Raw genomic sequence first — 72,089 nt, forward strand, 5'->3', positions numbered from 1 at the left:
AAAGTGGGTGTGCAGAACACTAGATCAATAACTGCAGGGAAATCTCACTTTAGTAACTCCAGCGTCATGGTGCCTTTAGGTTCAGCTTCCACACTTTTGCCCCAGAACTTGAGCTTTGGGTAGATAGAGCCATGAAACTCAAATTCTTTCTTCAGCGACTCGGCGTGGAAGGCACTGATGGGAGGGTGGTGGCTCACCTGCTCCGAGATCAATCTGTAGCCTTCGTCCTCCCTTAAAAAAGATGATTTGAAATAACTGGATGACCTGAAGTATCATCATAAAGGCATAATGAAGCTTCAACCCATCCTCTCCAATACCTCGTGAGTTCATAGGTCTCCCCCAGTAAAGGATTGAAAGGCTTTCCAGTCCTCTCCCATTGAGATGCTACAGCCGAAACAGCAAATGCAGCAACAACCTGTCACAGAGATGTAACGTGAATCAGAGCCGGGCTGCAGCCACTGACAGCAAGTGAAAAGTCATTTTTAGAAAACAATCCCTCATTCCTGCTTTTCTAGTGTTTATTTTGGGTTTATTTTTGGTTCATACACTTAAAAAAAAGAAAGAAAAAGAGCTTTAAACAGTTCATTATTTTCCTTAGCAATGTTCAGAGGAAATGTATTTCTGGGAGAAATTTAAATACACTGACAGTATTTTTAAAACATCACAACATCACGTGTGTGTGCTGCCTGTACCTGCATGCGGTCTATGGAGTCTGATAAACTGCAGGCTTTGTGGATGAGGTGAGTGTGCTCCATGTACTCTGAGATTCTCTGGAGAAAGCTGAGCGGCTCGTTAAACACGACCGGCATTGCTATTTTGGACAGCTCCTGTGGCAGCACAACAAAAACAATCAATCACTCTCAATCAGAAAAATAACTCAAAGGCTGACAGAAATTACCTCACTTCAAACAACTTATGCAACACATTACTTAACTTACAACAAACATTCACCGGTTTTAAAAAGCAGGAGTAACAATAGCACAACATTCACATTTACAGTTCAGATGTTCATGTAATTATTTTGGTTATTTTGAAATGACTTCCAGAAGCAAATGTAAAGACGAGTTCAGTCAAGACTGATTTTGTAACAGAGAGATTAAGTAAGCAAAAGCACTCAGTTATTCAAAGTTGACCTGTTATGCTTTCACCTTGCTGTCAGCAAATATGGAAATTTCCCTAATATGGTCATTGCAGCTCGAGTGTGACCACAGAAGCTCTGCCCACATGGTTACAAGGAGCAGCCAATCAGAAGACAGTTGGATTAGAGGGATGGGATAAGACAAATATGGATTATTTCTAACCTAACTGTGCAAAGCAGCTCTACTAGACTGCAAGAATAAAAATGTGAAAGTGGAAATAAGCAGAACAGGAAAATATAATCACTCCAATCTTAAATCTGATCAACCCTATCTCTAATAATCAGCTATGTACCGCAGGCCCTCAAGCTGGCAGAGGTTAAACCTTTACTTAAAAAGCCATCTCTAGACCCAGCTGCCTTAACTAATAATAGGCCAATTTCTAACCTTCCTTTCATATCAAAAATTCTTGAAAGGGTAGTTGTCAAACAGCTAACAGATTATTTGCAGAGGACTGGCTATGTACAATTTTTAGACTGTAGCTTTCTTTTCTCACAGTTTCATTTGGAGATTGTGAAAACCAGAGATGACATAATAGGGACACAGCTAGAAACTAGTAGAAACCTATAGGCTAAATCAGATATCTTACCCCTGCCCCTAATGACAGCTGAACCAGGATTTATATGAGCACATTGTGTTGCTGCACCGATGCATGCACACAGCTTAAGTTCACAATAGTGATGGGACATATTTCCACTTGATAGTGCAGTAAAGCCGTTGGTCGAGTACTTTTTCTTTTCTTTCTGTAGTCATTAGTAATTATAACTACAGGTACTGACACTCTGGACAGACCATTAATGAAGCTATAATATGACGCAACTTTGTGTATAAGTATTTCATGTCACAGTGACCACAGAAATGAAAATCATAGATTCAAAATCAGCACCCAGCAATATTACTGGAGACAGACATGAGTTTGGTAGGACTCACCATACCGATGCATTTCTTCAGAATATTCCAAACACTGAAGTTATTTCTGGAGATCATTTCAGCTGGCAGCTTTTTCCTGGATCGATTAAGAAAAATGATATTAAGCAACAAAAACTGTTTTAATAGATATCAAGGCCATTATCAATTCTGCTTAGAGCTCATATTTCTCATTAGCTCTCTTTTGCTTAGATCTTTGATAAAAAGTTGTGCTAGCATGCTGACATTACCTCTTATTCCAAAATATATGCAGGGCGGACAGCTCAGTTCAATTTTATTTATATAGCGCCAAATCACAACAACAGTCGCCTCAAGGCGCTTTACTTAACTTTGGCTCTTGGCGAAGGCGGTCGCACTTTTCTCCTCTCCCTTCCCTTATCTTCCCTGCTTAGCGTCTTGTGTCCTTGGCTAGTCTCATCTATTTTCACACTCTTTCCCTGGAACACTTTCTCACAGTCTGTTCTCTAAAACCTAAAAGAGGAATTATGGATTTGATCAACTGGTCCCTGAACACAACTGACATCCTCTTCTCAACGAGAAGCCTGGGCTCGGGTGAGCCTGAGTGTCCTGGAGTGTCCCTGCCGGATACACGATGGACGGGTGGCATAAGTGGAGGACAAGGCAAGACTGTCGATCGAAGACATCGAAGACATCTACCTGTTCGGAACCATGATAACAGGGTTCTTGCTGATCGGAGCTGGCTTGGCCCTAGCTTATCGAAGATTAAAGAAAGCGGAATTGGCTGTTCAAAACCCCACAAGGCTGCCTGCTGTGATTGAAACCATTGGACGAGTCATGAGTTCTCAAAATGGGCTCATTGAACGCAGCATGGATAAGATCTTGGAGAAGTTTGAGGCTGCCGTGAACACTCAGAATAAGACCGCTGAGCGAAAATTGGATAACATATTGGAGAAGGTCATGGCAGTCTTGAGTTCTCAGAATCTGCTCTTTGAGCGCAAGACTGATAACATTATGGAGCGCAAGATGGATAACATCGTGGAGAAGCTCACGGCTCTTCAACGAGAGATTGAGAGACCAGTGTCGGACTGCTAGAACAGCTTTGAAATTCACATGAGTTGTTCGCACTAAAGTAAAAACCACCATCATTTCATGCGGCTACCACTTCGGCGCCAGCTGTGGTCTCAAGGCTGGAGCTGAACAAAAACACCCAGATAATTGACTGTGCATAGATTGTTTCTTCCTATCCTACGTAAGGCCACCTGGGTTGGCTGGAAGACTTTACTTAGCCTGGCAGGGCGAAGGACACTGTCTCAGCTGAAGTCTGGACACACAGACTTGTGGACACACAGACATGTGGTACACGATGCTGGAAAATGTTTTAGTACGACTTTGCCAAGCTACGAACCCGCACAGCTTGATGGGCATTACGGCTATCGTAGGGAGGAGCCTCGTGGAGTGATACGCACTGTGCTTCAACATAATATTACCGTATTGTGTGTGTATAACCTCTTTCTAAGTTTTGTGGATATTATACATGGTTACGCTGAGGATATGTTGGCCAATTTCCACTGGAAATGCCTTTTGGTTAAGCTGTCAGCAAGGAATTTGCATTTGCACTGTTAAATTTTTATATAACTTTAATGCAAAAAACAGCTGCTTGTTTAAGTGAAAATACGTTGATTTTTTTTTGGCACTAATAAAGTTGTGGAGTTGTAAAGTATTTTGTCTAGTGTCAATTATATCGTCAGTTATATTGTTATCGCAAATTTTCAAATGTATATCGTGATAAATATTTTTGGTCATATCGCCCTGCTCTACATGCAGGTATACACTCATCCCCCCCTCCCCTTCCAAACGCCTTCAATGCTTATTCCCTCCCGATGCAGACGGTGGATCAAAGGGGACCAGTGCATATGCTGCAGGCCCAGATGCGCTGTCTACACGGGCTGTCTCTCACCTTTTACCCATCCCTGTTGCTTGTCATATGTTTCTATGGTGTATTGACAGTCATGTGCTTTTTGTGCCGGGGTGTTTTTTTTCTGCTCTCAAACTGTTCTCCCATTAGGAGCTCAGTCTGAGTTTTTTTCTCCTCCTCTCACCTCGTGTTATGTATTTTCGTTGTTTTTTTTTTCCTATCAGCCTACCTCTCTGACATGTCTGATTCTGATTTATATTGTACATTATATCCTATAATAATAGATACAGAGAAAAACCCAACAATCATATGACCCCCCTATGAGCAAGCACTTTGGCGACAGTGGGAAGGAAAAACTCCCTTTTAACAGGAAGAAAGCTCCAGCAGAACCAGGCTCAGGGAGGGGCGGGGCCATCTGCTGCGACCGGTTGGGGTGAGAGAAGGAAGACAGGATAAAGACATGTGGAAGAGAGATTGTCAGAAAGACAATCATACCAACAGATAATTTCTAATCACTAATTACCAAAACCTAACGTTCATGTCTTTGGGAGGAAGCTTTAATATAAGATGGGAGCATGCCAACTCCACATGGCCATCCACCTCTGGAACATCTACTGCAGAGGTGTCCAGAGACCTTCTGGCAGAGGACAGCGATGGCAGAGTTGGTAAAGCAGACAAAACCAATTGCAGCCAATGGGGTTGATGTGATCTTCTCTAAACTATTTTAATCTAATCTGTCACACTCAAATAAAGCACCTCTGGCAACATTATTCACACTCGGTCAGCTGATACAGAGGATGCCCAATCTTCTGCATGATGCAAAATGCCACAAATTTCAGTTAATTTAAAATATGCTTAATTTTTTGAAGAATGTAATTCACAGTTTTAAATTACTCTTAAATACAGACATAATTTCTTTTATCGTCTGAGGTTATAACTGTCCTCCAAATTCTTTTCTCCAGTTTGAATATCTATTAGTAAAATTAGTTGTCAGTACAACGCTTTTTATGTTAATATAACATTAGTGGACAGTGGTACTAACATGCATTACATGGAATATGTAATACACAACTGGCAGGTCATATATGAGTATTGGTTTAATTTAGAGATGCAACACAATTCTTTCAAATAATATCCCCTCGTTTTCTGATTTAATGAGTGTTTTAATACAAAGTAGCTCCCAAATCGTGCACCCAAACATTAATATTGTAAATACACAAAAAAAAAAAATAGTGAATGACATTTAAATTTACTATATTAGTACATATCAACAGCCCTAACTAATAGTGAGGGGAAGAGAATTTGGGAAGAAGTGAAACTGATCACTTTTACCACCTAAAGAAAAAGAAAACAGGCAAATTAAACCACCGATGTCGTGGCTTCAGCTGGACTCAGGATGTCAACAGCCTTCAGCTTGAGTGTGTCATTAATAGAGAACAACTAATGCTAACATGGTGGCAAGCACTTTAAAGAGGCAAGAGGAAACCAAGCATCCATTCAGCAAGAGACTTTGCCTACTGTGAAAGAGCACAGTATCTGAACAGGCAGCAATAACATTTATTTGACTGTGTAAAAAGTGTCTGATAAGGAGGTGGATGCACGTTATAGTTCACCTCGTTATAGTCTGTGAATACACGCAAACCTTGGAATCTTGGTTTTCTCTTTTTTCCTTTTGAAAATTACTAAATGTGTATATATTCAAGGATTCCAAGGTGTTCAATGTCATTCTAACACATGTATTCACATGAGGTGAAACAAAATTGTGCACCTAGGTTCCGTGTAAAAGCCAAGAGAACACAAAAGAGCAATACAGGAAAAAGGGAAAAGAAAAAGTATATACAGTGTCAGTACAAATAAGACCATTTTCTAAAAATAATCAAATTGTGTGCAGTGGAAAGACAAGTGGCTTCACATGTCTGTTTCCTCTGGCTGGGAGCAGCAGAGACTACAGAGCACCACCAGAGTTCAACCGTCTTGCAGCCTGAAGAAGAAGCTGTTCCTCAGTCTGGTGGTTCTGCAATTGATGCTCCGCAACATCCAGCCTCAGGGGAGTGGGACAAACAGTCTGTTTCCTGGGTAAGTAGGGTCTTTCAAGACAGAGAGGCCCTTTTGCTGCTAGTGTAGATGTTTGTGGTGACGGTGGTCTGGGGGATGCTGCCAACAATGCTCTGTGGAGCTTTCACCACCCTCTGCAGAGCCTTCCTCTCTACCACAAAGCATGACATCCCACAGTGATGCAGGAGCACGAGACACTCTTCACCACACATCTCTAAGTTCAGAACTCATGATAGATCATCTGTCTCCATCTTACTCTATCTCTAGCACCCTCCTCTCACACACCAACCCTTTCACTCTTGCTGCTATCCTTCTGTCATAAATCACCCCAACACTTGTCTCCTCTCCTAACTACCTACAAACTCCTTTTCACCTCTCTTATGCACTGTCTATTGCTTTAAATGGTTGACCCCAGGTACTTGTGCACCTTCACTCCGTTTGCTCCTTGCAGCCTCACTAAATTTCACTACTCTTTTCTCTAAAGCATACCTCCACCTCTCCAGGTTCTTTTCCACCTGCTCCCACCCTCACTACAGATCACAATATCATCTGCAAACATCATAGCATCAGGGAGACTCCTTTATCAATCTCTCCATCACTCCTGCTTTAACCTTTCAGAGGATCGAGGCGATCACTCAGAACAGCTCTGCGTCAATGAAGTGATTATGTTTTTCCGTAATTATTCCCCGCGTGTGCACGGCCCCTCACCTGCGCTCCCACACGCCATTCTCCTGTGTGGCATCTTTAAAGCTGACCTCGCAGGAATCATCTGACTCCAACCCTGGGGATGATGAGCAAGAGCGGGAGTAGGAGGAGGAAACAAAGTAAGTATACAGGAAATAACTATATATAATTAACTAATTTGGGCCTTCGTCGACATGTCTCACCTGTCTCAGCGTCGAAAAACTCCTCCTCGCTGTTCATACTGAGCAGACAAAGTAGCTGCAGGTTACTCAGAAGTCATGTTTCCACCGTTGGCCTGTCCCTGGAGTCCAGCCTCCCTCCGAGCATCACAGACAGCAGCACCCACCACCTACAACGACACCGGCAGCGTCAACACCAAGCGCATGAGTAATGTAATCAAAACAAAAACAGCTTCCTCTCTGGCTGTCAGTCGCCGTGCTCCTCTAAAAAAGCCATTAGTTAGCTTTAAGACTAGCTAACGAGCCCTTAGCATCGCTGCTGCAGATGGTGTAAATGTCCGCTGGGCAAAAAACGATGTAACAACATCAACACAGTCAACAACAAACCACAGCCGACACTGGCACGGACATTTAAACACAGCTCAGTCACATATACCTGTGAGTTCAGGTAAAATTAATGCTCCGGTAAAATAAACAACCGAGCACTGTGGTGCCTCTGGAAGTAGGCGGAAGTGGGCAGCAAGGACACCACGATTGGCAGGTTCGTCAGCCAATCAGAGCGCAGGATGCAGAGGTCCAGAAAATAAAGGGCAAAGAGCAAACGTGGGGTCCAAAGGCTATTTTTGCACATAACCAATAATGTGACATTAAAAAAGGCAACACTGGGCTCAGGCTGGATGGACCAGACTCTTTAAATATTAATATTAATATGTGTTAAGTTTATTATTTTATTTTATTTATACCAGTAACACAGGCGCACATAGAATCAGAATCAGAATCAGAATCAGAATGGGGTTTATTGCCAGATGTTGAGGTTTACAACATTAGGAAATTGCTGCGGTGCTTCAGTGCAAACAATAAGAATTAAAGTGCTATGTAGAAAGAAAGATATGTGCATGAGATATACATGAGATATATACATGAGAATAAGAATTATGAGTGCTACGTAGAAAGATATATACATGAGTGCAGGTGGTGATCAGTGCCAAACATGAAATGATGCAGTGACACAGCGTAGGGTCATGTGTTAGTGGCGGGGACAGTCATGTGGTTATTGTTCATGTGTCCAACAGCAGAGGGGAAGAAACTGTTCTTATGGCGAGAGGTTCTGGTGCGAATGGACCGGAGCCTCCTGCCTGAGGGGAGCAGGTCAAACAGACTGTGTCCAGGGTGAGAAGGGTCAGCTGAGATCCGGGCTGCACGCCGCAGTGTCCTGGAGGTGTACAGGTCCTGCAGAGATGGGAGTTTGCAGCCAATCACCTTCTCAGCAGAGCGCACAACACGCTGCAGTCTCTGTTTGTCCCTGATAGTGGCTCCAGCGTACCACACGGTGATGGAGGAGGTGAGGATGGACTCGATGATTGCAGTGTAGAACTGCATCATCGTCCGTGTTGGCAGGTTGAATTTCTTCAGCTGCCTCAGGAAGTACATCCTCTGCTGGGCTTTCTTGATGACGGAGGTGATGGTGGGCTCCCACTTCAGGTCCTGGGTGATGGTGGTACCCAGGAAGCGGAATGAGTCCACAGAGGTGATGGGGGTGTCAGTCAGGATGATGGGGGGGAGTGGGGCTGTGAGCTTCCTGAAGTCCACAATAATCTCCACTGTCTTCTGGGCATTCAGCACCAGGTTGTTGTGGCTGCACCAGGTCACCAGACGTTCAACCTCCCTCCTGAAGCTAAAGGGTTTGTAATCGCGAGTTTAAAATGACCAAGACTTACTAAATATTTAAATAAATCTGCAGTTGTTTATATGCATGCAAATTATTAGGCTGCATTATTAAACTGTACCTTAATTTGTACATTTTGTACGATCTTTAGCTTTTAATACAGGTGCAAATTCACCCCTGACATGGAGATAAATAATGGATTGATGAGTTTGTGGTAACATTCTGAGGCAATCTTAGTTCATGTACATTTTGTGTGGTTGGAATGATGGATGGGTGGTTTATTATAGTGTAACATTGAAGTGCAGGTAAAAAAAATATATCGAAAGATGAAATATCAACGGGTTGTTTAAAAATTCTAGAGGTTTCTTTTGTTTTTATTTGTTTTTAACATTGTGGAATTTTCTTTTAGGTTTTCTTTTAATTTTCTTTTAAGCTTCCTTGCCTGAAATTTTTTTAACAGGAAAAAGGAAAATCAGTGTTATTTTGTGCTACAAACTAAGTGCTAGTTTTCATTTTTCAATTGATGAAATATTACATTTTATCCAATAATTAGACTATAAATCTATATTAATTCAACCAAATCATTAAGGAATATGGTTTCATTGTGTCAGCCCTGTGATATAAAGCCTACATTTCCACATGCCATTGAATTTCTTATAAAGCACCCACTAAGATATTTAATTGATTCATGTTGAGATGATAAAATGCAGTGAGGCAGTATGGAAGCCCATCAATAAATGGCAAAGAGTTCATTCTCTTTAATAAGCCTTTAAGTGCACATAAATGTTAAGTCATTATTACAATAAATTGTTGTAAATGCATTGTGGTGCTGCAGATGCACTGTAGCGTTTGTGCAGAAGGTAAGATCAGTTTGTCTGTGTAGCTTCTCAGCCATCCAGTTCATTGTAGTCTAAGGAGCTTGGACTGAATTCTTGAGGAAATTTCACCTCTCATCCAAGAGGGTTCTCCATGTTAAGTCATTATTATAAAAATTGTTGTAAATGGATTGCAGTGCACCAAGAAGCCTCTTGAATGCTTGGATAAGAAGTGAAACATCTAAAAGTAATTTAAAGAAGTCCAGTTGCTTTCTTCACAAGCTCCTTAGAAGTTAAGATCAGCTCTTTCTGAACACTGAAGATTAAAAAAGAAAAATGTTATTTTTCACAACCTGACAACCCAGATGTTCTTATAATGGTTCATAAAGCACTAGTAAATGATTCATAACCCATTAACACTATCACTGAAAAATGTGGCAGAAAAAGAGCCGCTTATGTAGTCAGCTGAAAAGCAGGTGGTTTTGACACTTGACTCAATGGAAGCATTATCAACATTATCTTAAGAGCCATTTCTTTTTTTGTGCCTGTTCTGTGACGGGTGTCTTCATGGACATCACCCTGTGCATCTCCACTCATCCACTCCTGTATCCAGAGAGCAAAGGTGTGACAGAGGTGTGGAAGGACGATGGGGGAGGAACCCGACTGTTTGGTTATTATAACAGCTGGTTAATAGTATAATAGCCGCCCGATGAAGATTTAGGTTGTTGTTAGCTGGAAGAGGAAACATCTCATGTCCGTTACAAACCACAAAGACCTGCCTGTGGTCCTTTCAAACACAGCTCCATTATCCACAAGGTGGCAGCTTTACACAAACATTCCTCTTGCTTTATTCATTCTGCTAATTTTTTATTTTATTTTTGCAGACACTGGTCAATATTTCAAAAATAAATTTCAGTTTAAAACTAAATACGTATTAAATTAGAGCAACACTACACAGAGGTGAATTGTGCAAACACCCTTTCAAAGGGGAGACCTGTAATGTTTGAACTTATTTTCTGTAATATATACAATGGAAGATGAAATGCTAAGCAAGGTTTAAAATAATGAGGTACAAGCAATCCTTGTGAGCCACAAAACTCAGGCTTCATCTGAGCTAAATGCTCTTGCTCCTTGCTCTGTTTTCTTTTTCTTTTTTTCTTTTTTTTTATTACAGCAGCACCACCTACTGTTCTAACCCTGTGTATGGCATGCAAGGTACAGCCAATCAGAAGAAAGCTGGCTGAAAAGCAGATGAGCTGAACTGAATTGATGCGAATAGAGCATCAGTGAGGAGCTGCAAAAAGACCTGGTATATATAAAAAGATTATTATGAGCTAAAACATGCAAATGTAGTCTGTTAGAGGCGGATAAAAAATGTAACTAGGAATTAAGATAATTTATTCATAGTAGTAGTCGGTTAGTTGGGTTAATTGCTTGTCAGATTTCCAGAAGGAGAAAGTGGAAAAAACTGCTTAAGAATCAAAGAGAGACCGGAAAACCGTCAAAATAAAAGCCTCCAAACTGCCTCTCTACATCAGGCGTATGGGATGATAACAGTATGATAGCAATATGAAAACACGAGGTAACAAACACTTAAAATTGTATCTTTTGTATGGAAATTTACAAAATAAAGTTAATCATTTATAATCCTAGGCCTACACAACATTTTTAATATCGGATTTGTTTTCAAATTCATGCTGGTTTGTAGCCACAGTTGAATGTTCTGGGAGAGTGTGTGTAGAATAAACATAATATGTACTCTGACCAAGATAAATGGAGAAAAAAAGAAAAAGCAGAGAAAACGACCGGAAGTCCCTTCTAAGCTGCGGGAACGTGACACTGTGACTTCTGTGAGTGCGCTTTGGCAAAGTTTCAGTGCTGAGGATGCAGAGCAGCTAGTCGGGTGTTCAGAGTCTGTGAGCTGTGAATTTTGATATTTTAACACTAGTTTAAAACTGTAATGATCATCTTAGATTTTCTGTTTAAAAGCTAAAGAGAAAATGACGAACAAAGACGGCGATAAAAGCCTGAAGACTGCACTCCGCAGCCAGAAACAAGCCAGGGCGCACCAGGAGAAGAAAGATCCATCCTCCAATGATGGCTCCTATGCAAAGGAGGCACAATTCACGGGTCAGTGCGACCCTGTGAAGGAGGTAAAAACTGCGGGACCGCAGGAAAAGAGAGCAGGGAAAGTGTCATCAGGTGTCAGCTCCGAGTGCCAGAGGAGCCCCGACGCACAGAGGAAACTCTCCGACGCCAGCAACGCTTCAGAGGATTTGAGCAAAGACTCCGGCTGCCTGTCGGGGAAACTGTCCTCCTCGGACAGCAGCTCGGAAATCTCTGACTGCCCGTCGGACGGTAACAAGCACGACTCTGACTTAAGCTGGATAGACGGCAAAGCTTACGTGACCCCGGATAGCGAGGGCGCAGGCGACGGCAAACCGTGCGCAAAAGCGGCGAGAGATATCTGCGTTCTCCAGGCGGAGGCTGCCGCAGGGGGCTTTAGTTTGTTCAACTCCTCGGGGGCGTTTATGAATCTTATGATGGGGGAAACAACCGAAGACCTGGTCAGGGAATTGGAAGATCTGAGATCAGAGAACGAGTATTTGAAAGTAAGTTTGATCTAATTTGATTAATTAAATTAGCTTAATGCAATTAGCGAATTCAATTTGGTTTTCACGAAATGCAGCATCTACCTTTCTGTATAAACTCCGTGCATGTAGGTTTTGCTTGTTTATGAGAGCCAGTGAGTTTCTGTGGGAGGACCCTCAGCTCAACACCAGAGCCGATTTTCTGCAAATGTTTAGATCGGGCCAGTCTTCTTTAGTGAGCGCAGAGCAAGTGGCTCTAATACAAGAGTCAAAAGTCACTACTGACCTAAATAAATTATGGAACAAACCCACACTTACTCAGATTTTTACAGTAGCTGAGTAACTGCTGACTGAGCTGGTGATTAGATGAGTAACTCCTGACTGCAAGGGCATTTTATTGGTCCAACTGAGGAAATTACTCTGTAACTTGATGCAGCAGATCACCAGTTTGCAGGAATATATCTGGAAACTGGGGTTTGATTATAAATTGGTGGTTGCAGAGTTTTGTTAGTGGAGTACTGCTGAGCAAGTCCATCTACAAGCCCAATGGCAATGTCCGTTTTCCACTTTCACCTTCACAAGGGATGATCCACTTATTCAGAGCTGTACCTTGATAAAGAAAGGTCATAATCGAAGCTGCTGATGTCCAGATATTCAGACTTTCTGAGTGTGAGTCAAGCTTTCTGAGAAAACGTTTCATGACTTAGAATATGCTGGAAACAACATGTACAAAAAATAGCCCCAAATCCCTCTTTCTGCCCTAGATGCTCACTTCTGTGACATAACTTCACCTTGTAAGTGCAGATTCAAACTGTGGTCATTAAAGTAATCAGACACTTTGAAGGGTACGTACAAAGCACAAAATGGCCATTTAGGCATCAAACTGGAAAATATAACAATTAGAGCTTAAGTCATAAATCAGTTAGTTAGGCTAATATTAGCCAATATGTTTTTTTAATGAATATGTGTACAAAAATATTTTTTAAGTAATTTATACATGGCATTAACCCGTAGTTTGTCCAGTAGATAGAATCTTATTGTTTATAACACTCGAAGCATTGCTTGCAGCACATGTAGCAGAGTAGCATCCCAGCTGAGTAAAGAGTGAATCCATGTTTCACTTAGTTGTTTTCAGTCTCTAATGCCACCATAACACCTGGATTTAAGTTAACGGGAAAAATGGGAAAATATAACTTTCTGATATTCACAGTGTTGTGCAAAAGTCTGGAGCCTCATTTATTTATATTTTGCCTCTAAGTAGCCAGACATTCATGTAACGTTTTTCTTTGGACATTGGCTGCTTTTCTCTCTCAATTGTAGTCCAGTTCTTGTACCTGAGCATTTTCAGAGGATTTTTTTAAAATTAATTAATTAATTTTTGTATGTTAACCCACAGAACACAAATCTATGAATCGATCTAGCAAGAAAAACATGCCTAACTCAAGAGATGAAACTGTATTGTGTCTACAGACCACATAGCAAAGAACCTGTTTTAAACTGTATATTTAGGCACTTTGTTACTAGCACCCTGTCACTCAAGCACATCATTTGTTCCAAATTATTTAGCTGATTCTATGAAAAATCTGTGCTAAAGATGAAACAGTTTGGCAGACATAAAATAGTATTTTTCCACTAACGAGGTGATTTCCAAACAACTAAAACTTGGCTTATCTCAGCATGGTGTACTGTAGGAGGGATGGGATGAGGGAAGGGTTAAGGAAGGAAGGAATACTCAAGGGAGAAAGATGAAGCAAGAGAAGAGGGCGGAAGGAAAAAGTAAGAAAGGAAGGAAGAAAAGAGTGGAAAGGAGGGAAGGAAGGAACAAGTGATGGAAGAGGGAAGGATGGAATAGATAAGAAAGGAAAAATCAACAAAGGAAGAAAGGAGGGAAGGAATGATGGAATGAAGAAGGGCAGGAAGGAAGAAAAAAGGGCACCACAAAAAGGACAAGGAAAGAAAAAAGGGTAAGGAAAGAAAGCAGAATCAAAAGACAAGGAACAAAGGGAGTTAGGAAGGATGTAGGGAAGAGAAGAATTTGGAGGAAGGGGCCAAGGAAGAAGGAAAGGACTGGATGAAATAAGAAGGGAAAAGGGGAAGAAAGAAAGGAGAAAATGCCTTGACTCATGGTTTAATTATTTCTGTGTCGTCTGTCCCAGGATGAGGTGGAGGAGCTGCGCTGTGAGATGCTGGAAATGCGCGACATGTTCCAGGAGGAGGAGATTTACCAGCTGCAGGAGCTGCGGCTGCAGCTGGAGCAGGCCAACAAGACGTGTCGCATCCTGCAGTACCGCCTCCGCAAGGCCGAGCGCCGCAGCATCCGAGTGGCTCAGACCGGACAGGTGGACGGGGAGCTGGTCCGGAGCCTGGAGCACGACATCAAGGTCAGAAAGTCGGGTGGTCTTTTTGCACAAACTCTCACTACCAACAGACTGTAATTAAGCTCCTTCTCTGAAAACTGACTCACCTAAAACATCAAAGTGAACTTTTACTGCAGAACCACAAACCTACTTTCATCACGGCGCGCTAAACGCTGATCGTGTTGTTCATACAGGCTTTAACCCTGAGTCATGGCTGTAAAGTACTCCCTGCTGTTCAACTGCACCACAAGAATGTCATTAGACTGAAAAGTTTTCATCATGCATCCTGTTTATATTTCTGTAGCATAATTACTGCGTGTGGTCGGCTGTTCTGCGTGAGGACTGAACGATAAAAGCAGAGTGATCGTAAGCAGAATCACCGTCGTTGAACTGAGGCAACCAGATTCTGTTACTGTCAACCAGGCCAATGTGTGTGTGTGCGCACTATTGGATTCCTTACAGCCTCACCCTCCTTCGCCCCCTCCATCGACTCATGGCTCAGTTCCCGTCACAAGAATTTTCTTGTAAAAGTTTCTCGGCTTTAACCAAATCAACTGCTCTAAAGACTCACTCACTCAGAAAATAACACTCACGAGAAAACAAATAAACAGACAATCAAAAAAAAAAAAAAAACTTCATTCGCAGCACTTTTACTGTCTTAACCTACTTTGTGCTTCACCTGCAGGTCGCAAAGAGCGTGTCACTCCGCCTGTACAACGAGCTAGAGGCGGTGCAGAAGAAGAACTCCCACTTGGAGTGGGAAAACGAGGTGCTGCGTGAAAAGACTCAGGAACTGGAAGTGGCCAAGCAGGTCTTACAGACTGAGCTGGATAAAACCAGAGAGGTGAGCATTTTACATCAAAGACCCTTTGGTAAAAAAAAATATTAAATTTAATAAAGAATGTTTGAAGGAGACCTCAAAAGACAAAGGTACTGGAGTTTTTTTTAGAGACTGTCACCTTGGAAAAGTCCTGACCTGGACAATGTCTGTGTAAGTGTTCGAAACAGCTAGCACCACTTTTTACTCACCTTTTGAGATCTTCTTTTAACAGTCATATGATGCCAAATATTTGGAAAGCATTCATAAGTGTTCCTGGTCCCCTAAACCTTCAGGGCACAGAGGTTTTAGACCAGTCACTCTTACATGGTCATGAAATGACATCTGGTGAAGAGCCATGTAGCATTACAGCGTCTTACAGACCCCCCTGCACTTTGTCTACCAACTCTCTACGGGGTTAGAAGACATACTTATTACATACTCTTCTAGGAAAACCAAAGACTGAAGCTGAATTTTTATTTATTTATTGACTTTTCGTCTGTGTTTGACAGCAGAAAAACTGCTGGAAGCAGAATTTTCCCTTCTGTCTTGTTTGGGTTTTTTGGATTGTTGATTTTCTTGGCAGCAGAACACTGCAAGTCAGAGTAGGAACTTTACTTTCAGAGAAAATGAGCAGACCACGAGCTTCCCTCAGGGTTGGAGGGGGGGGACGGGACTCCTTTACACAATTTGTTGGTTTAAAAATATTTCCAAGAGATAAAAGCTCTGGGAGAAAGGCTGTAACAACAACCAATAAACTGCTGGGAACTGAAATGCTGAGTCTGCCTTATTGTACATGACGAGAGCCTTCCACTTACCTCCTCTTTTAAACTATTGATATCTGCAGGGTGATATTGCCCTCCTCTGTTCACAGGAAATAGCTCTAAAGGGTTTTATTCCTGAATGCATTACATTTCTAAATATTGGCAACACATTGGATGCCCTTTTTGACTGACAAAAACATCCTAAGGTGCAGTGAAAGTGTCTGTGTGCATGAAAATGTCACGTGATTTCTGCTACAATCCAGTTTCCCTACGTGGACAAATAAATGTATCAATCTAGAGGGAGGAGCTCAGCCATTCAGGCCTCAGAGTAGATCTGCACCAAAAGGAGCCAGTTGAGGTGGTTTGGACCTCCAACCAGGGCTCACTGGTGAGGTGGTACTGAAAGAAGGCCTCAGGGTAGACGAAGGATCAGGCTGCAGACATTACATCTCTCGGCTGGGTTGGGAACACCTTGGTGTCCCCCAGGAAGCCGTAGAGGAGGTGGATGGGAGAAGGAGATCATCTTAGACTGCTGCAACTGCAACCGGATGTTTAAGGTTCACGGTGCAGAGTTTGATGATAGAAGGCACGCTGATTAAGTTTAACATGATGATTATCTTATTCTGGGCCTCTCAGTTCTTACTCTGTCTCTATCTGCTCCTCCCCTTATAAAACAACTTTCTTCTGATTGGCTAACCTTCTGTTTTTGAGGGGCAGCCAATCAGAAGAAAGTTGTTTTGTGGGGCTGGGAGAATGAGACCATATTAAGGATATCCATTCTGAGTGACATCATACAGAGCTAAAAATAAAAAGAGACCTCTTGAAACCAAATGCTTGGTTTCATACTGTTACACTGTAACAGCATGTATGACAGAAAAAAGAAAGGAAAACTAGATCCTCTTTAAAAGCTTTGAATTTTCACACTGGATCCTTAATTCATGGATGGTGTGGAGGGAATTTTAAGCCTTAGGTGGCGTACATAGTAACAAACAGCTCTTGTTTATGGTCTCATTACTGACCTTGGGACAGACTTGACTGTTAACTAAATTATTATGACCTGGAGCTGAAAATGAGATTGAAACGAGTGCACAGATCTGTCAATCAGACATGACAAATCGAATCGAATTGATTAAATTAAAAAAGAAACTTCTTAAAAATCTCTCAAGAGCTGCTGATAATTGCAAAAGGGGGTTCTTCATACACCTCAATGCGTGTCTTTAAGGGATGTGTGTATTTAGGTCAACCTTGAGAGAAACATAAACTTTCATCGCTCGGGTCAGGCATCCTCCTTTCCATTACCCTGCACAGCTGCACCCATCCAGACAGCTGTCCCCCTCATCCCTCTGTCACCCTGATGTCAGGTGACACACGATCCCGGTGCAGATCACTTATATGAGCGGAGGGCTCGGCCGGCAGCTGCCTGGTGCCGGGGATGGGCGAAGCAGCCTGGTATGCTGAACTCCAGGCACAGCTGACATCGTCGGCTGACAGGGCAGAAAAAAAAGTAGAGAGATTACAAAAATAGACTCACTTTCTTTTTCTTACTGCTCTTATTAAGCTTGGATAAATCTGGATGAGTGTGTATTAGGGCATCAAGAAAGGAGGGTGTTGGTTGGTGCACAGGCATACTGACCTACAGCCATCACTCAGCACGCTTTGATCAAACTTCAGCCTCCACACCCCATCCACCTTTTCTTCTGCCTCCTTTGAGCACCAGTGTGCACTCCAGTGACACGTGTGCGGTTTAATCCAGGATTCGGTGCTTTGGCACGAGCTCAGTCTGCTCCACTCATCTGAGACAGCTGCTAGTCCCTTTGATCCCAACAGGGAAATCCACTTAGATTACCTAATCTAACCAGCAAAAAAACACAGCATGGATATATTGTGAAGGAGGGTGAGTATGCCAGAAATTCACTCTGCTGCCCGATGTTTTTGAGGCTGTTTGAGTTAAACGTAAATGTGTAGCTGCACAAGCTGAGCATAGACTTGTAGTAAGAGGACAAAAGCTGAAACAAAGACAATAATTTTACAGTTAAAGAAATATTACCATTTAATTCCATCTTTACTTATTAGGAACGACAAATTTCCGGTCACAGTAACCCAAATCTATTGAGCCTCCATGCCCACCGGCCTTGAATTCAAAAAGTGTAACTCCCTCTCTGTGTTTGCTGCTTCTAGCCTGACTATTATTAACACAGTGAAATCCTGTCGAGTGTTTAAGAGGAAGACAATGCTGCCTGACAGAAGCTTACATTCCTGACATACTCAGACCTACAAACTGACTCAAGTAGAGACGGGAAGAACTCGGAGGAGAGAAAATGTCACATTTAGCGCCTTTTAGGCATCTCTGAGAAGTAGTGCAAGAGCATGATGAATACTTACTTAAAGGATTAGCTAAACATTTTGGGAAATATGCTTATTTGCTTTCTTGTCGAGAAGACCAGCACGACTTTAATGCCTACAGAGGTTTGTAAATCCTTCTACAAGCATTTTTAAAGCTTATTAATTAGCATTTTATAACTAATTTGTTTAATTTACACAGAAAATAACAGAAGAATGAACTTGTTGTGGTTAGCAAGTCTCCAGGAAGCCGTGGTGTCCAGCTCATAAACTGATGTTACACAAACATCATGTAAATTTAGAATCTATAAACATGCTATACCCTCTCACTGAACAAATTTTAGTGTGTTATTAATTTTCTTATGTAATCATCAGAAACAAATGTTGAACTATTCCTTTACCTGCCTTTATATTTTTAAATTAAACTTCAGATTTGTCTTTTCCTTGTTTTCAGTGATGTAAAGAGCAAGAAACTAAGTACAGCCTTACTGGTTCTATAGGAATTAAGAGGGACAGTAGGAGCCAAGTGCTATTAATCAAATGTAAGTGATTGATTGATGATCAGCACGCTATAAAAGCAGAGGTTTTGATAGTTTGCTGTTCTGGACCTTACAGGTATGTTAACAAAATGCCAAAGTATTGTAGGCAAATTTCTGCCAATTTGCCATGCAGTTGGAGGGAATTTGTTGGGACAACCAAGGTCAGACTGAGCAGCGCTCATGAAACTACAAAAAACCTAGAAGCTACAGACTCTACGGGCCTCAGTTGGTATGTCAAGTTCAAGTTTGTAACAGTAAAATCAAAAAAAGGCTGAACAAGTACCGAGAGTTGCTGGGAAAAATCACCTTCTTTGTAAAAATGACACAGCAGCATGGCTTAAACTTCTGGAACAATGTGCTTTGGATAAATGAGACCAGTTTGGAGATGTTTGGTCATAATTCACAGCCAAACACAGCAGATCAGCACAAACACCTCATACCAGCTGTCAGCACAGTGGTGAGGAGCGATGACGTGAACTTGTTCTGCAGTCACTAGATCTGTGCACCGTCGACCACGAACTCCTCAAACATGAGGCCACCTGTCCGACAGCTAAAACACAGAAGCACATCTACAACACACTGACTGAAGAAGAAAAGAATCAAGGTTACGATGGCCGAGTCAGAGTCCAGACCTCAACATGACTGAAATGCTGTTGAACGTTAACGGAGCAAAAGTGAATCCCGGCAAACCTCAAAGAACTGAAGCGACTTTGTAAAGAAGAGGGGGCCAAAAATCATGTGAGAGACATGCGTTACACTGTTACACTGTTACTTCAAGTTACTGAATGAAGTTATTGCAACCCCCACTGACCTGCTGTTCAAGTCAGTCAATGAGAGGAAAGTTGGCCTGCGTTCTTTCTCATGTCCAGCAGGAGGTGACTCCCCTGGTTTTAATAAAAATAATAATAATTTTGTGTAGAAATATCTAAAAAAAATTAAAAAAGATTATTTGGATAACTTTCTTGATGAGTTTATGGTCTTAGTCTGTAGTTCTGTAGCCAAGTTCTTATTTAATACAGTTAGATGAATCATAAATCAGGCAAAGCTACTGTTGGAGTCAAAGGACAAAAATATGGAGCTGGAAATGTTCATCATCAATGTAATGTAGAAAAAGTTTTTTCCTTTAATATGTTTATTAAATTTCACACAGTTGTGGTTAAAACCAAAAGAAAGAAAGAAACATAAACACAAAGACGTCTCGATGCATTCTTAATCATCAAGGTAAGGACATTTAGTTTTGCAGACTGAAGAAGTCACTTGGATGAGGGACGAAACATTTCTCCCACTAAACAGCTACGTCCAAATGAACAGAATCGACTTTTTGGGATAAATACAAAGAAGTTCGCTCCAGAAAATCTTAACCTAGTAAACTATCACTGTTTGTCTTGTGTGTGTGATCAAACTCTTATTTTTATTCCTTAGAGCTCTTTGAAGAAGAAAAGCATCAGATCGACGGCCAGCAGGGCAGAGAAGAGGCTCTCTCAGCAGATTGAGGTTTGTATATTTGTTTCTAAACATGGCTGCATCCGTGAGTTATTTCATGTCATCATGACTGTCGTCACTGCTGTTTGATTTGCCAAAAGGATGACAGCGCCGATCTCAAGTGCCAACTCCACTTTGCCAAAGAGGAATTAGCTCTCATGTGCAAGAAGCTCACCAAATTGGTATCAGAGAGTGAGGTGATGCGCGAGGAGCTGGCCAAATACCGCTCAGCCTACGGTGACGTGGACGCCGCCCAATCACCTGAAGGCAAGCAAAGCTACGCCCACGCCAGGGAGGCGGAGGTCAAAGTTCATCTTAAACTGGTGGAAGAGGAGGCCACACTTCTGAGCCGGCGCATCGTTGAACTGGAGGTGGAGAACCGTGGTCTGCGAGCAGAAATGAGCGACCTCAGGGAGAAAATTGGGGGTGGAGGAGGAGGAGGAGGAGGAGGGGAAGAGCCGGATGAAGAGAATCGGGATGTTTCGGAGGGAAATATGACAGCGAGTGTTGCGATGAAGGACACAGATGGAAAGGAGAAAAGCATAAAAATGGGACCCGTGATGTACGAGCTGGGTCAGGATGAAGGGTCAGAGAAAAGAAAAGGCGATGAGGAGACTGAAAGGATGATCACTCGAGAGGGTCCTGTGGGAGGCGAGTGGGATCCCTCAGACAGTCAAGAGAGTGATGACAACAAAAAACTCCAAGAGATGACTTTGAAGGACTACGAAGCTCTGCTTGCTCTCAGAGACCATGCCTGCATTTTGAGTTCAGCCATACAGCTCCTGATTACATCACCCAAAAATGGCCACAGCTCGTCTCCCTCGCGCACGTTCGCCTCGCCAATAGACTGTAACGGAAAGGCACAGAAGATTTCTCTGAATGAGGCTTTGGAACTTTTAGAGGCGATGCTGTTGGCTTTCATCGGGCGGGTGGAGATGCTTCTAACAGCCAAAGATACACAGTTAAACTCAGTTAAGAAGGTCTGGGACTCCTACAGTTTCCCTTTCCTCTGTGGAAATCCTGACGTGGAGTCAGAGAGTAAGCAGGAGTGTGGAGAGCCGAAGAAGACAGAAAAACAAACGAGGAAAGCACCTTCTGTTCAATGGGGCCTCGGTGAGAAGTGCAGGGATCCAAGAACGCAGCTTTCATTGCAGATTCTTTGGATCCTCCATCAGTGGTGTCAAGTCAAAGGACCTGACATGGAAGGAAAACAGGTACAGTGAAAGATGGCATAAATAAACTCTGCTCATGCTCATTATGACACTTAAAAAAAACACGCAAAGCTGTCGAATATTCAAATATATTTGGGCTTTTTTATTCAGGATAGAGAGAAAGCAATGTCAGTGCTGAAAGGATTGTTGCAAGACCTCGCTGCAGAGCTTCAGGATGAGCGGATTGAATGTGACAGTAAGGCCAAGGCCACGCCGGGCAAGCCAGCTGAGGTAAGGATGGTGTTTACGCCTCAGGCATGTGTGCCCTGCTGTGTGTGAGGCTGTGTGTGAGGTTGCGTGATACAGCGGGAAGTCCTGCCGATGATCTGTCTCCCTGGCCTTGTGTCCGCCTGACAGTCGGTTCAGCGGGCATCATGAAAACACTCATGCCAGAGTATTTAGGCTAATCTTTTGAAGGGGGCTGCAGCCAAACAGGACAGGCATTTTCAAACATGCAGCACGAAAACGCTCAAACGATTCTCTGCAGTCCTTCAAGTTCTCCTGAATGATCATTTCCATCTCCTTTGTTATTCAATAAAGAAAAGCAGTTTCGATGCACAGCATGATTTAGGATCAGATTTATTATTTCAACAGTTTTTTTCCTTCTTAACCCACTGACTGGACTGTAATCCCTATTTTACTCTTAACTCTTTTACTTAACGTTTAGTTTGAAGTGATAAAAAAAAATAAAGACTCTACAGGCTCTCCAGCAGCTTTATTAGGCTTTATTGAAGACTTATTGGAGCCTATATGTCTCTGGGGTTATCTCTGTTATGAGTTTACAATGCTTTGTCCAGATAACGAACAGCAAATTCAAATGTTTCTGAAGGTTTGGTTAGTTAATAACACAGACGTGCCAAAATACCAAACAACTATAGATGCGTGATATTAATTATTAAACCCTAACGTAATTGTTAGTGTTAAATTATCAAGAGCAAATAAGGGGAAGCGACGGAAACATTATTGATTTTGCAGACAACGGGCTTTAAAGCGACAGTTCACCCAAAAGAGACAGCTTAGATTTTTTTTGTGTCAGCTGCCCAGTTTTGGAGCACTGACGCTCACATCGCGGCAAAACAAAGCATCAACACTTCTTTGCAGAAATCATGGCCTGGTTTCTCATAAATATCCAGGACCCTTGTTGTGAGCAGTGGTCTTTAGATGTTATATAATTTTATATTATTTCCCCCTAAAATAAGGTTTAAAAAGCTTTTTTTTTCTTGCAAGTTTCACTCTTACACCACATTCAATTAGATGACAATATAGCTTTAATAATGAGAGTGGCCACATGATCAACACCAACCACAAAAGTAAAGTTAAGTTCACCTTACATCCGGTTAGCCATGCAAGCATCAATAGAACAGTAGAATCTGACTGACAGCACAAGGTTAAAACTGTGTAAACCACAACTGTGCAAGCATCGGTGAAACAACATGATTGGTTCTTTTGTCTCAAAGTGGTGATTGGCTATTTTGTAGAAGGATCAGGACCACTGCAACTTTCACCATTTCACATTTCTGTCTCTTTTAATCATCGTGTCAGATGCTCTGTTTGTTCTGTACAGTGACGCAGTGGCGGATGAACACACTAAAGACAAATAGTCCCTACATAAAATTGCTTACAACAAGTTTGTGCATTTTTTCTTGGTTTTAGTTTCTGAAGTATCTGACGTAATGTTTGGTGACATTTTCTTTCTCTCTTGGCTCAGCGTCGTGTTGGGGGTGTTTTTCAATGTGGTCGACACCGTGAAGCTGACAGGTCTGTGTTGTTCCACAAACTGTCATATGTTTTTCATAAGTTCACTGAAGTTGTAACTCATACATCGCCTGGTGTCTTTGTGTTTTTTTTACAAAAAAATCTGAACCTGCAGCTCGACAGGAAAAAGACTCAGACGGCAGTTTCCTCCGTGCAGCTCTCAGAGGAAGAACTGGTGCTATCTGAGCCAAGAGGCTGCCCAGCTTGACCGAGAGGACCCAGTTAAGACGTGGGACCATCTAATCATGCCGCTTAGCTTCCCTGATCTTGACTTTGAGCAGATGTCCTTGAACAGAAGCCATACTGCTCCAGAGAAGTCTACCGTCCGCATCTACTACAGCCCCCCGTCAGCCCGCAGAGTCCAGCTGGCTCAGCTGAAGCAAAGCCCAGACAGAGGATCCGTGGACACGCCCTCTCCCTGGTGCACGCCGCCAACCTCCTTCTCACAGCTCTGTCTGGGCTCATCTGCCAATCTGAGCGATGACATGAAGGAAATGACAGCCGGCTGGAGGCAGAAGCGTCAAGACAGCCCACAGGAAAAGAGAGAAAGATTAGCAGGCCGGGGATGGGTGGATGTGTCCTGCTCCGGTACTCAGACCCATATGAAACCACAGATGGTGAGTGTTGGTCAGCAGACAGATGCGACTCAAGGGTTGAGCACCACGAGAAGCAGTCCTTCTCGGGCCCTGAACTCCCCTCTGGTCTCTGCCCGCTCTCACCACATCTCTGCCTCACTGGAGGGCATAACAGGCCGAGGGGAGAGGTCCAGACACTCCACCTCCTCACCTAAACTGTACCGAAGACAGTCTCTCCCCTCTCCCTCCAATCTGAGCTCCCCCTCCTCTGCATCTACCTCTAGAGATCGATCTCTGTGGAACCTGGCACATCAAAATCAGTCCGGCCTCGCGTGGACTCGACAAACCAGCTCCCGAGCAGGTGCTGGGCAGAGCCACGGCTCCCTGAGCAACGCCAAGCTGCCCGCCAAGTCCACCGGAGCCAACCGGTACGGCTTGGTGACAGAGTTCCTGCGTAGGGTGAGCGGGCGGGCAGACAAACCAGTGCCGGGGTCAGGGCAGAAAGCTAAAAGTAGCACGAGGAACCTGGAACGCGTTCCAACAAGGCCTCCCGCCGCCCCGCTCAACAGGAACGACAGCGTGACCAGGATCGTTAACCAGAGGTTCATGAAGCAGAGAGAGGAGGCCACCAAAGTCCAGAAGGAGGAGAAGGGAAGCAGCCTGAACCAGGGTGTGAAAAATGGCCTGAGCACCGTCACAGCAGAGGTGAGTGGAAATTATACAAATTATATTATATAAATACAGACAGGGCTCCCACCAGTTGCTCATACATTCATCTCATTATACAAAACACAGACCATGCTTGATATTAGCATCCTCCGCCCCATCATAACAACATATTAATGACAGAATATAAGACCAGCAGGTCCAAGTCAATACGTTTCTTCTCTCTGTTTGACCAGGAGAGGAGCTACGAGTGTAGCTCCAGCAGCACGCTCACCTTCTGCTTCGCCCGTCCGTCTCGCTCCACGCAGAAACAAACATCAAACCCGACCAAACTCCAAAGGCACAGGTACTCGCCTCCGGTCAGAGCAGCTGCAGACTCCACCTGCAGCTGAACATGATGGGAAACGGCAGCTTTCACACTGACACCACAGACAAAATTTAGTTTGTAGGCTCAAAAATGTAAATTCAGCTTTTCGTGGGATGTTTAGGAGAGCTTTGAGAAAACTCATAGAGCTTTTGGTGCAATTAAAGTCACTCATCTTCTTTCACAGATGGGCTTAACCCTTAATTCACTTGCTTATAATTAATTTTGTAATATCTTTACTGTATTTTGTAGATAATAATTTTATGTTATATTCAATAAACAACAAGTTGATTGTGATCTTGTGCGTGTGTTGATTTCACCCTGGTTTCATTTGAGCTTCAGAAACTGGTTGCCTCTGCAGTAACCGGCTCCTTCAGGGCAGGGCTGCTGGTTGTTACGTCACATGCTCAAAAAAGAAAACCGCTAAGATGATAATAAGATTTCCTCGCCTGTCAGGACTATGACCCAACCTCTGTTCCTTCCTTTAATTGACACATTAAAAAAAACTGAACTGAGCTCATCAAAGATAACTTAAAAATAAAAATGTGTGTTAGCGGCAGCAGGTCTGGCTTTCCTGGAGCAGATCAGCTGCAACACTTCCTCCTTCAGTTGGCAGCCGGCCAATGATGGTGGTGGTCAAGGACAGGGCAGAGGAGGAGGTGCGCAATCACACGGGGGTCACATTTCTGCTAACAACATGTGTTCATCCTCTGTTACCCACAGTACATACACAGCAGTGTCGGCTACGTCCCAAAAGAGTTCAGACGTAATCCACCAGACACAAAATACTCAAAAACACACACGAAAGATTTAAAGAATGCAAAAAACAAATGGTAGAATAACTGCATTTGAGTTTTTAAATGCATTTCTTGCTGTGCAAAAAGCAACCCTGCTAAACTCCAATCGATTTGTCTAAGAAATTCTTCATATCCTGTCAATTTGTTTTACCTAATTTGATTACTTGCCTATTTCCTCTGGGAATTCACATTGCTTCACTTCACATTATGTTCCTGCAGCAGTTTTTAGTGCTTTCTAGCTAACATTCTGGCTCCAGTGAATGCATCTGGAGCAATTTGAGGGTAAGTGTATTGCCCAAGGTTACTTTGGCATGCAGAGTAAGTAGTAGATGACTTGCTTTACCTTTGAGCCACAGCCAGCCCAACATCCAATCTCATTTACATTTTACATTTTTATCATAGTCTACATATATTATACTACAGATTATTCTTAGTTACCTAGATTAAATGTGAAAGATATGTATTAAGGGTTTTTTTTCTTCCTATTTGGTTCACATATTCCTAATTTAACAACCTAACAGCAAATAAAGTGGTAAAAATTTGCATGTTGAGTTAAAATGCTTTAATCTCACAGCACTTCTGTATGTGCACTGTGTAACTGCTACCATTTGTACCTGAATAAATGATGGGAACGCCTCTCCCAGCTTTCCTTCGCCCTCATTTTGACTTTGTGGTGCAGTACTGAGCCTCACCTGCAGGGGCGCTGCAGCTCATAGCCCTGTTGTTTTGGCCGGGATGTGTTCCCTCTTTGCGGACGCTTGTTGTTACCGGAGGCGGACAGGTCTGCAGCTGCAGGTGTTTAGTGTTACTTTAGATCAGCTGAGGATGAAGAGTCGGTTATGCTGAGTGAATATGGAGCTCGTTTTTACACGGTTTGACTCGTTTGACTTTGAGGCGGATCAGCGGTTTGTGGACGGTCTGAAGTCCGTAAACAGAACCGAAACCGACCTGCTGGACCTGAAACTGTTCTTCTACAACAGGTAGGAAACACCTGGATCACCCGGTTAATCATTTATGTGTTTATCTACACCCCAGTGTGCACTGATTAGATTGATTAAAAACGAGAAAGTAAAAGCGTTTGAGATTCACGTTAAAAATGTTGTTTTCTGGTTTACTACATTACAGAATGAAAAGTGTTTTGCGCTCCATCCCAGCTTCAGCTTCATGGTTACTGTTAGGATTTTACATCAATGGCAGAATAAACCAGCTGCGCACATACAGCACTTTACCTTTATCTCTGTACGCCTCACATTGGATTACAAGTCAGTCAAGATGTGACTCAACTGCAGACTTTCAGCTTTAATTCAAAGTTTGTTTGTTTTTTGTAGTTTTAGCTGTTATTGAATTATGCAAAGTCCCCATTTTCCAAGGCTCAATTTGTAATTGGACAACTGACTAAGAAGCAGTCTGTCGCCCTGATGAGGCCTGTCGTCTTATTTCATGACAAATGAAGCGAACAAAATATCTGATATTGATTCACTGTGTTTAATTAGTATTTTTATAGCTGCATTTTTAAATAAGAGTCCCAAAGAGATGTCAGTTTCCAAGTGAGAGACTCCATCATTAGGCTGGAAGACGAGATAAACCTATCAGAGAGAGCTAAAACTGCAGAAGTGGTCAAACCGAATAATCTGGGCCATTCTTTAAAAAGGAATGAAGGAATGCGTTGTCCAGCTCGGCATCACCAGAATTATTTCCATGGTTAAGATAAATAATAATATTCAAAGCAGTTCTGATGTCAGGATTATTAGAAATTAAAGAAAAGCAGGACATCCTCGCACTGGAGAAGCTGGAACTGAGAAGAGTTTGCATCTGTGGTTGAGAAACTGCAGACTAATTAATTTGGTGTTACCCAGCATGTTTAGTTTTGTTAATGCAACTCTCCAATGATTTAGTGGAGAAGTGTCTTTGAGGACCTCATGTTTCTACTTGACCCTCTAAAGCCAGAGTCATCGAACATTTGCTAGAATTTTAACCTGAGTGTTTATTGAACCCTTTGATGGATTTAGAAGAAATTAAAAAAAAATAAAAAAATCTATTTGCACAAATGAGTTTGTATTTTTTACTACAATTTTCCAAAGCACTTTTTTTTTTTTAAAATACAAAGAGATTAGGGTTACAAAAAAAATCACACTAATGACGTAGAGGTCTCAAAAACTTATATCAGATGCGATACACTTCCAAGGTTAAAGATGGTAATCGAGTGAATACAAGGTTCTGCTTTTCCATTGTACCTTGTTAAGATCAATAATCAGCAGTGAATGCGTTAAAGCATTTTGTGATATTTACCTTCATGCCCAAACTTCTTTTTTTTTTTTTAATGCCACCCTTCCCAAGAAACAAAATATCAAACACAAACCTCTATTCCTCTTTTCCTGTTGTCCCCTCACAGGTTTGTCGAGCCCATCGACCGAGCCGGCTACAAACAGTGGAGCTCTTCTTCCGGTATGAGAGGCTGCCCTGTTGAGCAGCTGGACCAGACGGCGTCGTCACATTCAGACTCTGAACTCACAGCAGAAACTTCTGAACCCACAGAGACAAAGCAGCTCTCCTTTGCAGAGGTGATGCAACTGGTTCAGGAGGGAAAGGAGGTTCCCGGAGTGACAAAAGTGGACATAGAGCCGAGCAACCAGAATCCCACTCCCTCTACAATGGAGCGGATGTTAAAACCCTGGGAAAACGCATCACCATCCCCGGAGTGACCTCTGACTCTTTACAGCACTGTGTAGATAAAACTCATAATAAAAAGTATGAAAGGTTGCATTGCAAACAGCCTGCTGTTGTTACAACTGCAGAGCAACAGTCATGTCCCCACAGCAGTCCAACATAAACATACGTACAGCTTGTCATACAAAACAGATCTACCTGTCCTACACCGTCACCACTAGAACAGATGGAGTAAATGACATCTGTGTCTGTTGGTGTTTTCTTTGGAGAAGCTAAACTTTCATTTAATGGAAGTAACTAGAAATCTGTGGTCTGTGTCAGAATGATGGTCTGTGGCTCTGGGAGGAGCCAAATTTCATATACAGTTGTTGTTAAAAGTTTCATTTGGAGCTTTTAATGATTTATTCGAACTGTCCTTTTTCCAGAGTTGAATGATTGTACAGCAAACATCTTTAATTACTTCAAAACAAGATTGGGCGCACGCGTAACTGCAGCAGCTGTGGGTAAAATACTCTTACAGCACAACTTGACAATTTTCTAGTTTGCTCCTATTTTTAAAAACACAAAAATAATAAAAGTGGATTGGTTGGGTGGTTTTGGGTTTGAATGAACCAGCTGATCTGCCTGTGCAGGTTCTCACTCATAGTCCAAGAACCTGCTTATTGGGTTAACTGGTGACTCTAATGTGACCATGACTGGTTGTCTCTGTGATGGATTGGTGACCTTTCGAGTGTGTACCCCACCTCTCGTCTCATGACCTGTTCAGCAGTGCTTAATTGGATAAGTGGAGAAGATGGATTTAAAGATTGCTGCAATTCAGTTTGCATTAGTTGGTGTACTGCAAGCATTTCAGATTATCATGGATTTTTGACTATTTGAGAAAAAATATGAATGGAATAATTCATCTTTTGGTATTAAAGTTATATTTTAATTGGGTGGTGTTATTGTTTAATTGGGCATGAAACAACACAAATGTGTGAGGCAAAGTTTTCAAGACGTGGCTTTGGAAGTCCATCTTGAGGACATTGGTTTCAGACCCACATTAACAGCATCTGTTATTATTAAAGAGCCCATTGTAAATGTTATGAATTCTCTTTTGCAGCTTTCCTTTACTTCACTGTGTGAAGAAAAAAAGACTGGAGCAGGATATCCTGGTTTTGTTGGTCTTTATTTTGTTATCAGTAATACAGATTTTGGCTCAAGGAAAGGCATTTTTGGCTAAATTAGTTCAGACAAATGAAAATAAAAGAAACTTTTTCCTTTAACAGCACCTTTGTTTTGTAATGCCTGAGTAAAATCCCATGAACACTTTTTCATTATGCCCCAACGTTTTTTCCCCCTTCACAAAGATGATTAACTATCATGCTAATATTTTTCTACATCTGTTTCTCATTTGATTAAAACAAAGACACTTGAACATCCGAGCACACTGCAAAACAAAAACCTACACAGTTCACGTTCAACTAATGTCAGCATAAGATGAGGAAAAAAAAAAAGTGTAACAAACATGCAGAGTTAGCACCGTTGCAGTAGCACCATTAGAAATCCCAAAAGAAATGAGGTAAAAATCAACATCTAACTTTCAGCCTCTCTGTTGTGTGAATACGTTGACAGTACGAAATAATTATGTGATCAAACACAGTGACTCAGGATGAAGGGTGCCACCATTATCGAAATCTTCAGTAAAACTAACATAACATTACAAACTTAAACCTGACACCTGAACAGTATTTTAAAAACAGCACCAAATGTTCAGGTCTGCATCAGTGGTTTGTGTGAAGCATCAGCACTGATGTTACCTGATGTCGCTTTGAAACAGTGCATTTCTATTATTAGTCTCTCCATCATTTACCTGATTAATCAACAAGCAGTTTGGAGAACTGAAAAACGTGATTACAGTACGATTTTCTGCAGCATGACATGACGAGTGTGTTGTCCCCCCCCTCGTCCTCAGTCAGCAACATCATCATAATCCCAAAAAAATTAGTGCTGGAAGTAACAATTAATCATTCTACTGATTACACTTTCAAAACAATGAACTGTAGCTTTTGAATTACAGAAAAATGTTACAGAGCATGAATACCACAGACCAGTAATTTTCCCACAAAAGCTATTCAGTTTATATTTGGTTAAAAAAGGGGAGAAAAGAGCAATTTTAGGACCTTGAAACTGAGAACGCGTTTTAAAAAAAAAAAACATAACTAAAAGAAAATAAAAATAATTCTAAACTGTCATTATTTGATTGTTAATTATTATGAATTTATTGTGACCTCAGGGATAGAAAAGCACATTTGAGAAACTGAAACAATCACTGGTGATTTTTTTTTTTTTTTTTTTTTGCTTGACACACAACCTGAACAATAGAATTAAAAAAAGATTATCATGTAATTTTTATCTAGCACATAGCTGCAGCTGTTAGGCCATGTAATTAGATCAGCAGATTAGCAGACGTTTCAGGTCCTTGTTTGAGGCTGCAGTTTTGATTAAACTTGTAAAACTTATGTCCTGGTGCAGTTTCATGTTTACTGCTTGATAAGAATCAGAAAATATGGATGCTGGACTACAAAATACATACATAAACACTATGAAATTTAAAAAATTGCCACATAATATTGAATCTAACTATGAAACAGTTAAAAGTTACATGAAAAGTTGCACTACTGTACCCCATTTTTTTCTACAATGACAGTCTTATTTTACAGTCTTACACATGAACGCGGCAGATGAATTAACAGTTTTTATTTTATTTTTCAAATTAAAAATTAATAATTATGCAATTTGTTAACAATGTTTGGGAGCCAGATGCCTCAAAGTACTTTTAGAACTTCCCCTCTGTGAATTTAAACTTTCACCATGAGGGGGCAGCATTTATCAGTGGGTGTGTTGAAATGTTTCTGGATGTGTACTTTGTACACACCCAGAAACATTACCAGGCCAGGACTGTAAATATTAGCAAACTTTGAATGGCCTACGTTGTTAAATAAGGGTTACACTGACCCAGTTTACCATGCTGTGGTACAATGTGGTATTACATTAAAGTCCAGTCCAGCCCCACTTCAACTCCAGTGGATATCCCTTTAACAAAATACAGATTTTGAACATAAAGTCAAAGGTTGTTCCTTCAAATGATGTTAAGGGCTTTAGTTAGTTTCAGAACCTATTAAACTATTCTTTAAAACACAGGAAATTAACTTTTTTTACTGGCCAGAAAAGAAACCACTGGAAATAAAAAGCCGTATTTCCCACTTTAGTAGACACTGCATGTTCTGACAAAGTCTGACTCGTGTGGCTTATTAAAATACTCAACTTGTCGTCAGTAAGTAGATTCAAAATATTTTTGATCTTGTGTAAGTAAAACTCCTTAAAAAAGACAGAATTGTAGCACAAATGCCCACCTGTGGGGTAAAAATCACCACTATTAGAAGCACCATGGTGGGATTCTTCAGACTGAGTAAAAAAGTGTTTAAAGATTAAAAAATGTAAGTAAAACACAATAAAATTCATCACAGTAAGAATTAGGTCAGACTTAAAATCCCTGCCTGGAGGATTAAACAATAAAAACATGATAAAATACGGATCACGTAGAAACAAAGCAATAATGGTTTGTGTTCACCTGTAGCTGCAGATTTGAAACCATTGCTGAGGTAGTGAGGAGGCCTGCACCATGAAGGGAGTTCAGCGGCTCTCTGGGACCTTGGACCGGGCTCAGGGTCTACATATTTGTGTCTCATTTTATAAGCAAAACAGGCGAAAGAACAAATTAATCCTATAGTGACTGATTTTAGGCCAGGTAAGGCCAGAGTAAGAAAAGCTGAAGCAAAAGATGCCTTTGAAGTCTTAAAAACATGATTCAGCACTTACATAGCACCATTAGTGTTAATGAAGAGTTTATTCTATAATATAGAAAACTATAGAATGATATTGTGCAGGATTTAGTGTGTTTTGGCTCTGCTGTGGGTCCAGAGGGAAATATAATTGGCTCTTGTATACTTCACTGTGGATATGAAGTTTCCACTAACCCTGCATGTTATCAGTTTGAAATCGCTGACACTGAACCATAACAGGAACACTTCCCGTGCATCTTTTCACATCATACAGAGTAAAAAAAACCAAAAACCCTGACTGTAGCCTGTCAGACAAAAACATTGCAGTCATATTTAATTAAAAACCTAATTAAAATCAATATGTGGATTTGATAAGCGGCTATGATCTTTCCATTCATGATTAAGGTAAGCAAGGAGACTCCACTGATCCATAAAAGCCCAAAGATGGCTCGCAAACCACTTCAGCTCACTTCATGATGCAGGCCTGTGTTCTGAGCAACATAATTGTTTGATTACAGCAACCTTAAAAAAACCCAAAAAGTGTCTGTGCCTGCTGGTGGTGGAGGGTCACTGATGACTGACAGGATAAAACAAAAAAGAAATGAATTCATGAACAAACTATTTCTAAAAGTCAAAGCTACATTCGGTCCTCTAAAGAGAGACCAGAGAGTTTAAACTAACTAGCAAGGCGGGGCAGGATAAGGCATCAGGTTTACCGCTCCAGCTCTGATGCAAGGATTTGCTTCACAGTTGCTACTCACATTCAAAATAATCCTTCAGGGGGGCAAACAGGTGACGAATCACAGGCACACTCCAGGAGCGACCCAGGACTTTCTGCCTTTGCATCCGGCCCATGTTGTTCACGTCAGTGTAGTGTTTGGGGAAACCAAAAATCCTAAAAAAGGGAAACCACATGGAAGATGTTATATTTTACATATATATATATATATACATACATATATATACATATATATACATACATATATACATACAACATATATATATACATACATACACATAATATACATACATACAATACATATACATACATACATATAATATACATACATACATACATACATATCATATACATACATATACATATACATATATATACATACTTATATATATATACATACATATACATACATACATATACATATATATATACATATATATATATAATATATATATATATACATATATATATATACATATATAATATATATATATATATATATATATATATATATATATATAATATATATACATATATATATAATATATATATATATATATATATACATATATATATATACATATATATATATACATATATATATATATACATATATATATATATATATACATACATTGGGTGAATGTGCAGTAGTAGCACACAGTAGTAACATAGGCCTGTATTTTCTTAAATGTCATAACGCTGTTAATGAAAAGCCTTAATGTTAAAAATCCTCAGATTGGTGCAAATTTTTTCTGATTTGGTTTTTATCACACTGCTGTTAGAGACTGTAAAAGCAAATACAGACTAACAGAGAAGAAAACACTCCCTGCGCATTCTGCACAATAACAAGATACCCTAGTTTGATTCTCGTCATATGCAAACAACTGCACACACGATGACAGGTTGGCCTATGCAAACACAGCTGAATCCATTTCCAGTTAATGTGGGCCGACCTGTGCACACTTCCTGTTAACAGCAAAAAGGTGCAGAGTGAAACAGGGCTGTAATTTTCAGGTTTCTCTCATCCAATCAAATTCTCCCTGGTCTTACAATCGCTGATGTCACATCAACAAACTCCCAGAATTAATTTATCTTTGAACGGACTAAAGAAACACGGACTTTAAAAAAAGCATAATTTGACAACTTTGCAGCTCAGGGTCAGAATCAAAGATGCTGCCTTCTTTGAAGTTTACATCATTGCTCACCTGTCTTGTCTCAGGACCAACTACTAAGCCCAAGTTTCATGTTTAATGCTTTAGGATTTTAATATGAGTATATTAGAATTGGCATATCATATCTGGTCTAAAGTTAGGTACAAACTAGAAGTGATTTACAGTGATGTGGTGACCTGACCATAGAAAGTATCAGCAAAAAAAACAAAACTTCATTACAAAAAAACCCAAAACCCCAAACCGTGAAAACTTAGTCGGTGCTCATTTCACTTCCCGTTGGCGGCCTTTATTTCGCAACTACCGTCGTCTGCAAGTGACCAGCTGTCAGCTGTAAAGCGATGTGTACATGCAACTCAACTGCAGTGCATGTAGCTTAATAAACATTATATGTAACTAGCGTGTACTAGTAGCAGCAGCTACACCCATGTGACGCTGAATGGGAAGAGCTGTGTAAACTAGTGCAGCACATCAACGCTTTGTGGTGGTTTATATTGTTTTGCTTTTAGAAACCATTCAGGCATGTACTCAGTCAGATACTATCAGATGACACACATTAAACACACAAGAATGAAGTCATTATACACTGACATCGATAATGTCACACTGGGAACAAATCGGTAAATAATTTATTATGCTTACTGTTCCATTTCAGTGCACCACAGGTAGTCTTCCTTGCCATTCATGTCGACGGGCAGCGGTCCCATCTTCCCCTGCCTTATTGAGTTAGACTTTGTTGTGATAGTACGGACTTTGTCAAACTGCAGGGAGAAATGTCAAATTAACAGTGTTGAACACAAAATAATAGTCTCACGATTACACAAAAACTAATATTTTAAATTGTTGCCACACTATTAACCTAAAACTAAATCCAAACTAAACATGACCAATAAAAAAATAAAATAAAAAAATAAATGATGTTGACCTTTGCCTGGCGTCCGGATTCCAAACAATCCTGCAGAGTCACCTTGTCGTCTAGAGATGTAGCGAGAGGTCTATAAGAAATCCCAGACAAGAGTGTAAACTTGAGGCCAGTTAGCTTCAGGACTTTTTAGTACCACTCAAAACCAAACAATCAAAACCGAAGAAAAATAAATAAATTAAAAAGACATACAAATTATTTGATTATTGTGGTTCTGTTGAGGTTCTAGTTGCACATTAAAATCCTTGCTATGATCTGCAGTGAGTCAACACAAATATTTTAGCCTGTATTGGTACATACCTGTTCATGCCAGGCAGGTTTCCCCAAAAGTAGCGTGCTCTGTGAGCAGGACTGACTTTTATTGCATCGATAAGAATTGGATTACACTGCAATAGAAGGCAGAAAGCATACATTAGGCATTAAAACTTAATGCAGTCTGACCCTCCACCAGGCTGGTAGCTACCTTTACTTAAAGAAACATTACCTCCAGAAATCTGCAGATATCCGATTTGTCATTGGCACTCATGAAAACCACGTTTTCAAACAACCAGAAAAACGGACGGTTGTCGTCCTCTTTCGGCCTCAACAAGGTCAGTATGCGGTAGAACTCGAAAAAGAGTCTTCCAGTACCCTCTGCAGGATCAACAGGGAAACATTTTTATTTAAAAAGATGACAAATAAACCTCTAGTGAGTCTTTATTTATTTATAGAAGTTTAGAAGTTGCATACCAAATAATCCTTTTCGAAGAGGGTTCACCATGGACAGGTCGTTACATGGACTGCCTCCAATCAGAAGATCGAAAGGACCCCATTCGGCCAGCTTTAACACACACAAAGAGACAAACTCACTGAGATAAATTAAGCCATCATATACACAGAACTTAAAAAACAGGAAGGAGTTAAAATACATTTTGAGCATTCACATGTGTCTTGCTTGTACTCACATGTTTCCTTGTAATGGTGCGAACGTCATTGACGTATTCAATCTTTCCCTCGTGCTTGACCATCCCTACAGCAATTGAATCGTCACAAATCTCTGAGGCAATGTAGCGCTCGATCTTAAGGCCCAGGTCTTTGAGCACCAGATATCCTGAAATGATGTTAAAGTAAATGAAATCAAGGGAACAATTAGAAATGCACACATTTTGCCAGTTCAACACTTTTCTAGTCTTACAGTATTCAGATAATTCATATACTTGTGGGAATGTCTAATTGGAGGACTTAACATTTTCCTCTGCTACCTGACAGATTTTCAGCTGGTTTTTAAGCCAAAAAGGAGGATAGCTGAGGAGCTGCTCATTTTGTTCAGTTGGATTATCTAAGATCACTCCTGATACTACCGTACATAAATGTATCAGTCACATTTATGTACGGTAATCGAGGCTATCCAAAAGATCAATGCCTCAGCCCAGAACCCGAAAACAATGACTCTGAAACTAACAAATATTAACGACCAACAGAATGGTGGATGACTACCGTTAGCTAATTATTTTCACCTTTGTGTTGACTTTGACGAACTGATTACTAAGGAGTCTTTCACCTCCCAGGCAGCACCGTTATTGGCTCATTCAGGTCAAACCACTGACCTGATTGGTGGACAACCTACTATATTTTTAATTCATGTTAAATAAACCATCTCCTATTACATTAATACAGATGCCAACTGAACCTTCCAAGGCTCTTCATTAGTATGCACAGACAGAGTGTAATGGGTATTGGCTGAGTTTTCCACACAATGTCATAAACTCACCTGTTGCAATGCCATCAAAAAGCGAGAGCACCTTCATTGGCCTGCGCTGATCAGCAGAAATTGAAGGGTAAACTCTGTGAGGCTCCTGTGGTTAAAAAAAATGAATTCGAGTAACATTTAGAAAAAACGAAATGGCATAAACACACAGATTTAACTTAAATCTTCTTTGATTGGCAGAGCTTAAGAAAAACTAATTTCTCACCCTCAGAGAAAAACAAAATCTGAATATTATCTGACACTGAGGATCTGGAGCTGATCATTAAAAACCCTCAAAGAACAGACTGCTCATTCCAGTAATTAAAGGTGAAAGCAGGTCCATTATTAATAAAACTAAGATGCTTTTAATAAATAATTTCATTAAATATTTGATAAACTATGCTTACACACAGCCAAAGGCAACTGTCTAACATCAAATAATTGCCCCTCTTCCAGCCCCACTTCATGCATACAGTAATGTCCAAATACTCAGAAGTAAGAAACTCCCCAGGTGAAGATGATTAGGACTTCTGGGTCATGTGTAACATTAATTTTAACCTTCAGCAAAATCCTCAAAGGTGTCGACACATCTGACCTTTAACTACCATCTTAAAAAAAACAAACCTGCAGTCACTCAGCCTGCAATGACTGGTTCATAATCAGTCACATAAACCAGGATTAAAAGGTTTTAACCTGAGTTTAACCAAAATACACTTTAACAATTTGCATTTCATTGAATGCGACGGGATGTTAAAATTAAAAATAATAATAATAATAGAAAAACAACCCCCACTCCCCCCAAATATCATCATATCATGAAGGCACACACACACCACGAGGTCATTTTCATTCAAATGAGTCATCCTCTAATCTGGAACAAATTCTCAGTGCTGTTAAATTAACTGTAATTATAGCACATGTTACCATGCTATAATTACAGTTAATATAAAAATATATATTTAAAAAACGCTACATTGACTAATTTAACATCACCTGACTCTCAAATGAAGAAAAAGATCTCTGTATGTTGGGATAAGATCAGACCGTTTGCTTATGAAAACTAAAACTGCATTTCTAATTAAAGATAAGAGCGGCACGTACAAACTCCATTGCGCTGTTGTTGACAAAGAAGTCTTGGACCTTCACACTCCAGTCTGCCCTGAGTTTGAGGTTTCCTTCACACTGTGATGGCTTGCATATGTAGCAGCTCCACGGATCGACATCTTTCAGCTTATCAAAGGTTTCTGGGCCCACCAGGATGTTCAGACAGTCCTTACAGTAACATCTGGGAGACAAAAATAAGAACATCAATCTCAGAAAGTTGATTCTGGTTATTTGGATTTAGCGTTTTCAGTGTGAGAAACTTTTTGCCACTCATCCAAGTGATGAAGACAGAAGAGAGACTGAAGACTTTTTTAGAGGCTGACGAATCATAAAATGAAACTCAGGGGTTTGTAAACTGATACAAAGACCTTAAGAGAGGTGAGGGGGTAGGACATGAGATAAAGGGAGAGGTTAGTGAATGACACTTTGACGTACATCTTCTCTCATTTGGTGGACTCACAGGTTTTACTCAATAGTATATACATCCACCATATTAAAAGGCAGTGGACACAACAGACCAGCTGTTGTAAGTTGTTTTTAAAGCCCCCGCTTTTATTTAAAGTCAGCATAGGCATATTCAGCAGACAAGTGCCACCAAGGTTCAAGGTTCTTTATTTGTCACATGCATAGTTATACAAGTATAACAAGTATAACACACAGTGAAATGTAGCCTGACACGCTCCTCGAGGGGGGGGGGTAGAGGAAGAACATTATATAAAATATATATATATAGTATATACACTGGGTGAATGTGCAGTAGTAGCAGCAAGCAGGTGAATTCTGTACATTAATATGAATAGATATCTGACTATTTTACAGGATAGACAATATAAACATATTTAAAATTAAAGGAATTGAAATGTACATTGTGCCTTGGTTTAGTGTCTGGAAGAGTCCTGTCTCAGTCAATTATAGATGATATGAGAGGGCGGGTGTGTGTGTTTAGGGCCCGGATGGCTTGGGGATAGAAGCTCCACCAAAGACATGTCCAATATCCTCAGTTTCCATGAAAACTAGTTTGTCATACAAAAACATTACTTTTGTAATCCATCCTGATGTCATCGTGCATCACAAAAGAAAAATAAAACAACCTGACATGATGATACTCCTGGATATAGTGACTTGGCATAAAATGAATGACATCAAACTTCTTATGACCACAGAAGTTAAACTTTAAAATTGATACTTTTATTTCTTTCCCACTATTAAATAATCTAGTGATATCCGTCTCTCATAAATGGATATAATAAACAGAAACTGAAAGCAGGACCTAAAGTGAACTATTCATGATGGCGTTTTAGCTGAATAACTGGGTAAAGTATCATGTGGTCAATTAAAATATAAATGACTGAAATAAGCAGCCAACACCGTAGTTGATCACTTCAGCCCTGGAAGTATAGTGCACCAATGACAGACTCAAAAAATCTGGATTCGCCCAGTTTCAAGTGTAAATAACCTGAAGAAGCAACCACATCAACTTAGGTGTGGATAACAGAGCCATCATTCAGGAGAAATAAAAGTGTTTATAACAATATCCATCCATCAAGCCTCCAATGAAGCTAGACTGAAGTAGCAGCAGACTAAGCAGGATATGCTATATGTCCTTCAGTCCAGCAACACTCCTAGGAGATCCTGGAGAATTCTCAGGCCAAATGTCCAATTATGGAGATACATTACCTCTCCAGTAGGGGTGGGCGGTATAAACGGTATACGGTAGAAACGATATGGATTTGGCCAACGGTAGAGATTTTGACTATACCATCTTACTGCGATAGCGCGTGTTGATGATGTCATCAAGCTGCGCCTATTTTGGTCGAAAGCGTGGCAGCGGCTGCAAGCATGGAGCTTACAGGTCTGTCGACGTCGGTCATATGCACCTTGTTTGGGTTTAAGCAGCCGGATGTTGAGCAGAAAAATATCAACTGCAAATTATGCCGTGTGACAGTAATAGCAAAGAGAGGATATACAAGTAATTTGTTTTATCACCTTAAAACGAAGCACGCTTTGGAATATGAGGAAAGCCAAAAACTGTGCCTTCCACAAACGCCCAGTCAGTCAAGTGAAAAGAAAAAAAGTGGCCCTACACCTAGACCTACACACCAGCAGACATTGATATTTTCCAAGCCTTTACCAAATGCACTCCATATGAGAAAACAAATCAGTGGTGGATATCACACATGCCATTACCGTGTACTTGTGGTGCCTTTTCTTACAGTGGAGAAAAGCGGCTTTATGATTAAGACACATCCAGATCCATGTTATGAGGTACCTGGTAAAAAACATTTATATATATATATCTATATCTATATACCCACCCAGTCTAACCAGATGCCCAAATCACCTCAGCAGTTCTGCTCCAAGCTCCCATCAAATAGCTGAGCTGCTCACCCTGATGCTGACCATTACCACCATATACTCTTTCAGTCATTTGGATCTTGTGACCATAGATGAAGGTTTTAATAGACATGGATTCACATCAAAAGCTTTGCCTGTTGGCTCAGCTCTCTTTTTACGATGACAGCACAATACAATGTGTGCAATGTTTGTAGTAGGTAAACAGATGTACACAGAGTGGACCACAGGAAACATTAGTGAAGCCAATGTTACAGGTGAGGTGAACTTAGTGACTTTACTGCAAATATTCTAAAAGCTTCCCAATGTCTAAATACCTCTCTTCTGATTATAGTTTTCTGATTAAGAAGAAGCAACAAGGGGTTATCCAGTGTGCTTCGGCCTCTGTGAAATTCTTTTTCATCTCCCCTGCCCTGCAGGAACAATGCCTTTTGTGTATTCTGAGACCACAAAACACATCGGCAGTGTCTCTGTAGCAGGATCAAACAACAAGAACAACATAATTTTGATGAGCAAATGTGAAGTTTTAGTGGTTTAATGATGCCAGGAGGAAGACTTTAAACTACTTGCAAGTTTCAAAAGATTATGGAAACTGTAGCCTGATCCAGTCATCTCAAAGTTGTCTCATGGAACAGGCCAATAAAAGTCAGTTTGTCATGAGCAAGTTCATGAATCCATCATCAAGAGGTTCTCCCAGATATTTCTGTAACAGTCTGATATTAACAGCTGAACTTTGTTTTGCTTATTGAAATGTTTTTACCTAAGCGAAAGTCACATCGAGAAACCATAAATATCAATATGTTTGCATGTGAAAAAGAAAACCTGTGGAATTTTTACCTGCAGCAGCTGGGATTGCCACACAGAATGACCTCTAAGCCTGCACAGCATATAGTGCAGTACGACTGGTAGCCGTCGTCATCGTAGCGATACAACGTTTCTGTGAAGTTTGCCTGTAAAAATAAGGTTGTTTTCAGATTTTAATAGAGGACATCCTTCAGATAATGGCTAAATTTAGACACAGCAGGCTGTGGGAGAAACAGAATCTTTGTGTTATTACATTACCTTGCATCTTAGACAAAGACCACCTTTAAATAATGGGTGCTGGACGTCAATATCAGTTGATCCACAAGACAAACAAAAATCTAAAAAAAAAAAAAAAGAGAGAGAGAAGAAAGTTATGTTTATATCAGTGGTTTGAAATCAAGTGTCTTCCATATTAGCTAAAGAACTTACCTTCAATTGTTTTTCCCTTTTCTTTGACGCCTTCTATTATTGATTCTGTAATGAAATATTCACATGAAATAAAAATAATGATGGCAACAAAATCAATTGCTTCATTTAGTAGTTTCCTCACAAATATCTCTTTACAAGCACAAAATAAAAAAATAACATTCACCTTTGTTATAGATGATGGCGGGGACATTTCCCTTATTTTTTAAAACATATTTTCTTTTCGCCGGAGGCGGGACGTCAGACAGAGTCGAGTCAGAGGATTGACCGTGTGGAGAAGAGTCTTTAAGAGGCAGAAAACAAAGAACATTAAATAACTTGGATGTTTTTAAGAAACATATTTGGCACCAAGAAGAGGAAAGAAGGAAAATAAAATATGGTGCTTTATAAAGAAAGTAAGAAAGAATTAAAAATAAACAGACATACCAACAGGTATAAATCCATCAGGTCCTGTTGGCAGAAATCCTTCAAAAGCCCAGTCCAACATCAGCTTCAGCTCTTTTTCTTCATTGCCTTGAGCCTCAGGAAAAGACTTTCCACACCTCTCACCTGCCAACTGCAGATTATACATGTCATCAAAATCTGGAGTATGGTACAAGTACATTAAACAAGGTTCAGCAGCTTGATGCTACGATACATGAAACGGTCACTCTGTTATTTAATTTAATTTCCATTGTAATATGCCCTCCTGCTTTTAACCTCATAACATTCACTGACCTGAATATACAGTAAGTAGAGTGAAAACAGACATCATCTGAAAGTGCATCATCGAATGATTCAAACACTTAACATGAGCTCACAGCAGCGATAATTCCCCACTTTGTACCAAGATTAATTACACAGCACAACTGTTTTTAGCGACATCTACAAGGACACATATCTGAGTCCAACAAACACAAGCCTTTAGTGTTTTTGTAATAAAAGGTTGCTCAGTCAGTTTGTTCCTTTTAGCAAATGTTTTGAAATCAAGCCACGGTTTTAACAGACCTACTGAACGAGTAACTTCAATAGATAACCATTTATACCTATACTTGACTTGATGTAGTCTTTTCCTAAGAGTCCAGTCACACCAGTTTGGCGACCCAGTGGTCACTTCGTAAAAATCTGCACTCCATGAGCTGTTGGCAAGCGGCTTCAAAGGGGTGCATGCTGTTGTCAGTACAAAGTGCGGCACCAAACACCAACTTTGATTGGTTTGGTCATTAGCAGGTTGATGCAGTGATTCATAATTATGTGTGGAAGATTTCGATTTGTCTGCAAACACACTCTAACTACTCCCTAAGTGGAAGCAGAACTGTGACGAGTACAAGACAAGCCACAAATAGTGACATTTCGCTTTCAAAGTAAAAGCTGCGTCTTTTGAAACGTGTTGGTTTCAGGAGGCACAACTTTCACCTTTCCAAGCTTAGTGGTTAATTAACGAGTGCTTAAAGAGAAGTTGGCGTCTTCCATGCAACTACAGGTGACTGGTGACTATGGCCATCTTCTAGTGACCAAAGCAAACACAGTTGTTTTTGGTGCAGCACCCTCTTCCACTTTCAAAAGGTGACAACCGGCAATCACTCACCAAATGGTTAGGGAATAAATAATGTTGAACCCATGGCAACAGGAGGTTGCCAGGTTGCTCTTTCATGGAGCTCATGAGCATCTGATGAACTAAACCTGAAATGTTATATCAGCCTGAGATGGATAATGAAATTAAGATTTGTGAACTATTTCTTGAGGTTTTAAACTTTTTACCATAAGTTATTCCCCATTAGAACTACATTAGTTTGGTTTAGCAACACAAACTAATATGTCTGAAGGTTCTCAGTCATCCGGGTCATCGTAGTCTAAGGAGCTTGGAAAGAAAAGGGTCTTTGAACAGAGGCGTTGGCTTGTGACACCAAGTCTCTGCCATCTATAATCCAGTTTTGAGATCCCTTCCTAGACGCCTTAATGCCCACTCACATCCTGGGCCAGTTGACCTCAGGAAATCACATCATAGGGTGGGGCAAGGTTTCACAATGAGCTCACCCGATAGCGACCTACACCCGTCTTCACACCTTGGCTCGTGTGATAAGGTAGAGGATCATTAGGGGGTCCATTGTCCCTCTTGGGTGGACACTCCCACAGGGCGTAAATCTGGGACTCTCCACCATTTGACCCTAGAACTGAAGAAGCTTCTCGGATGAGAGGTGAAACGTCTTCAAGCAACTTAAAGAAGTCCAGATGCTTTTCTTTCCAAGCTCCTTAGACAAACTAATATGAATATAATATGAAGATAAATGGAAAATGAAAGACAACACAAAACATAAAGTAGTATAAAACATTTAAGACTACCTCAAGGATTTGGTAGATTGCTTTCTTGTATATGGGCAAGCTGGCAAAGGAGTTTTTGCAGAAGCACCTAGTGAAGGCAGCAAATGGCGTAAGACCCTCAGTGTATACCTGCAACAGAAAGAAAAAATCAGATGTAAACAAAATCTGAGAATTTTTTCTGCATCATGAGCAAATAATGCTCAGCTTACAGTTGTGCATTGTAATTCTAACCTCTGAGAACATCCCGTCTCCAAACCACTCCACCCTCCGCATACCCACAGGAGCACACTTGGTTTTCCATGGCACCACCATCCCAGGCCACCAGTTAAACCCCTTAACCTTACCCCACACCAGCACTCCTGTAAGAAACCCTTTACCATCCTGCAGCAAAAATACAAAAACAAAAGCAGATTATTCACATTTTCTTATAAACAGACACTTTATATGATTCAACTGTCAATGCCTCTGTATGCATCTGTTGTTGGGGTTTTGTGTGTTTCTTTGAAATAAAGCAGCAGTAACATTACCTGGTAGGCCGGTTTACGTCGTGCTCTGGTTGGTGTGTGTTTATTGGGAGTTGAAGAGTCTTCCGACTGGAAGTCAACCACATTTAGGTAAAAAAAGAAGTCAAAGAAGTAAAAGGTAATGTATATTTTTAGAGGATGAACAGCGTCTTTCTTTAAAAAAAAACAAACAAAGGTTGTGACTGTAATCATACTAGAATTGCATTTGTGGTACAATGTGTTAAAATGAAGGTACGGAGCAAGTGTTAAGATTCATTCATTCGTTTTGTTTCATGCATCATAATATACTCTGATATGATTACGGTAATTAAATTGTGATTGAGAGTCTTTTACTGTAATTTGAATTTCAATATTATGGAAGGTTTAATAACTGGACAACCTCATTCCCCCTTTAACCTTTTCTCTAATCTGACCTCAGGTGAACAAAGCGAATGATGAAACTGAATGAAATGAAGTTAGATGTGGGACTAGATTCTAATCAGTTTTTCCTCTCAATAATTTCTCTCCCTCAACTTTGTTAGTGCTGTGTTTTTGTTTTTAGTACTCCAAATCACAGATTTGTTTTCCTTTTTCAAATTAAGAGTCCTCTCCAAAATTAGCTGCTACTGACTGACTGACATCTAGTTTCACTGTCAGGTATCAGGAACTGCTGGTGTTCCTTTGTGCTGAAGTTAGTCATAATTGACTTCTGTGCTTTAAAACGTTTCTTTGTCTTCCTCTTCTGCTCTGACGCTGCTAAATATCTCAGTCTATGTGAACTTTACTTTACCAAAGTAAAAGTAAGACTTTTAAAATCCTTTGTAATTTAGGATTTCAAAGAATTTCATCAAATGTATGAGATATGAGTGACAAAATCAAACTTATCAAAAATGTTATAAAATTATACAGTTTTACATTTAACTGAAAATATGCAACTGTTGGGCAAAGAAAAATAAGCAGAAGAGGCTAAAAGCATGTTTAGTGGAGAGATCATGTTAGTGAGGGCAGCTGAAATGGTTTGGACACATGCAGAGGAGGGATAGTGGATATGTTGGACAAAGGATGTTGAAGCTGGAGCTGCCAGGCAGGAGGAAAAGAGCAAGATGACAGACGAAGCTAGGGATAAAGTGAGATGGAAGCAGATGATCTGTGGTGACTCCTAAAAGGAGCAGCTGAAAAAAGAAGAAAATTATATCTTCATGCTGAAGGTGGGAAATGAATTTCCAAGTGCCCCACCGTAATCTCACAATCAGCCGTGTCCACACAGAAGTAATAAAAGCTGCATTTACACAGCTCTACTTCTGCCCCCACTATGCACCAGAACAGTTTAAGCAGCCAGGCCTAACAACTTTTCTGGCCAAAATCCCCTAACAATAACATGCATACTGAATTCCTATCTATGTCTTTGAATTAAGCAATTTGAACAAAGTCAGGAACATGAGACCAATCATGGGCGTGTATCAGTATAAGCAAGGTAAGGAGGTCCATAACAAGACATCTAGTTAGCTGGCACTAATAAGAAAAGGGATCCATTTTCTAGAATATCGGGAGTGGTTTTCCCATAAAGGATCTCATACTCTCTGTTTACATTCATCCTGTAATTTATTGCCATCTTTTGGCTATTGTCTCTGGATGGAAGCTACCATGAATTTGTTGTTCCTGTAATTTTCGTGGTCATGTCCCGTTTCCTGTTGTCAAAGGCCCATTCTCAGAAAGCTGAAAGTGGAAAGGAGCATTTTTTGCAAGTTCTGACATGCAGAGCATAGGTAAACTTTTACAGTGGACCAATGGGAGACAAATGTGCTAGTCATACTGCCACCGGCTTAGCTTCCCCTGCTCTGTCAATAGTAACACCGCATGTATCTAACGCACAGATCTCTGAGGTAATTAAGCATCTACAAGACACCAGCAGAAATCGAACAAGCAAAATTAACTTAAGGATGCAGTTTGAAGCAGATTTGTATCATTCCTTCAGCACATTAAAAAGGAAGACGCTCACATTTCAGATTAGAAGACGATCAACTCCTTGTTCAAGCGGGAACATTTTTTATTCAATATTATCAATATTCAGATAATTTCGCTCTTACTCAAGTAGATATTTTTGTCAACTAATGTTTGATGTTTTATTACTTTTGAAATTTTAAAATCAGGAAGCTCAAAGTTTGTTTGTTTGTTTGGTTTTTTTTGTTCACTTTTAAATTCTAGCATTTTATGGCCCAGTGGTATTTTGGTAGTATACTCGAGTACACCTACCACATCATCTTGGGACCCCAGTTCATTTTTGCTGTCCTTATCAAGACCTACGGGTTTGGACCAGGTGTTATCACCAGCCTGAAACACTGTACGGGTCTTTGGCTTCTGGCGCAAGCTGCTCTCCCAGCCAAAATTCCCCCTAATGGTCCCCTGAGAGACAGCATACTCATTACACACAAAAAACATGCACATGCAAATGTTAACCAAAACACACGCACATACACGCCCTCATATAGGCAAACTCCACTTCATCTTCCTCATTTTGGAAACTATGAAGGGCAACAGGGTGTTAGTACATGACAGGGACTTAAGAGAGAAATGCAAAAATAAAACGTTCAGCTATTATGTCACATTTTAAACTTCACATAATTTACCATTCAAAGGCTGAATAGCCATATCATCTGCCCATAAGTCTAAAATGTTTTAGAGCAGTAGATCAGAAAGCAGAGGATTAACAGAGAGAAAAAAAAAATCTTTTACCTCTTTCCATAAGGCACCATTCACTCCAAGTTTATTTTCATATCCATCACCTGGCTCTTTGGAAACAGTATTATATTATTGATTTTTTTTAGTGCACTGCATGATCTTTCAATCTACAAAATAAACAACATGATATTTTAAAATGTTGTACATCAGGCAGCTAGAACTGTAAAGTTTTTTTCCCTTTACCTATCTTTGTAAGGCGGACTTCACATGGTTTCACTTTCAAAGGAAGGCCATTCTGACCTAGAACATGAATGCGCAGAGTTAAATATGCAATCACTCCCACTCAACTTCTTTTACATTTAAATCAGATCATCTCAAAGCTGCAGTTGGAAAAGAATTACATCAAAACTTTAGTGTTGTTGATGTTGTTTGATTGTTTCAACTATTAGTGAGGCACCGTGTCTGGACACCAGCTGTATTTGTAAATGCTAGAAAGGTCCAGTCTGCTTTGATACCAGATCAGAAGAGTTCAAAATAAGGGGGAATGCTCATTTGTTTTTTCCTTGTTTTTTCCTTTCCTTTACATCTCCACCCAGCTCCCTGGAGACCATATCAGAAATATGTTGTAAAACCGGTTTGTGGGTTACTCTTGTTTGTTCTTTGTATGTCCACCAGTCTACCAGAGAGAACAGGGAAGTTAAACATACGAAGAACTGAAGTGAAACCAAGTGTGGGGGAAAAGTATCCACTGCAGGCACTCTCCATACTTTCCACACTGTATGTTTTGATGTATTTTAAGACCTCTTTCATTCCTGCTAAACTCCACAAATTAAGCAAATGATTATGATCATCTCGTGCATTTAACATGCTCCTCTTACCTCGTGTGCGAACTTGATAGTTCTTGCTGCTGTCAGAGAAAGTGTCAGACGTAACATCCAACTCACTTTCTGTTAAGGCTTCACTGTCAGAGACTCCACAAACATGATCATTCTCCAAGGCCTTAAAAACAACATAAAGACAGCACCAAGTGGAAAAAATTAAAAGGAAACGAGTAAATTTTGCACCTTTATTATTCCAGTATGACATTGTTATGCTGGCATAATAAAGGTTTTGTTTATAGGCCCTTTTAACCCAGATATTTCCCTCCTAATTCTTAACTTTTATTTATTTTAATGCTGTCAGCGTTAATCTAGTTAAAATAATGTTATCAGCTGTCAACGCATCGTACTAACACGTTGATGCCGCCCAGCCCCACCCACGAGGCGATCCGCAGCAACTCGTTAACAGAGATTTGCTGTGTTATTGCAGTTATGGCGTTAATGTCATTTTAACAAGATTAACGCTTACAGCACTAATTTATTTCTCTTCAATTTATCTTTTCCACCGCTATGTTTTTCAGTTCCTTCTGGGCTATCCAGAAGCATTCCTGAGCCACACAAGCTATAATCTCTCCTCAGAATTCTGGCTCTACCCTGGGATCTCCTCCCAGTTTGTCTGGAAACCTCCAAATGGAGGCTTCCTCCTGATCAGATGCATGGCTGAGTCCTTTCGTTTCAAAGGAGCAGTGATTCTACTCCTCTGAATCAAACCTTTGAATCTAGTTTGATTTGATACTGTTTTAATTCTTGGGGATTTTACCATTTCAACAGTTTTTTTTTTTGTCAGAGGCCCCACTCGTGAATGGGGCCACACATTGGACTGACGTTTTATCGTTTCATTTGCATCTCTGTGATATTCAAATTTGTGCTCTAAACTCTTCTCACCATATGCCTTTCAAAATTGAAACTTCTGCACCCAGAGAACCTGTCAAACCTCTTTGCCTGCATGTAGATCCCGCATGATTATTTCTGCTACGGCTGGACATTTTTATTGCGTATCAGAACACTAATCTTGCCCTGTCTTTGGACAGGCATCTCCCTCAGTTGCCTTCTGTTCATCTGTTTACTTTCCTACTCTACTTGAGTAAATATCCTGTCACTCAGGCTACTGGAAGGATTTGTAGCAGAGCTGATAGGAAATTAAGATTTCCTTTGATATGTTAAAGGAAGCTCTAACAAAAAGATCAAACTTGATTAAATATCATCTCTAACAACTGCCATACACCCCATGTTTGATTTAACACCAGTAATACCATTATCAATCCCACACCCACTAATTCCAGAGAGTCCAGCTATATGTGATATTTTTACTCTGATCTCTGGTCAGTGTTTGCTGTTTTTAAATATACCTATAAATAGTTTGAGGTGAAACTCATTTCAGCCATTTCTATTTGCTACTTTATTCTGTCACAACCCAGAGCTTATAATCACAGGCCAGCTCTACCTTCACCACAACAACAGGTACAACACCCGCATTACTGCAGTGGTGCACAGGTAAAGTGGGTGCAGCACCAGTGTGCCATTCAGTTGCTTTCACATCACTGTAAACAGGATCTTGAGATATTCAAAATCATCCCTTGAGACACCAACTCTTACCCTAAACCCACAGGAAGCAATCCACCACTTTTTCTTAATCACATATACTTTTTCAACTGATTAATGTTTACTTGTTGTGCAGAACTTCGTTAACATTTGTTGTGTGTAAATGTCTATATGAACAAACTTAACCGACTAAACATTCACATACCTGAGTAAAAACCTGCTGCGCATCCAGCGGAGGACATGGGAAAGACAAAAGGATCAAAAGAAGCTTCCTGAAGATTGAGGCTGGCTTGGTGTCATTCAGTATGTTTTCCAGTGAAACCACAGCTGCGCTGCCCTTCCCTCCATCCTCGGCCTCTCCCTCCTGAGCCTTCTGATACTCAAGGAATTCATTCGTGAGCTGTTTGACTTCCTCAGGGAAGTTGCAGATTCCCAGCTTGGTGCCCAGCTCCCCGACTGTTTCCTCTGTCACTTTCAGCCTGCTCTGTGAGTTCAGCAGCTGAGCGATGCCCTTCAGCACTGAGTCATTTAAAGGCAGCTCCTCTGCGATACAACCAGTGAGTGCAATATAAAATGATAATACATCCTCCTGTAATAGTGGCAGTGCCTCAGCAGCTTCAGAAGTTTTCAGAAAGTCTTCCACAGTTTTTTTACCCAGACAGAGTTCAGAGCTTGGCAGGTGGAAATTCTTGTTCTTAAGAATTTGGACGTCACGTTCAATGAGGAAACGATCAGCAGCCTGTGGACTGAGGAAGTAGGAGGTGTAAATGGAAATCAGACTATTGGCTTCTTCTAGAATAAGCTCAATATTAGTACCAGAAGCTTCCTGTGTTTTCCTTTGAAAACTGTGCAGAGGCTCTAAGGCCTGCTGCAGGAACATAAACATTGCCTTAACTTTGGGATCATTAAGCTGAGAACAGATGGACTTAGTCTTCTCATCTTCATTGCAAGAACTAAAGTACAGTGTGAGATCGGTCCACATTTCCAATATTTTTGTGACCAACAGACAAACTCTAAAGCAGCTGGTGTTGGTGTGAAGCGATGCGCTGTCATTGCTGACATCTGAGTCAAAAAGATCTTTGAGGTTTTCATTCTTTGTAGAGCAAGCAGAGTAGTGTTCATGGAGGTCTACCATCAGTTCTTGAACCTGATTGGAGAGCTCCTTGATGGCAGCACGACAAGCAGCATCAGCGATGGTGTACAGGCCTCCTAAGGTTACGATGTTTGCATTGAGTTCCCTGAGTTTAGAACAGATTTCCTCTGTGGCTGAACCATTGCCAGTTAGATAAACGGCAGCGAGATTATCTGTGGATAGCCCAAATTTCTTCAAGCTACCCACAACTGCTGCTGCAGACTGATCTCCTGCACCGTCCCCTGCCTGAAGAGCATCCAGAAATCTGATGCAGCGACTAGAGGCTTCAACATCAAAAAACCCAACAAGCAACACAGAGACTGCTTCACCTTTTCCTACAGGTACCCCTCCATAAATGTATAAACAGTAAGGAGTGTTTTCGCAGGCAGATATGATATCTTTGGGGTACTGTGATCCCAGCTTACAACGCGCAAAATGTCTATATCCCTGCTGACCTTTAGCAGATCCAGTGTAACAGTGATTGTAAATAAACTGGACAGCTTCATCACTGCAAGGCAGCGACTCAGTGACCTGTGTTCTTGCACCACATCTTTTCTTCGCAGCCCTTTTCCTGTGTTTGGTTGTTTCCACATGGCGCTTAAGTTCAAAAAAGCCTTTGTTAATAGTGCTAAGGTCAGTACCACAGGAGGAACAGTAGGTATAGTTGTCTCCGCGAGAACTGCGCTCAGCCCAAGCAAAAACATCATTCCACTTCTCGCTGTAAGGAAACCTTTTAGTCGTTTTGCTGTTTTCCTCCGTGTCAGACTCTTTAGATCTCTCTGGTAAAACAGAGAAAACAAAAACATCACAGCAGATGTCCTATAACTGTGGTCCTCAAAACACATTACAGAGACTTATTCCTTTACCAAAGTGAAAGAAAATCTTGCATGACAATTACCTGACTTAGGAGACACCAAAATAGGGCTGATATCACAGCTGTCACGAGCTTTCACAGCGTCATAATCATTACTTTTCACATTTTCTGCGTAGAAGCCCTTGAACCACTTGAGGAACTTAATGTTGCTGTTAAAATCCCCTTTTATGAGCTTCTCAACTGGAATTTTCTGTATCAGGACAAAGAAGACAAAATAACATTTATAAACACTATATCGTAAAACTCATTACTGAATAAAGTTTTCTTCAAAAGATATATATCCACTGTTATACTTACAAGGAATTGCACATTTCTTTCATAGCTAGTAATTATTATTATTATTATTATTAAAACTATTGATGTTTGTGGCACAAGCATGAATAAATTAACAGTTTTAAAAAATATTTTATGTTACAGATATAATATGCTAAGAATTTAGTAAATGTGTATCTTGACATTTTTGGAAAGCTAGACCTTCAATATTTCTGCATATATAAATTTTAAATTTGTAAGCAGAGTGCAAAGAAATTTAGGTAAGAAAGTAGTGATGACTCGCTGATTTGTAGACACAGTGTAAAGACAATAATAGGTAATGACAATGAGAAATTAATACCAAAATGTATTAAAACAAATGCATGAGCTAAGACACTTTAATGCTATTCTAGTAGAGAACTAATGCATACCTACCTTTGTGATACCATTTGTGCTGAAGGCCTCATGGAGTAGTCTGAAATTGTGCTTACAGTCGTCCTCACTTTGTGCATCAAACTTTACCTTGCTCATGTCAATAGATCCAGGAAAAACACAGTCCATCATCTGACAGTGGCACGCACCTGTCAGATCACACACATAGACAAGTTATGTTAACAGAGGGAGAATCGTTGTTTGTTTTTTTTTTTTAAAAAAAACTACATGGTCCACACCAGTTATTCTAGCAGAAACAGGCTATTTTTATTTAATGAACAACACTTTGTCATCAGCATCTCAGTAACCAATACATGTACACTGTGTTCTCTGGAGTTGCTTCAAAATATGACATAAGCGGTTTAACTTAAGGCCAGTAAAAGCTTGGCGGGGTTACAGAGCTGTTCAGTCTCTCATTTGCACTTAGACTTAATCTAAAGTCTAAGATTAATGTTGCAACCCAGTACCGCGGCAAAATGTGCAAAAGTCATGCCAGTCCATTATTAACACACTTACACATACAGTGGGGCAAAAAAGTATTTAGTCAGCCACCGATTGTGCAAGTTCCCCCACCTAAAATGATGACAGAGGTCAGTAATTTGCACCAGAGGTACACTTCAACTGTGAGAGACAGAATGTGAAAAAAAAAATCCATGAATCCACATGGTAGGATTTGTAAAGAATTTATTCGTAAATCAGGGTGGAAAATAAGTATTTGGTCAATAACAAAAATACAACTCAATACTTTGTAACATAACCTTTGTTGGCAATAACAGAGGTCAAACGTTTACTATAGGTCTTTACCAGGTTTGCACACACAGTAGCTGGTATTTTGGCCCATTCCTCCATGCAGATCTTCTCGAGAGCAGTGATGCTTTGGGGCTGTCGCCGAGCAACACGGACTTTCAACTCCCGCCACAGATTTTCTATGGGGTTGAGGTCTGGAGACTGGCTAGGCCACTCCAGGACTTTCAAATGCTTCTTACGGAGCCACTCCTTTGTTGCCCGGGCGGTGTGTTTTGGATCATTGTCATGTTGGAAGACCCAGCCTCGTTTCATCTTCAAAGTTCTCACTGATGGAAGGAGGTTTTGGCTCAAAATCTCACGATACATGGCCCCATTCATTCTGTCCTTAACACGGATCAGTCGTCCTGTCCCCTTGGCAGAAAAACAGCCCCATAGCATGATGTTTCCACCCCCATGCTTCACAGTAGGTATGGTGTTCTTGGGATGCAACTCAGTATTCTTCTTCCTCCAAACACGACGAGTTGAGTTTATACCAAAAAGTTCTACTTTGGTTTCATCTGACCACATGACATTCTCCCAATCCTCTGCTGTATCATCCATGTGCTCTCTGGCAAACTTCAGACGGGCCTGGACATGCACTGGCTTCAGCAGCGGAACACGTCTGGCACTGCGGGATTTGATTCCCTGCCGTTGTAGTGTGTTACTGATGGTGACCTTTGTTACTTTGGTCCCAGCTCTCTGCAGGTCATTCACCAGGTCCCCCCGTGTGGTTCTGGGATCTTTGCTCACCGTTCTCATGATCATTTTGACCCCACGGGATGAGATCTTGCGTGGAGCCCCAGATCGAGGGAGATTATCAGTGGTCTTGTATGTCTTCCATTTTCTGATGATTGCTCCCACAGTTGATTTTTTCACACCAAGCTGCTTGCCTATTGTAGATTCACTCTTCCCAGTCTGGTGCAGGTCTACAATACTTTTCCTGGTGTCCTTCGAAAGCTCTTTGGTCTTGGCCATGGCGGAGTTTGGAGTCTGACTGTTTGAGGCTGTGGACAGGTGTCTTTTATACAGATGATGAGTTCAAACAGGTGCCATTCATACAGGTAACGAGTGGGGGACAGAAAAGCTTCTTACAGAAGACGTTACAGGTCTGTGAGAGCCAGAGATTTTCCTTGTTTGAGGTGACCAAATACTTATTTTCCACCCTAATTTACGAATAAATTCTTTACAAATCCTACCATGTGAATTCATGGATTTTTTTTTCACATTCTGTCTCTCACAGTTGAAGTGTACCTCTGGTGCAAATTACTGACCTCTGTCATCATTTTAGGTGGGGGAACTTGCACAATCGGTGGCTGACTAAATACTTTTTTGCCCCACTGTAAATACATATAAGCTGCCGAGCTTATTTGTTTCCAGTAATTGGAATGTACTTAACACATTTTTTGCTCATTACCGACTTCGAGGCTTTTCTCTCCACCTGCTGGTAACGCAATTTCTGCATGCAGTAATGGAACTTCTGCATGCACGTCTATTTCACGTTTTTTTGGAAAGGCAAAGTGTGGAATGGACACGGTGAAACGGCACATCTATTACATTTTGCTGTGATATCGTGTTGAATGTTATTAAAGTGGGCTAAGCCAGATGCATAGAAATACATTGGACTATTCATACTGATGAATCACCTGAACCCATCTCCTCCACATTTTTGAAGTTTGTCTTCAGGAGACTGTTGATCCATTTCAAATAAAAATATTTATCAGTTGAGGAGTCTGAGGTCCTGACCACTGTGCTCTCCATCTTGCAGCTCTCTAGAAAAACAAAACAAAAAACACAAAATACATTTGGATAAAGCCAGAGAGAATATTAACACACAAAGATTAGCGCGCCAAAACTAAAACTGTTATAGTATTTCATGGCTATAATCCTTATATTCTTTCTATATACACATTTACCATATACCATAAGTAAAACCAGAGACGTAATAAGACAGAGACATGGAACTCAAAGAATCTCGAGCTTAAAGCTACAGGAGAGTTTAGCAGAAGTATTCCTTCCAGAGAATAAGATTTCTTAAAAACAACAACAACATATTAATAGGCACAATGTGATACAGATGTGTCCTTTTAATCTTCTGACTTTACTGTTGATTCTAAAAGTACAATATTTATTTTAAATTTCCATTGTTTTATGAGATATTTTGCTTCATTATATCATAACTATATTACTTTATAATTATTTAAATATATTCTTTCACTTCGTGTTTACTTTACCTTCAATTTTTAAAATATATGTGTTGTCAGACTGCACTTTATCCTACTTAAGCTATTTTGTTAGAGGCTGTTTGCCTCAATTCCGGGGAGCTGTAACAGGATCTTTTGGATTACAATACATTTTAAAAAGATGATCATGTGACTGCAGAAAACTTTCTACAGTTGCTTCTTCTCTGCTCAGATACTTGTTGCCATTTCTGTTTGTTTACTTGATCTTTGGTTGTTTCAAGCAGTTTTATTACCTCTATAGATCAGTCGTTAAAAAAAAAGTAGAAGTTACTTTTTCCTACACCTCTTTAGGGCTACCGGATAACTTAGCCGCTAGCTAAATTAGCAAGTTAGCCGTTAGTGGGGGTAGCCGCAGCGACAGAAGGCGCACAAATGTTTCGTGAATGCTTTGCTTCTCGCCATGTTTTTGTCGGTAGGACGTCTCGATTGTAGAGACGTGTCTGTTGGAGCACACTGTTAAGTCAATTTTAAGCCTATCCGAAGATGCAGTCATTTCATTTAATCTGACTGCAGCTGAACATGTCGGCTTCGTGTTTGAATGAGCTCACTTTCCCCTCAAAGTCCGACCCTCCACTTTCAACAAGGCGAAAGTCTGAATGACCCGGTCATAACAAGAGACACGGCGCACAATATTTAATATTCATGTAAAACAGACTGTGCTTTGACAGCAGTAGGTATGCACAGTAACATTTTATACAACTGACTCGTTTTCTTACCTACAATACAATCAACACACAACACGGGGCCAGCGTGCAACAACGTCATCTACACACAAGGGTGAGAGGGTGACCGTGTCACACGCGCGTGCTTTCAATCATTGCTAAAAAGTGATAACCTACTCCCACTGTGACGGACCGCTGACGCTAATGAGCTTAAGACTTTCGGGAAAAACAAAAACTAGGGCCACTTAACACATCATGAGAACAGACGTGTTATGAACGAAACCTAACCTCAACTAAAATTAACGAACAACGCATATGTGTTGAGCCCAAGATAGTGGTTTTACAACTTGAGCACACAGGACGACGATCTTGTGATTATCCTTCAATCTACTACTGGAAATCGGAAATCGCAATGCATTCTGGGATGTCGCCCGCCGCCATGATGTTGTTCACGCAAAACCAAAACAAAGGTAGATGCTAACAGATTATGAAGACTTTGGTTTTTCAGTTATGTAAATCAGTTTACATTTTTATTTCATAATTTCATAACATAACACTGCATACACATTTATAAAGCGTAAAGTTGTACACAGTACTTAACATTTACTTAATATACGTGCATGCTCTACCAGGTAGTTGTACTTAATTACACAGTGAATCTTAAAAAAAATAAAAGCGATTCAGACATTAAGTAGTTTTAATGCCATATTGTTTTACTATGACACTTCATTGTCTGGTGCATAAGTAGTTTCTTTGTTGAATAATGGACTGGATTGGTGACATCATGAGCCCAAGATCATGCTAGGTTCTAGTTAAATTCGAAGCCTGATGTCGGAACACTGGAGCGAAAGCACTCCGCTAGATGTCAATAGATTGCTCTTTTCTTACCCTTCCAAATTAAAGTGCATAATCCTAGCTACAGTGGCTGTTGTTTTTTAAAAATGATTTTAGACTGTATCTATGCCCATCTTGTTTCTACTAAAGTATGGAAAATGTTGGGTGAAAGGTGTCCACTCTTACTCAATAGGAGGCTATAAAACTTGGTGAAAGGAATCTGACACAGGTCAGTGAGTCAGAAGCTCACTAGTGACCAATGACAGTGATACTGACATGAGATGTTGAAGATTTGCTGAAATCATTGCTGCTTTTTTGCTGTCATTAGCTGCTGTTAGTCAGTGTTAGTTAAACTATTTTTGAAGTGGATCTAACATTACGGGACTCTAACACTAATTAAAAAATAAACTTCATGCAATATGAGCATGTAATGAAACATTAACTACCATAATGTTAGCTTATAACCATCTGTTTGTTTGTTTTAGCAGGATTTGTCAGCTATCCAAAGACGGTACAGACACATTCTGATTACCTGATAAAAAGTAGTTGTGACAATATCGATAATAAATGAGCATGTTTTTGTGTTGAGCAGTGACTTCAGTTAAGAAGGTGAGGTTTAAGGTGAGGAGGAAGACAATGAGACTTTCTAAGGATATCCCATCTCCAATGAAAAACATAGGTATGATCTTTCCATTACCTTGAGTCTGATGGTGCAACAAAAATGTTAATAACCCTCCATGACATAGGAACAGCTACGACTTCTCTTTGCCTTTGATATACTAAATATGTGGCCAGTCTCTAGCCACATATGTAAAACATCATGCCTTTTTAACAGATTAATTAAGTTTTGACTGCATGTTGGAAGATATATTTACACACTATGTATATTTATAAGTACAGAATCCCTTTTTCAAATTAATAACCGTGAGAAATTACTGCTTGCCCCTTTAAATCCATCGCTGATGTTAACTCACAAGCCGCAGCTTAGTTTTACCTGAAACTATCTTACCATAATAAAAATTCCTGGAAAGTTATACACACCCCTTGTTTAATATCTAAATTTAATATCTAAACAGGTGCAGAACCTAGTAACATCTTTGTTGTTTTAATTCACTGCTTTTTAATGCATTTATAAAAAATGCAACAAAGCACTACAGAGAGAACAACAGCCTATTTTCTTTATCATTGATTCTTTGTAGTATATACTTTGTAATATATTATTTGTAACACTGTTTTTGTTTGTACATCATGTATCATTTTCAGCTAAATTATTTATATACTACTAACATATGGTCTGTGCGGTGATCTCAGGTTTGTTCTTCTTAAAAAAGAAAACTTTCATCATGTCATGTTAGTGCCATAGCTGGTGTTTAACCCTTGATGACAGACAGGGAAGGAGGGGGCAGTGAGTGAGACCAAGCTACTTGATTAGCTGACTAATCTTCCTATTGTCTGTCTGTGGAAGATAGAATCTGAGGCTTTCCTCACGTTTACATTTAATTGTTTTCATCTTGTCGTGTGTACATTCAAACGGTAAACGATGTACAAGCTGAGTGCTGCTGGACATTTGAGCCATGTTGCTGCTGATGCTCCCCCCACCCCTCATTTTCTTCAATGTATAGAAGTCTCGCGTTGTTGTCCATTTTTTTTTCCCGCGAACGACCCAATGCAGAAAACTTTCAGTCTGAGAAACTTGAGCTTTAACGTGCAATCCTCTTACTTTCGCTTTATGCACTCGGAAAGCAAATATAGTCGTGTTGTGACTAACAGGCTGACCGGCTTTCGGTTCAGTAGTCTGGATTTGTTTTCTAACATTTTGGCTAAGCATGCATCGTACTGCACCTAAAGCCTGGCTCATTGTTTTGTTATATTGTAGCAAATGGTTAGGAAATAAGTTACAATCACACACAGGTGTAAGGAAAATGCAATTACAACCGAGTGTGACTACATTAACCGGAATTAAGAAAATCTAATCGGAGGAAATTTGAGCTCTGATAGGAAGTCAAAAACCTCCAAGCTGGTGTTTCCTTGGGATGGTTCAAGCCGGTCTTTGTGTTATGAGGAGCCAGAGTGCTGGATTTCCAAAAACCGAGACAATAAAGACACTAAGAGCCCTAACCTCTTTGTTCGGTAAGGTCCGAAAAGAACGGAAACGGCGTGTTTTTGTATAAATAAAACAAATTACGTGGGTAACTTACCTCCACCGTTCCCAGTAAGCACAGACTCGCAGCGCTTTCTTCAGCATACTCTCCACATGTAGACCTGCCCTATTGGTCGTCCATTGGCCAGCCACAGGGGGGCAGTCCCGGCTAGACCCTATCAACGGGTCTGGATAGTCTTTTCCGACTTTAACGTCAACACTAGCGCCTAGCACAGGCCGAGCAAAGCGCGGAGGATTATAATTGTTCGAAATTGGACGCCATAGCAATACGTAGCGAACACCGCCCTGTGCGCTAAAATAACTATCCCCACCTAAAGTTAAACTTAAATAAAAATTAAACTTAGACCTAGCCTTCCCCACAGGAAAATAAAGTACGATTAAAAAAAAAACAAGAATGCTGGTCTCGGCTCTTCGATCTCATTTGTTGCTTCGTCAAATTAAGGCTCGCTAGCTATACCCGATGGCCAGTGTAACCAAACAATTCAGGCCAACATCACTGAACCCTACTTAAAAGTAGCACAATTTTCCTACAACTCAAGGTCAATTTAGGAATAACCGTCCTCAAGGTCAAAATCCAACGAGCTGTCCGAAAAAACCGATGTGACCGACAAAATGAGTATGCTAGCAAACATCAACGATTAAGTTTTCATTGTGTTTATTTATAACTGCAGTGACAGTGGAAATGTTGTGAACTGTTACACATACCTATTTGACGACGTGTTCTCTTTAAAAATAAATAACTAACAACTGTAACAGAGGTTTAAAAAAATATCTGAAACGTAACACTAAATTTGGGATAAAGGTGCTTTCTTCTACATGGCCGGTAGAGCTAGCTCGACAGCGAGTTGGTTCGAATCTAATATGACTGTTAAACATAAAGCAATGGCGGATGTTTAATCGCGGTTTCCCTATCCTGTCTCTTTTCACCGTGTTGAATGACGGCGTAATGGCGGCCCAGCAGGTGGAAGAGCATAACCGCTGCGAGATGTGGTTAAGCCATTTTTTTAAATCAAGTACCAAATATATATTTTTAACCTGAACAACCCAGGGGGGTAAAGCCGAAGGCGCATTTTAACCGCCCGACATACTAATAAACCCACCATAATGGCACAGGCGCTTCATTTCTGCACTCACAAAGGAAGGAACATTAAATATGGTTCTGCTTGGCTCACCTCACCTCCACAGCGAGAATGTAACAATCAGCCATAAGACACGCTGTACGTGAGTTCTGCAAGTATCTACCTGTACAAAACAGTCTAACATCACCTGGCGTATCTGTGTTTGACAGCTATGGAAGACTTAAAATGCCTTCCACTAACAACATGTGTGGCCATTTTGTTTCTTCCCGGTGGCAGCTAGATGTGAAGTCATTACACCATCTCTGCTAGTCCTAATTACCAGTTTGATGGCATATACGCCAAAAACAAAAATGGTAGTGGCCGTTTTGTTTCATCCTCATCAAGTCATATTTGCGTTAATGGGACAGAGCTAAAAAAACATCATTAATGAAAAATAAATATACTTATTTACACAGTATGACTATTGTGTATGCTCTCTACATCAGTGGATCCCAAACGCTTCATGTGGGTTTCAAACACCACACAAAAAAGTTTAGGGAATAGCTCAGTTTAGTTTTTGATCTTTCTAACACTCTTTAAATCCATATGTCCATAGTATCCAGAGATTGGGCCATTTTCTACATGGTTGTAGCTGAACTAGTGATGTAGTCCCTATTCTGCGTCTGACATGGCAGCCCAAACAAAGACTGCAAACTCTGGTCTTAGCCAGTGAGTCTGGAAGTAAAGACAGACAGTACTGTGCAGAAGTTTTGAGCCACCATCGATAAATGTCAAATGTTATGAAATTCCAGGCAAAAGGGACCCAAATAGGCAAGACAACAAAATTAACAAACCTTTATTCAGGCTGATTAGACAGTCCAGAAATTAAAAATGCAACTAACTACAACATATCATAAACATTCAGGGAACAACAGCACGTAAAACTGCTTATAATTCAAACACGTTGAGATCTAATGAGAGGAGTGGAAACACCTGGGTAACAAGAAACAGGTGGAAACCTTCGAGACAGGGGCCGTAAAGGACTATCAAAGTAAAACAAGAAATGAACACAACAGAAACACCTAACACAGAGATCACCACTAGACAATGTGAAAAAAAATACAAGGGGACACTAGGAAGATAGGAGTCAACTGAAACAGAGAGAATAGAATATAAATTACAAGAAGCACTCAGAGAGGGCAGTCTTCTGCTAAAGGAGCCCACTCTAGGCAATATTTACTTGAATGTGCATGAGCATACAACTAGACAACTAATTGTCACTATAGACGGTACCAGAGTTCACTTAATCTGATTGTTTTACATTTTAATTGATATCCAATGCCGCTAAGTTGTTGTGTCCTAAATCCTATGCAGCCAACCGCCACCAGATCGACCATCTATCTTGAGAAACACCATAAATCTGTTAATCTATATATAATGTTAACACTATTATAATTAGTTCTTTTAAAGATCGTGGATACAAGTGGCGAAAATTAACTTTCTCTGAGGGATGGATGGGCTTTCCCATTGGGTGAAAAGTTGAGTCATTTGGAAGGGGCGGAGTAGGAAGAGTTGAGCCGCTGCTCTTCCACATCGAAAGGAGCCAGCTGAAGTGGCTGGGGATGGTGTTCCGGCCGGGCACATCCTACTGGGAGGAGGACCCAGGATAGACCAAGAGAAGATGGAAAGATGCTATCTCTCAACTGGCCTGGGTACACCTTGATGTATCCCAGGATATGCTGGAAGGAATGTGCTGAGAGGGAAGTCTGGGCTGCTGCCCCTGTGACCCAACGTCAGATAAACAGAAGAAAAGGCTAGATGATGCGTAATTTTTTAACTGAATTTTTATTGAAGTGGTTCGAACAGTGTGCAGCATTCATAATGCATGGCACAATGTGCCACTCGTCAGTTGTAGTTTTAGTTTAGTTTTTCTAATTTGTCATATTTAATAATATGTGAACATCTTTTCTAGTAGCATATTTTCATATCATATATAACTTTGGTTTATTTTAATTGTTTTCCTTCTTTATTGTCTGTTTGGATTATAACATGCAACATTAACAATGCATGGTACGAGGTATTTGGCTGCTCTCGGGTTTTATAGGTAGAAAGGTAGAAGCCTGGCTTTGCAGGTGTTAAAATGAAAACACTGTAATAAACACTTCCATTAATAGTAGATAGAGATGTTCCAGGCCAGTAATTTCTTAGTCGACTAAACGAGGAAAAAAAATTAGACTTACCGACTAGTCTAAAACTATGAAACACTCAGATATCAAGTTTTACTTAAGAACCATATTGATGTCAAAAACTGATCATGTTGCCTATAAATGTATATTAAAAAGTTTATAGTGCAGTAAAAGCTTTTGTTCTTTGCTCTGTTGAAACCCATTTTATTATACTTGACATAATTTTAAGTACAACTATTTTCCATTATTTTTTTTAAATGTGGATATAGTCCATGTGTAGCATTCATTCCATTATTTAGTAAATTGTGCTTAAATTTTTACTGGAAAATATTAATTAGAAAAAGTTCTTGATCATAAATTTAAAAAAAAAAGAAGAAATATTCAATTCAATTTTATTTATATAGCGCCAAATTACAACAACAGTTGCCTCAAGGCGCTTTATATTGTAAGGTATACCCTACAATAATACATACAGAGAAAAACCCAACAATCATATGACCCCGTTTGAGCAGGCACTTTGGCAACATTGGGAAGGAAAAACTCCCTTTTAACAGGAAGAAACCTCGGGAGCCAGGCTTACGGTGGGGTGGCCATGTGCCGCAACCGGTTGGGGTGAGAGAAGGAAGACAGAATAAAAGACATGCTGTGGAAGAGAGACAGAGATTAATAACAAATGTGATTCAATGCAGAGGTCTGTTAACACATAGTGAGTGAGAAAGGCGACTGAAAAGGAAAAACTCAACTCATCATGGGAACCCCCCAGCAGCCTACGTCTATTGCAGCATAACTAAGGGAGGATTCAGGGTCACCTGGTCCAGCCCTAACTATATGCTTTAGAAAAAAGTAACGTTTTAAGCCTAATCTTAAAAGTAGAGATAGTGTCTGTCTCCTGAATCCAAATGGGAAGCTGGTTCCACAGAAGAGGGGCCTGAAAACTGAAGGCTCTCCCTCCCATTCTACTTTTAAATACTCTAGGAACAACAAGTAAGCCTGCAGTGCGAGAGCAAAGTGCTCTAATGGGGTGATATGGTACTACAAGGTCATTAAGATAAGATGGGGCCTGATTAAATAAGACCTTGTATTTGAGGAGCAGGATTTTGAATTCAATTCTGGATTTAACAGGAAACCAATGAAGGGAAGCCAAAACAGCAGAAATATGCTCTCTGTTTCTAGTCCCTGTCAGCAGAGATGGGCAGTAACGCGTTACCAGTAACGTGTTATTGTAATCTGATTACTTTTTTCAAGTAACGAGTAAAGTAAGGGATTACAATTGCGAAAATGGTAATTAGATTACCGTTACTTTCCCGTAGGAACGCTGCGTTACTGCGTTACTAAAACCGTGATTTTTTGCGAGAATGTCTCACGACAGTGACGTAAGCGAATGTGTCGTTAGTGACAACAGCTGTGTGCAGATCAACAATAGATCACATTGTGGGAGAGAGTATGAGCGTGCAGCGTTTAAAGCGTGGAAGTACTGACCTTACTTTGAGTTTGATTCCATAAAAAGTGACAAAAACATTAGTGTCCATCGTGCGTGGGAAGAAAACTTCTTTTTACAGCGAAAAAACCCCCTAAACTTCCAAGCAAGCACCGAGTGCGCAATGACGTAATGGGAAACTCACAGAGAAACTCGTGGATTCTTCAACTGACCGCGGCACACCTGCACCAGGGTAAACCTCCGCCTACCGCAGTCCTGCTTTACAGGTGAAAATAGAGCAACAGGACCGCTGAGTCTTTGACTTTATTTATTTTCTGCTGTGTTTTACTTGCATCTATTTGAAAGAGTGAGTGTAAACACAAAAAATCTTTTATTTTATGTGCTGGAATGTGCAGAAAAATAGGTTTAAATGTTAAACTAATTTATTCAAGTCAGAGAATGTTGCATATAATTAAATTTTTGCTTGATGCATAAAGTTAAAAGATTAAAACTGATAAAACAAGTTTTAAAAAGGGACCTCTCCATTTGATTACATTTTGTATGATGGATTATGTAGAAAAAGTAGAATTGGGCTGAAAGATCTATCGCTTTATCACCTATTCAGGTTGTAAATCGTGTTTTAAAAAAGTAACTAAGTAACTAAGTAATTAATTACTTTTGAAAATAAGTAATCAGTAAAGTAACGGGATTACTTTTTGGGGGAAGTAATCAGTAATTAGTTACTGATTACTTTTTTCAAGTAACTTGACCAACACTGCCTGTCAGTACTCTTGCTGCAGCATTTTGAATTAACTGAAGGCTTTTCAGGGAGTTTTTAGGACATCCTAATAATAATGAATTACACTAGTCCAGCCTAGAAGTAATAAATGCATTAACTAGTTTTTCAGCATCACTCTGAGACAGGATATTTCTAATTAATATAGTTTTTAATTGGCCTTTATAGCATTATTGCCACTTTAGCCTTCAGATGAATCTATTGACCTTGAAGGAGAGGTCAGAGGTCAAGTATAAAAACTGTAGTTTAAATATTTTTTGGTACCTACTATTTGTTGACAATGCACACCACACTTGTAATAATCATAGTTTCTAAGTAATAAGGCTTTTTTCAACTTTCAACCAGTTGACCATGAAGACACTGGTGGACGTTTTAATGGATTGCTAACATGACCCCACTCTACAGTTTGTTCAAAATTCACTAGAATTCTTTTAAAACGATCCTGTCTACAGTCAGAATGACAAGCACACACGCAAATTCTACCAAAGGCAATGACGCTACACAGAAATTAGGATTCCAAAATATCAAGAACTAACTCTAGCTGCAATAAAAAAAAGAAAAAATCTCAAATATGAAAAAATGAGGACTAAAAACAACAACATTCACAGACCATGACATCACACAAGTTGCAGTTTCATGATAAATAAAATTAATTAATTAAATCTGGATGTCTCAATAATTTGTGACTATAAACTAGACCAGCAAGTTTCATAGCTGATTAAAGGATGTCTGTCTTTTATTCCTTTAAAAAATAAAGTGTTTCACATGAATCAGATTCAGTGTGTCATTTCATGATTTCCCTGGTAAAAAAATAAATAAATAATGTGGCTGAACTGTTTCACACATCTTATAAACCTTCTGTAGAGCAGAGGCATATAGTCCTAACAGCACCATCTGACTGCCCAGCTTTCAGTGAGTAACCCTCTGATAGTACTAGCTGACCAGTCAACAGTAACAGCTGACTCCAACTGGCTGGCTAACAGGCACAGGCTGAGCGGCTAGCAAGGGTGACTGCAGCTCCAGGATCTGAGAAAGGGGAAGACTGTGGGATTACAATTAAAAGCCTTTGTGCTATTTTTTTTTTTTTTTATAAAGAAAAAAGCCTTTGTGCCTGAAGGTGGTCCTAAAACCTGCCTGTAATTTTATCCAACTTCAAATAAAATAATACTAGTTAACATATTTGGGAATTAATTGTGTCAGAAGCTAACATTAGCGCTCCAGATAATTGTTAATCCAAGTGTATTCCCATCATAGCTGCAAATGCTAAACTCTAAAGCTAAGCATGCCAAATGCAAAATAAATTCAAATATAGCCAGCTAAAGCTACAGATGGCAGTATTAAATGATACATATTGATATTTAGTCATATTTTGTTCAGTCAAACATAACGGTTGATACTAACAAGAATCTCTCTTGTGTCCTTACTGGCAAAAGTGACAAAAGTGGCAAAAGCATCAAAAAGTAAAAAAATAATTAATTAATTAAAAACAAAAGCAATGTTTGATGTACATGTTGAGAAGTAAAAAAAAATTAAAATGATACAAAAGCAGTGTCTGTCATTTGTCATCTGTGACCTCAGAAAAGAAAATGAAACACTGACCTCTGCTGCATTAAGCTCACATTTGGGCTTTTGTTCTGTTACATATTAGTTTCTCTCCCTCTTTTTTTATTTGTTTTTTAAATCAAGTTGCACAGTTCTTTACTTCTCACAGCCCAAATGTCCTGGTACTTGTAATACTTGTGTAATACCACAGTGTAATCTGCCACAACTAGACTAAAAGCTAACAGACTTTCCAAAATAACAATATGTGTTTTGCTGCATTTATAGACAGGTAGGCAAAAGGACCCATCATGAGTAGAGCAAAGAAATATAGACTGCTCAGGGTGATCCTTGTCATTTTAAAATGACTATAAGAGACTTTAGAGAGCCTGGTTGGAGCTTTTCTGTTTTTATCCCATGTCCCACCACTGGGGCACACAAACCATGGAAACATATAGATTCAACATAACTATGTTAAGATGAAATGTAATTGACATTTAAAGCACAGCATGAAGAAAATATGTCCACCTAACAAAGCAAGGGTTCTAAATCCAGGATAAACACATGCAACCACTGTATTCTGCTGTTATCACCAGGATAGTTTGCATATTGGTGAAGCAGAAAATGTTAATACACTTTACTCCCAGCAATTAGCAAAAAAGGACATGAGTACAATCAAACTAGTTGATGTAACAACCCTGTTTCCCTGCTTTGTAACAGAGCTTAAATGAAAAACTTAAGATTAACATAGAGTTTTTCCTCTGTTATAACTGATGCACTGTTATTGAATATTGTACTATAAAAGGCATTAATATGACACAATAATGAGTGAAAGAGTTCTTTTATTCTTACATTATTCTTATATTCACAGTTTAAAACTTTAAATATTACAAATGCACTTTGTAAAATTGAAATGAAAGTCCCAATTTTAATAGACTCGCACTATTATGCACTGTTTGGTTACAATATTGTGGTGATTAATGAGTGTTTTCATATTTTATAGATTTCAAACAATTTTAAAACAATGCTCAGGAGGAAATATCTCAGAGTTACCCCAGTGCGTGTGCGTCATGTGGTCCATGGTGAGTTAAACAGGAATTATTGGCGCCACCGGAGAAATCGGTTGGCTTCACTTCCTCTTTTGCTGCTGTGTCACATGACCTCTTAGTTTCTTGTTCCTTCATGTTGTTTCCTTGCACCATTAGTTTTATTTTGGTTTTGGTTTTGGTCATGTATTTACAACAATGTGAACTAGAAAGCACACTCTCCGGACACAATAAAATATTATCTGGAACTCAGCAGGTTCTAAAATTAGGTAAATAAAACCTCAGACAAAGGTTTTATGACACATGACATATTACAAGGTGGCATTATTCATTTAACAAAAACATGGAGGCAAAGTGCAAAAGGAGTGTGAAAAACTAAGTACATCCGTACTTATACCAAATGACGGTAAGCATCAGCCAGACAATGTTGCACTTGATAAACTGATCAACAGGAGGAAGACGTTTTGTCAGTTTGCTGGTCTGAAGCAGTCAGGTGAGTCTTAACACCTTGACAAGGATGAAAGACAAGAAAATGTTGCTGCTCATGAATCTGAGAAAGTATAAGTAATTTCCAAACAACTGCAAGTCCACAGTTTCCAGTCTTCCCAGGAGTGGATGACCCAACAACTCCACCCCGAGGTTAGACCGCAATGCTCAGAGAAACTGAGGCAGATGAGTAAATCTACAACAGAATGGCTGAAAAACAAAAGAACCAAAGTGTTGCAATGCCCCAGTCAAAGTCCATAAATGCTATGGTGGGACCTCAAGAGAGCAGTGCATAAACGAACGTCAGCAAACCTCAATAAACTGAAGCAATGCTGCCAGGCTTCCTCCACAACAATGTGAGAGACCAATCATTTTAGAACTTGCTAAGGACCAGCTGATTTATTTATTTTTTTTACCTTATCCTGATAAAACAGGGGGGGAAAACCCTTAAAACCTTTTTTTCTTTTTCACATAACTGTAAGTTGCTTTTGCTTTTGTATTAACTGATTATTGATAAAATACAGGAAAAACAATTTGTCTTGCCCTTTTGTTATAGCCTTATGAGCCACATTGTGACAGAAGGTAATAAACAAAATAGGGATTAGGATTAAAAACTGCATTTAATGAGAATTTTTACTGCTTAAAGACTGAAAAAAGGCTGTCAGTAAAATAGTCAGGTGACACCACTTGGTGTCTGGTAGAGTAGGACGTTCACATCATTACCATGATGCATTGTTTTTCCAAAATGTCCATTATAGCTCAGTCAATGAAAAGTTGATCTGGTGCTACCATGATCATAGTTTATTCGGTATTGCCTTTTTAGACTTTTAGACTGTAACTGATTGAGTTTTTGGAGGTTGTTTAAGGTGGAAGTTTTGTCCAGAGGTTAATTTCTGTGTCTGATTTTTTGTTGCAATAAATATAAATCAAGTAAAAGGCATTAAGCTAAGGCAGTGTGCCCATGCCGTGTTTTCCGTGGAGCAACAAAATGCTCCTAGTAGCATGTCTTGCCACTTGAGAGGCAACTTAATACTTACTTGTGTTGTTATTTTGAGACTTTTTTCTATATTAATTTTTATTTCATTGGTCACAGGGACATAAAAAGTCCATGTCTAGGATCACCTGTCAAATTTGATTTAAAGAAGGCATAAAAAGGTCTGCTATAAAGCACATTTTTTCCACCTTAAAATACTCCCAGCACCACCTTTGCAGTTACATATTTCTCCCACAGATTTAAATTCATGATTCTTTGAGTGCCATGGCTCTCTACTATAAAATCTATGTAAAACGCTCTTAAAATGCGAAATATTGTTTTAGTAAGTGAAAACAAGAAATTACCCCTGAAGGGCTTTTTATGAAGGTCTTTGTTGCACCATCTGTGGTGAGCTGTATCCCACAGTGGGGTCACGGGGTCAGGGTAGGCTTTGTTTGTCTTGCAACCTCACGGCTAGCCCATCCTCCCAAAGTCGGGGATTATCGCAGTGGAGAGAAGGAAATCACGGCATTTTCACTTTTCTTTATGTGGTTAATGTCTTAGCAATGTGTTAAATGAGAAGAATGATAAAATGTGAGTTAAAGATGAGCTCATTTGGAGATTTCTTTGTGTATTCACTGTTTGCTGGGTCAAAACAAAGGAAGAGTGTTGATTATAACCGTTCCCACAAAAGGAGCAAAAAGTACCACAAACCCAACAAAAACTACTCAAATATTTCATGGGATGCATGATCAGAGGCGATAGATTTGCTAATCTGATCTAAGAGAAGCATGCTAACAGCAGCTCTTACCTAAATAACATTCCAACATTTCTGTTTCTTCACACTGTTCCAGCTAATTTATTTTGGCCCTCAAAAGGAAAAAATGTCCCTGCTGCAACTGTTTCGTGACAAGAGTAATTGTAAAAAAGCAAAACAGCACATGTGGAAAAAAGAAGTGGTGTAGGAACAGAAGAAGAGAGGGATTGGTTATCGCTTTCAGCATAGGTTTTAATTTTTGAAAAGTATCTTTTACCCCATGAAAACGCTCAGAGGTCAGAGACATGTTCCCTGACTTATTCTATTTTTTGTCTGAATAAAAAAAGGAAACTTCAGAATCCTGATCTGTTCGCTTTTCTTCATTGCAGCCATCACATACTCCCTTAAAGGCTTATAGACACAGCCTCACTCATTCATGTGTACACTTACACATGCAGACACACACACATGCACAAAAACATGAACACACACCAAATGTACCGCCTTTGATTAGATTGCATATACATCTTATTTTAATTTACACTGAACTTTGACTGTACTTGAGATTGTTCATATATTTTTGCATTTAAGAAAATGTTTCCTTAAATAAAATAACATTTTAATATGACATGTAAATGCAATCACAAAGTTTAGTTGTTTTTTATTTTAGTGTTGCTGTATGAAGAAAAACTTTAAAACACTTCAATTTCTAACATTTCTAAAATTCACATTTAATTTTCACTGGAAAACACAGCCAATGTTTATCTTCAGTCTATACATTGTACCCATATTCACACATATACGGAACATCATATCATATTAATGTCATTAATCATGCATATAGATTATTTTAGGGTGTTAAATAATTATCTTATATTTATTTTATTGCTTTAAAACACCTTTTACATTTACAAACATCATTATGTCCATAATCCTGTCATAGTAATGTTCAAATCTGTGACAAACTAGTTAAACTGCTGGACTGAATGATTTGAAGTCTTTGAACCCTGAAAAAAAAAATCTAAATTCAGTCAGTAATAGCTGTGGATCAAAGTGAATTTATCTCTTGGTTTATCCTACAGTAAAACATTTCTGCCCAATCAGTGCCAAAGATTACTGGAGCTGTTATGGCATATGGCAGCCCAGCACCTTACTAAAGCTTATTCACTGTAGCTATGAGTTTCAGACATTACCAGTGCATTAAAGGGTCTTTAACCTGACTAATACAAAATCTGTAATGTAAGATTTGTCCCATGTGAGAAGAGTGCAGATCATTGTTTGGAGAATTCAGAGCAAGCGAATGGGTGTCTTGTTTGGTCTGCTCTCTGTTTAACCCAGGCTGTACCCTAGCAGACTATTTAATGTAGTGAAAAAACATCTGAAGTAGATTATGTGTTGCTGCATGCTACATGTGAGGAAGGGCAGGACCTACTTGGAGTTAATGCCAAAACGAGCTAAGACTAAAATCAATAAGAATAACTTTAATCATCCCAGAAGGAAATTCATAAAGTTTTAGCTCCTCCCTTAAGCCAGCATTGCTCTGACTGTCTGGGATGAGCATATTAGGGATCTCGCTGATATCATGCAAAGTTAGAAGTAAAAAAAAAAAACGTTCTTAGAGGAGTCTGAAGTGTGAGCTTTTGGCTCATACCGATTATTTATATTCATAAGAGAAAAAAATATCACTTGTTAAATGATCCGGTTTTACAAAACAAAACAACAATATACAGCACCATATTTGGTAAAACAACACAAAGCAACAACAAATAAAACACGGAGCAAGTCATATGAGTACAAACACCTCGCACAAACTGTGAAGCACAGTGATTTGGGCTTGTTTTGGGCACCTTGCAGCCACTGAGTGGCCCGTGAACACCTCTGTGGACCGAAGTATTGTGGAATCAGATATAAGGTTGTCTGCCTGACACCTGAAGCTTGGCTCAAACTGGGCTCGGGGGTAAATCTGTAACACAATGGCTGAAAAGAAAAAGAGTCAAGGTGTCAAAGTCCAAACCCTAACCCGACTGAAATGCAGTGGTGGGACCTTAAGATCAATACCTGCAAACCTCAGTGAACTGAAACAGCTGTAACAAAGTGGGAGACTGATAAAGTCATACAGAAAACAATTAGCTCAAGCATTGTTTTTTTTTTTTTTTTGCCTTAGTTATTGTTAGAAAAATAACGGCATGGTGTAATGTATCTTATGTAGGTTAAACAATTTGAAGACTTCCAGATGACCAGATATTTTTTTAAATTTTGTCTTGATATGAAGAAACCCAGAATTAAAAAAACGGTACACTTTCTTTTTCACATGACTCTACTATGCCACCTACATGATTTCAGATTTTGTCCATGAGCAGCCACCATCATAATCATATGCAGAAAAAAACAAGCAAGCTTATTGGTTGACTTTAAGCTAATTTATATTGTTTTTTTTTAACTGCAGTTTGTTAGCATCTGTAGTTAAATAGTTGAATTTCAATGTGAAAAACACAGTAGGTAAAGGAACTTCAGACACCATATTGTGACGATTTGCTCCGCAGAAATGGACTCCTGCTGTTTCGTGAATAAAATAGCAATACCGACAGAGCGCATGAACTATTACATGCAATCAACAGTCATTACAATAATAATCACTTAATATCAACATGTTTCAGGGGGGATGCTCAAAAGATCTCTCAGAAGAATGTGGGCAGAGAAGAGGGAGTAACAAGTGGTCTGAGAACGAGGAGGAAAAATCTGAAAAGGGGAAGAAAACAGAGACAAAGGTCAGCGGGAGCATTTAGGGGATAAGGCTTAAAAGGACAGAGCCTGACAGGTGCAATCAGATGTGCCACACAGCCGTTGTAAAGTGGATGTCAGTGGAGCTACAGGGGGCCGCCGTAAGCATGTCACAGCCAATCAAGAGGGCTGAATAAGAGCTGTGGAGTGTCTGGGCAACAGGGAGTGTTTGTGCCTCTCCACACTGAGCCTATTACAGCTGAGAGGTATCAGCGTGATCAAGGAACCAAATCCAGGTGGTGCTGATGGATCCCACACATGTTAGAGGGCAGTGGTTGAGTGCCTCGGCCACATGAAAATCGAGGTTTTTGACTGTTCAGATCACGCTTCGGGGGCTTTGCTGTGATGACTGTTGGCTTTTTGACACTCTGTGCTTGTTTATGGCTCGACTTGCAGACTTTGAAGCCACTTTGTTCGTGCCTGTCAATTTAGTAAGCAGATG

At 39.9% G+C, this 72,089-nt stretch overlaps 3 protein-coding genes across 4 annotated transcripts in view; 1 reads left to right on the forward strand and 2 right to left on the reverse strand.

The window, feature by feature from the left end:
• LOC102302751 (oxysterol-binding protein-related protein 2) overlaps positions 1-7,395 on the reverse strand; it is a 19,072-nt gene extending 11,677 nt beyond the window's left edge. The window contains exons 1-7 of the mRNA XM_005930643.2: positions 7,294-7,395; positions 6,882-7,027; positions 6,703-6,775; positions 2,067-2,142; positions 693-827; positions 318-415; positions 49-231 (exon numbers count right to left, since the gene is read on the reverse strand). Of these exons, the coding sequence (XP_005930705.1) occupies positions 49-231; positions 318-415; positions 693-827; positions 2,067-2,142; positions 6,703-6,775; positions 6,882-6,918 (602 nt within the window). The 5' untranslated portion in view covers positions 6,919-7,027; positions 7,294-7,395. The remainder of the gene's footprint in view (positions 1-48; positions 232-317; positions 416-692; positions 828-2,066; positions 2,143-6,702; positions 6,776-6,881; positions 7,028-7,293) is intronic.
• Positions 7,396-11,185: 3,790 nt separating this feature from the next.
• Positions 11,186-29,061, forward strand: si:ch211-197l9.2. The gene is made up of 10 exons (XM_005930642.3): positions 11,186-11,950; positions 14,086-14,310; positions 14,972-15,130; positions 20,169-20,240; positions 20,330-21,442; positions 21,551-21,670; positions 23,148-23,197; positions 23,310-24,474; positions 24,672-26,576; positions 27,989-29,061. Exons 1-9 carry the CDS (start codon positions 11,339-11,341, stop codon positions 24,825-24,827), a joined length of 3,672 nt encoding a protein of 1,223 aa, XP_005930704.2. The 5' UTR covers positions 11,186-11,338; the 3' UTR covers positions 24,828-26,576; positions 27,989-29,061.
• On the reverse strand, positions 21,336-59,931 carry dnmt3ba (DNA (cytosine-5-)-methyltransferase 3 beta, duplicate a). Of its 2 annotated transcripts, XM_042224303.1 has the most exons (27): positions 58,646-59,931; positions 54,355-54,480; positions 51,929-52,074; positions 51,266-51,431; positions 49,441-51,146; positions 47,694-47,814; positions 47,059-47,115; positions 46,870-46,925; positions 46,390-46,539; positions 44,161-44,226; positions 43,865-44,014; positions 43,655-43,762; positions 41,759-41,888; positions 41,499-41,615; positions 41,336-41,380; positions 41,165-41,244; positions 40,940-41,052; positions 37,748-37,931; positions 36,671-36,755; positions 35,865-36,010; positions 35,650-35,740; positions 35,405-35,553; positions 35,221-35,306; positions 34,924-34,993; positions 34,641-34,759; positions 32,849-32,982; positions 21,336-21,422 (listed from the first exon to the last, which is right to left on the reverse strand). In XM_042224303.1, exons 2-27 carry the CDS (start codon positions 54,467-54,469, stop codon positions 21,409-21,411), a joined length of 4,404 nt encoding a protein of 1,467 aa, XP_042080237.1. In that variant the 5' UTR covers positions 54,470-54,480; positions 58,646-59,931; the 3' UTR covers positions 21,336-21,408. The 2 variants fall into 2 exon arrangements, with proteins under 2 accessions (XP_042080237.1, XP_042080238.1); XM_042224304.1 differs by lacking the exon at positions 21,336-21,422 and having other exon boundaries at positions 29,413-32,982; positions 58,646-59,929.
• Between the last annotated feature and the right edge of the window lie 12,158 nt (positions 59,932-72,089).

Source organism: Haplochromis burtoni, unplaced genomic scaffold, assembly GCF_018398535.1.
Source record: "Haplochromis burtoni strain Fernald_Lab_line unplaced genomic scaffold, NCSU_Asbu1 Contig_134, whole genome shotgun sequence".
NCBI lineage: Eukaryota > Metazoa > Chordata > Actinopteri > Cichliformes > Cichlidae > Haplochromis > Haplochromis burtoni.

Bases quoted from the DNA above. Each gene is read 5' to 3' on its own strand.
- dnmt3ba (XM_042224303.1), bottom strand. From the start codon at position 54,469: ATGGAGAGCACAGTGGTCAGGACCTCAGACTCCTCAACTGATAAATAT. The intron at 47,815-49,440 runs GTATGTGAATGT...GTTGTTTTTAAG, and splicing joins CGCAGCAGGTTTTTACTCAG to GCCTTGGAGAATGATCATGT. The intron at 36,756-37,747 runs GTACGTGCCGCT...TTTTAACCACAG, and splicing joins ACAACAGCGCAATGGAGTTT to GAGCCTCACAGAGTTTACCC.
- si:ch211-197l9.2 (XM_005930642.3), top strand. From the start codon at position 11,339: ATGACGAACAAAGACGGCGATAAAAGCCTGAAGACTGCACTCCGCAGC. The intron at 20,241-20,329 runs GTTTGTATATTT...ATTTGCCAAAAG, and splicing joins GGCTCTCTCAGCAGATTGAG to GATGACAGCGCCGATCTCAA. The intron at 24,475-24,671 runs GTGAGTGGAAAT...CTGTTTGACCAG, and splicing joins TGAGCACCGTCACAGCAGAG to GAGAGGAGCTACGAGTGTAG.